This window comes from Cyprinus carpio, chromosome A6 (assembly GCF_018340385.1).
Source record: "Cyprinus carpio isolate SPL01 chromosome A6, ASM1834038v1, whole genome shotgun sequence".
NCBI classification, from domain to species: Eukaryota; Metazoa; Chordata; class Actinopteri; order Cypriniformes; family Cyprinidae; genus Cyprinus; species Cyprinus carpio.
This window is the reverse complement of record NC_056577.1, coordinates 29,917,031-29,989,119: the sequence shown is the minus strand read 5'-3', so window position 1 is coordinate 29,989,119 and position 72,089 is coordinate 29,917,031. Positions and strand designations below refer to the sequence as shown.

Sequence of the window (72,089 nt, the reverse complement as noted above, 5' to 3'; positions counted from 1 at the left end):
CAGGCTCCAGGGAGGGTCATGCACTTCTTAACACATCTGACCTGAAACTTTATAAGGGTGGCGACCTTAGAATCAACCTAATCATGAAAAAAAACGACTCAAAATATGGCATAACCATCTATTATAGTTAGTGATGAACAGGCCTTAGTGAGATCAAGCGGAAAGTAACGTTTTTGCAATTTTAACAATCTTAGATCATAAGTTTATAAAGGATTTAAATATTATTAGTGGTGTAATATTATTAGAGGGCAAGCATCACTTTTATTTTCGCTTAGGTTTTCCATTAGGAAAGTGGTTATTAACAAGGGGGCTACAGGATGACTTATATTATATAAATTAAGTTATAAAATAATCCAAATTAATTAAAATGCTTAAAATCAATGAGGTGTAAACCTATTTATTTTATTTTATTAAAAAAATGTAAAACCCCTATTTCATTGCCAAATTTAACTGTTATCATAATGAACTATCGTTTTATTAATTATATAACTTCTGGAATCACAAAAATAATTATTTTGTATTTTGACACTCATACTATTGTGATAGAAAATGGGGGCTTTCAAGTCAAAAAGGTTAAGCCACTGTATTAAACCTATACATTCATAAATAGTGCAGTTGTTTGTGCTACGGACATGAAAGATACCACAAATTGTGCTTTTACTTTCCTAACCTTCCACAATTTTCCATCCATGTGTTTTTATGCAAATTTGGAGAAAAATGCTACATGAAAACATAAACATTTGAAGATAATTTTCTCAAAATGTGCATAAAAACGTATCTATTAATACATTAATAGATGCACATCAAAAAAAAAAAAAAAAAAAAAAAAAGGCTTTGCAAGTCATCTGATTGAATAATAAACTCAGAAAAAAATATATAATTGGATCAACATCGCTGCACAGGATGTCAAATTTTACTTTGGTCATTTGGAAAAGCCAAAATCACCACCTAGCAACCGTAATACACTAAACCCATGGGCAAAAACCACTCACATTTACTTTAGAAAATCAAGTTAGTAGGAGCTGGTTGGTTTGGGCTGCATTCAATAGTTGGCAAAGATTCTCCCTGGTAAGCAAACGTCTTCAGAAAGACTCTTTTTAGCTTTCTGGAGACGGTTCCCCGTCATAATTTTTGAACAAACGCAGCAAAGAAAACAAAACGTCAAAAACCACAATTTATTGCTGCTGCCCTTTAAAAGGCTGTCTCTGTTCTTGCCAGCAGTGGCTCAGCGTTTACACTCTATTTCTGCTTCTGGATGGCAGGATAGTATGATATCTCTCTGTCATTCTCTACTGAGGAGCCAGTTGTGTTCATTTATGAACTTTTTGCCCCCCCGGCCCGAACCCTGCCTGACATCACTTGCTAGTTGAACTTTACTATACCAATGTGTCGTTTACTAAAGCATGGCGTTTTATTATCAGAAGTGCTATTAGATGAGAAAGAAGTCTCCTTGCGGTTTATAGGCCTTGGGTAAGAGTTTTAGAAGTTGGTAGAACAAAAATATGGGCATGTGAGAAAAGAAGGAACAGCAAGTTGCCTGAAGGTTTAACTGAGCTATTAAATAACTCGCAATACTGTTAGTAGCCTATTTAGAGGGGCTGCACTCTTGTTTTAGAGTTTAAATTACCATTCAGGGTATGAAATGGGGATCTGGTACTTAAAGGGGGTATCGAGTAGCTCAAGCCCTCCTGTTATAGCCTTAAACTGGTCTGCTTGATGTCTTCTCTGGAACAGCATTGTCCCACGTTGGCGTAACATTAGTGTTGCATTTGGGAGCTGTTTGCTGCCACTGTAAGGAGTCAGATGGGACACTCAATGAAACAGGCAGCAGTAATAAAATAGCAACTAAACAAGGAGCCACTGAGTAGCGTCGGCCTCCTACAGAGCTACAGGGAGCAGAGTGCAACTCAGATGCCCACAGCCAAACCAGAGCATGTCTACAAACTATAAACAGATGTGTGCCATTGTATACTGCGTTTAAAGCATCAAGAATGGCCACTGGGATTGCTTAATTGTTTATTCACAACCTGGCAACAGTATGGAGATAACATGGTCTCAGACAATGATACGATAAAAAAAAAAAAAAAAAGTCTTGTTAAATTTACAGTAAAACTGGCCGCTTGTGCAATGTAAAAAAGATTTTTCGATGTTGTAAATAAAACAAATATTATTGGACCACATTTTACAAGAAAATACTATTTCAGTCTTTAAAATTTCACATACTTGCTGTAATTAATTGTGAAAATTACTATCAAATTTACTATTTCTGAGTGAAAATTGTTTCTTCAACAAATTTGTTTTAGTATGGTTGCAAGAAATTCAGCTTAAAAAATACTGTTACAATGTTTCCAGAATTATGGTGTGCCCGTATATTTAACTTAAAACTCTACATTTGATTATAATGTTAATACACCAATCTACTTAAAGTAGCAAAATCTGCTTATTCTCTGCCAATACTCACAAATTAATGCAAAATAATGCAAAAAATTTAACTATATAAAAGAAAATATAACACAAGAAAAACATTACTGTTAACATATGAACAAACTAAATTATTTATACAAAATATAATCACATGTAATTTCTTAAAAAAATGTTTTTTCTCTGTTTTTCACTGGAAATTATATGGTAATTTATAGCCAAAAACCACACATTTGACAGCATTTTACAGTAAAATTACGCTAAAATGTTTCACTCTGTGTGGTAAGGAAACATACAATTAACCAAAGCATTTTTAAATAATTTTCTGTATAAATTACAAACATTTTGTACAGTGTAGGAATTATCAATTGAAAGAAAAAATATTTTGTGCTTTTTGTACTCTAGTGAAATATCCCTTACTTCAAAAACTCCATGGTAACCACTGTTTTGCTAAAATACCACAGTGACCAAGCAATTATTATTACTACCATAAAACCTAAATAAATGAACATGGGATATTCTTTAAACAGAGTTTCAGAATCTTCTGTCATTGTTTAATTTATTTTTATGACACTGGTGACTAATACTGAGGAGCCACAGTTTTATTGTAGTAACTATAACTGCAACTGTGGTATTTTGGCGGAAACTATGGTTGCCAAGGTCAATTTTTCAAGAAGGAGTTCTTGAGAGAATCTCTCCAAACCACAGTTTATGCCAAAAATGCCAGTGTATAGTTATTGTTAATACTGTAAAACCGTAGTAGTTTAATATGAGATGTTCTTCAAATAGTGTGAGGTGCTTTCAGTATGTTTCTGTAATTTTCTTTAGTTTATTTTTTCATGAGGTGAGTAATACCAAGTTACCACTGTATTAAATCTATTATTGTATTTTAGCATGGTTTCTTTGATAGATATGATGACGTCTCTAATAAATCATATGTCCATTCGATAAGATAATCAAATCAAGACTTTATTAAGTCGAATGATTTATAGATGCTGATAAATTGTTGAGCGTTTCATTAGCCACTCGCCTCTCAACAGCACTTAACTTACACCTCGTGCATTACATGTGCTTTCACAAATAGGCCTGTTATGCTTCACAATTAGAGCCGAGTGAGTGTTGCACAGCTTTGGGCAATGCGTCAGATCTGGCGGTCTCTCCGAGGCCCTTAAACCCCGCGCAGCGTTCGCAGAGTTGTTATTGTGTTACCAAATACATGAAAGATATGAGGTCAGCGCTGCATGTTGTGTACAGGGCCCGCAGCAGCTGCCAAGCAAAACATGCGTGGCCATGCCACCGTTTAGTCCAAACTAAGCGACGTATACAAACACGTTCCCGCCAGCGCTGTCGAGTTACTTTGCTGAGGTTTTCAGCATCTCGGCTTTCAGCACCGAACTCTGTTAATTGAGTCTCTGTAGAGTAATTGTGTGATATACAATTTCGCGGTGAGATGTTGGAGTAATTGCTCGTGTTGGAGCAGCTGTTGGCAGGCCGTTGCACTTTCAGGGAAAACTGTGTGGAAGAGTGAGAGAAAAGTATACTATGCACTGAAATACCCTAATCATTGTGTCGAAAATTAGCCTCAAAACGTAAAGGATGGTGCAACTGGAAAACATTAAAATCACTGTTGGCTATTTAAGATTTATTCTTGACTGAACAGCCTGGTTTTCAGGGGGGTGTGAGCACTGATGGCAGGTTAGTGTCTCTCAGATGTGTTTTTTTTATTTTGAAGGGTGTTTATGACATGTCTTTCCACCTAAGAATGACAGGCCGCACACAAGGAAACTCTGAACAAATGCATCCATTACTTTGTTTCTTTCTCATTCAGTGTACAACTGAACAGGCCTTAGTGTCTTCACACATTTTGTTATTCTGTAATACACTATATTTAAAGGCAAGTTTGAAAAATAGGTATTTTTTGTGAAAATTAGTTTATTTACATACATTCTGTATTTTGTTTTTGTAAATACACTACCATTCAAAAGTTTAGTTTTGGAGAGACTTATGTATGTATGTTTTTAAAGACTTTTACCAAGGCTGTGTTATTTGATCAAAAATACAGTAAAAACAGAAATATTGTGGAAATATTATTATAATTTAAAATAACTCTTTTCTATTTTAAATTGTAATTTATTCCTGTGATTAAAGCTGAATTTTCAGCATCATTACTCCAGTCTTCAGTGTCACACAATCCTTCAGAAATCATTCTAACATGCTGATTTGCTGCTCAAGGAATATTTCAGTTGTGCTGCTTCATATTTTTGTCTGAACCATGAACGTGTCACCGATACGGATTTACCAAGTACCAGTCCAGACTGTGTTTCCCTAAAGCATTGTGGGTCACAACTGGCACCAATGATCTCTGCAAGCGATTTACAATGCTTATAGGAAATTGTTTACACTAAAGTTGCATTGCAAAAAATTTTATACATACCTGATTTATTACCACTTATAAAAGCAGCTTAGATCAGAATTAAAAATGTGACATCAAACAAGCAGACCTGAGTCGTATTTTGGGCCACATTTAACTGTGATATAAACACAGGCGTAGTCTCGATCTAGTGTTGGTGGATAAGAGGCGAAACGTCGCATATACCACCTCTAAAAATAATAATACAGCCTCGGTGCCACATAGCTGAGCGGTACCCTTATATACTCACTTGGGAAACTGGGTGGACCTAAATGACCTTTGCAGTCAACTGAAACCCACAGCACTCCAAGATTCAACAAGGCATGTTGTGAGTAGCTCTAGTGTCAATACTGGCCCTGCCAAACATCCTCACCATAACTTTGGCCAACCTTACACAGCATGCCGAGTTCCGAGATTTGACTTGCAAGAGCATGTCAGAATTGTTTGCCAGTGTTTTGCTGTTTATGATGCCCTGGGGCGATTGTTTTAAGAGCTATAAACTAATGCAAATTTACTTCATAGTCAACCAATTAAAGAAGTATTAGGGCCTGTGCTAACCTTTTTTCTCCTCACGCCAACGGTTCGAGAGGGAATGTGCATTCTTGGTGTTTCTCGACCTTTCCAAGTTTCCCTTTTAGTGTGAAACATTTGAGATAGCCATGATGTTGCTCGCCTCAACCCTACATGACTAAGAACAAAGCTATGCTATTGCTCACAACTAATCTTGCTCAACTGGTAGAGATACCGAAATCACTCGCTGATAAAATGTATATATTTAATGTTGCTTTAGTGTCTGCAAAATGAAAATGAATAGAATGTACTGTACATGTTTATGGCCTTGCAATCCATTAATCTATCCTGGCCCTGGGAAAACTATGGTTTTAAAGGTCATAGTAATACATTCAAATGTGTAAATACAAAACAATTGTCAAAATCGACTAGAAACCCATTTTATAGGTTTTAAATTAATACTTTTATTCAGAAAGGATACATTAAATTGATCAAAAGTGACAATAAAGTAATTTATAATGTTACAGAATATTTCCACTTTAAGTAGATGCCATCTTTTGTTCATCAAAGTGTCAAAAGAAAGAAGTATCACAGTTTAAAAAATTAAATAAAAGCACAACAGCACAACTGTTTTATACATTGATAATAATCAAAAATGTTTGCATAAAAGAATGATTTCTGAAGGATCATGTGACACTGAAGACTGAAGTATGATGCTGAAAATTAAGCTTTACCATCACAGGAATAAACTGCATTTTTTAAAAAATATTAAAATACAAAGCAGCCAATTTATATTGTATTGTTTTTACTGTAGTTTCCATCAAATAAATGCAGCCTTGGTGAGCATAAACGCTACACTCTTTCAAAAACATTAAATATTTTACCGACCACAAACTTCTGAACAGTAGTGTGTTTCTCAGGAAACAGGATTTTCAACAAGAATAATTTTGGCAGATCTGACTTTATCAGTTGGGGATTGAGGATTGTGAAACTGGCTCTTATAGAGGAGAAGGATAACATTATCTGAAAAGAAAAAACATTTCAGAGGCGAAGCAAACTACTTTTTGATTTCATTTAAAAAAACCTTTTTAATTCCCAATTATGTGCACCAATGAACTGTGCAGAATTAAGGACAGGAATGTGCATAAAATAATTAGTATAGGGTAAATAAGGTTTATTTTAGACAGCAAAATAATATATTATATTATAGACAGTAAAGCACGGCACCATAGCAAAGCCAGGGTCATGGGTTCGAGTCTCATTGAAAAAGTGCATAGTTGAATGCAATGTATAAAGCGCCTGCCACATGCATAAATGTAAACAATCATATATATCCTGATCAAATGGGCCTTTTTTACCAATGCAACTGTAAGCAGTGAATAAAAATAAAAGGCCTTTTTTGTTCATGCTAACAACATCGTTAAGCTGCGCCGACATGTGCAATCAATTTTATAATTCACAAGTATCACATATACCACAGCACATTTAAATCAAAGTTACAACAGCTTCAGAACAAGTTTATCCAGCTGTAGTTTGTTATGCTAATTTGTTAACACAGCTGTCAAGAACAAGATGTTCAGTGGTAACACTTGTTTGATTGTTTACATCAGCAGTGACAAAAAGATTCTATCTGAAAGCACTTCTAGAATAAAATCGCCAACCTCTGAACTCAGGAAATCTTTGCTTGTGTTGTGGGCATCTCCACCCAACCTCACTATGCCGTACCCCCAACTCTAGACCCACTTTATGGTGGGGGTTTATTTTTCTAAGGCTAAACTCTACACACATGGCAGCTAATTAGGCCTGGGTTTGTTGTTTCACCTACGTCTGTGTCACACGAGTGAAATATAATGATATGTGCTGACCCTTCAACTTTGCATGTGCTGAGTTCAGCATTTTTATGATATGTGCAACTAGACTTTATGGAGAAGGTCACAGTTTTATCTGCAAATTTCATTATCTCAGATGACAAAACATGATTCTTTGTTGTTGATTTTGGCTTCAGGGTTTCAAGATAACTACAGTAAAAGTCACATTCTTAGACAAGTATTTCAGTCGAGTTAAAAAAAAAATCTATGTACATTTAGGACGAGTCAACATTTGTGAAACTGTGATGTTCCCTTAAAGAAGACCAAGCTGTAGCAACAGGCTTTTCATGCTTTTATAGCTTATAACTGTAGACACCATATATTTACATATTTCCTAGTTCCTGTGTGGTCTGCAAACCTTATAGCCCAAATGATGCATTTCTTGGTGATTCAGGAGTTAAATACTGGAGAAAGAAATGTATACATGTATAGGTAAAAACTTATGTAGAATATATTAGCCTGTTTAACATACTGTATTTCAACTCACTGAACTCATTGCATTATTGTGAATGTTTGAGTAATGGACTAATCCTGCAGAAAAGAGCACATTTGAAGCTTATGTATTGACTTTTTGCTGTGCATGATTGGTCAATATTTTCCTTGCCTTGTTTCCAAACCTTGTCGCCAGTCTGTCTTTCATGCCAAATTGACATAACAACGTGCACACACTTGACACAATTTGACTCTCGCTCACACACACACACACACACACCCACACACACATACACACACACACACATGCAGTGTGCCTAAGCGAGATGGTTGTTGCACATGGACCAACACTCCTTATTTATAGCTCTATTTCCCAAGGTTTTTCTCACAGGAACGGGAGCGGAGCAGGAATCGAATGTTTCCTCTTCTGACTTCATCAATCACTCCTTATTAAACCAAACATGTTGGAGAAAGGAGCCCTCGCCCATTTTGTTTTCTGAAAGAGAAAAAGTTCTCATTGAGTCACGCCGAGTTTAAAATGAACCCTCTCAAGGAATCAGTGGGTTAAGAGAGGTTAAGATATAGCAGTGTATCTGTGAGAGAAATGTGAATCCAGTTGAGCAATTCATGGATAAATTTATTCAACTTTCTATGTGACTTATCCCTCACTCCTTGTGCTATTAAAATGAATGAATCAAAGTTAAATTTACAATAAAATTGGTTGAAAAAAATCCTCTGTTTTGAAATGCATCATGGAAACCTATTTTTTTTTTTTTTTTGCTTCAGAGTAAATAATACAACAGGTAGCTGTGAGATGAATGAAAAAAGTCAAAAATCAATAAAGTCAAAAATGTGAGAAATTAAGCCAAAACTATGTGATTGTCACAATTGTTAGATACAAATTCACATTTTGAGATAAAAAGTCGTAAGAGAAATAAAGATGCAGATGGGAGATAAAGTTGAAAATATAAGATTAAATTGCAATTGTATGATAAAAAATCACATTTTGAGAAATAGTCACATAATGAGACATGAAGTCACATCTGTGGGATATAAAGTCATATGTTCAAGAAAGACATTAACATTAGAAATAGTCACAATTATGAGAAACAAAGTTCCAAATATAAGAAATTAAGTTGCAATTATGAGAAATAAAGTCACAAACATGATTAAGCTGCAGTTATATAGAGATATAAAGTCACAACTGTGAGATATAAAGTTGCAAATGCAAGAAATACTCATAAATGAAAAATAGTCATAATTATAAGATATAAAGTCTCAAATGCAATAATTAAAGTCAAAACAATGAGAAATAGTGACAATTATGAGAAATAAAGATGCAAATATAAGATTAAGTTACAGTCGTGTGATGCAAAAGTCACATTTGGATAAACTGTCACATTGTGAGATATAATTATGTGAAATAGTCACAATGCAATAATTCAAGTGAGAAATAGATAATGAGAAATAAGATGCAAACGTAGGATTAAGTTGCAGTGGTAAGATACAAAGTCACAAATTTTGAAATTGTTACATTGTGAGATATCTTTCAAGTCGCATTGAAAGATAGCAAGTGAAATATAGTTGTAATTATGAGGAAAAAAGTTTAAAATGTAAGAAATTAAGTTGCAAATGGGTGATTGTCCTGATTGTGAGATACAAGTTCACATTTTGAGATATAAAATTGCAGTTACAAGAAATAAAGTACAATTACTTTTTTTTATTTAGTTTTTACTTTGAGGCATAAACGGGCTTCAAAAGCTTGCTGATATGACCTTGAGTGAAGCAATTCTTTCATAATGAACTGTATATTGGTCATAGGTCTTAAACAAATTGTACTTACTGTCCCGTATGACGTCAACCAACTGCTTGCTTGTTTTTTCAGGGATGGGTGACATAGGGATGAACAACATTCAGGAGTTCCTCAAGAGGCCAGCTATAATACTACCATGTTGCATGGCCCCTCTCACCTCCTCCTGTTTCCCGAAGGCATAAAAGTGCAGCAGTAAAAGCGAGACAAATATTTCACTGCTAATAACGGTGACATTCTCATTCCTGAGTTTAGAGTGTACAAACAGAGGGACTTGTGACATTTAGGTTAAAACTCCACAGCTATGAGGAAGAACCTCTCACCTAGCATAAGCAGTCACTCGGAAAGCGACGCAAAGACAACTCAAACATTACCTCATCTGATCCCTGCTGTAAAAACATCCCTACTTCAAAGCGCCCAGGTGTTTTTGGTACTTTTATGTGTGTGCCACACAGAGGAGGGGCTTTGTGTATTATTTTCTTAATCATTCATGCAGAAGTGGCATTACATATTTTTGTGATTTTTGGATGTAGCCAGGCAGGAAGTTGCCTCGATGCCCGGATGACTTTGAACAATTAGTGGACGCAGCAATGCTCAGTCTTGCTTACTCTGTGGCTCGGGAGCTGTGAAGCCAGATACTTATTCAACATTAATCTTTAGAACAGACTAGAGCCAGCCATTCATCATCTCAACTGATGTGATTTCTCTGTTTAGCAGCATGCCACTGTGTGACATCATCAAGCTGTTCACCTGTTGCTGCCAAAATGCTAAACTTCCCTCTCTAATGCAGTTCAGAATGAAGCTCAGTTACAAGAGCAAAACACTACAAAGTACCATGGTATGATTTGTGTTTACCAACTGATGCGATTCTCACTATATATATATAGATAGATATAGATAGATAGACAGACAGACAGACAGACAGATAGACAGACAGACAGACAGACAGACAGATAGATAGATAGATAGATAGATAGATAGATAGATAGATAGATAGACAGACAGACAGACAGACAGACAGATATTGCCAGACAGACAGACAGATAGACAGCGAGACAGACAGACAGATAGACAGACAGATAGATAGATAGATAGATAGATAGATAGATAGATAGATAGATAGATAGATAGATAGATAGATAGACAGACAGACAGACAGACAGACAGACAGACAGACAGATATTGCCAGACAGACAGACAGATAGACAGCGAGACAGACAGACAGATAGATAGATAGATAGATAGATAGATAGATAGATAGATGATAGATAGACAGATAGATAGATAGATAGATAGATAGACAGATAGATAGACAGATAGATAGATAGATAGATAGATAGATAGATAGATAGATAGATAGATAGATAGATAGATTAAAATGGGGGGGGGGGTTAAAATAGAGTCTTTTAATAACATCTAATGATTCTTGTTATAAATATCCTGATGAGATTTTGAATGAATGATATTTTAGTGGGTCTTCTGTTGTGGTTTACTTAGGGAAAAAAAAGTCTAAATTAACTGAGAACTACATTTTGTAAAATGTCAAATACATTTATTTCATTACATAAGTTATTATAAATATGGAAATTAATGTAATGTAGGAATATGATAGCTACGATAGTGAAAATACCAACAAGTACAAAGTTGTTTTGGACATGTACCATGGTGAATTATAGAATTCTTTTAAATAGATAGTTCAGCCAAAAATTTAAAATCTGTCATAATTTACTGACTGTCAAGCTATTACAAACCTGTATGAATGTATGAACACAAAAGTAGATATTTTGAATAATGTGACTAACTGAACAGTAGATGGTCATCATTGACTTAAATAGTATTTCACCACTGTTTAACTGTTAGAGCAAATGATGACAAAATTTTCATTTTTGTGTTTACCCCTTTAAGAATCTTGGAGTATGTGATTAATGGTACAGTTCTTTTTTGCAAGTTAGCTGGTCTACTCTAAATCATGATTAAAATATTTGTAACTTGTTGTGACTTTTTCCCTAGGTAAACAGAAAAGTAAATTAATATATTGACCTCTTAGGGGCAGAACTAGAAGAGAACACAGAGAACAATGATAGCAGAGCTTCGCGTTTACTTTGTGATGCGTTACTGCCACCAAATACCAAACTTTGACACTGTTTTCCCATCAGCGGAACTATATTCCACAGCTCTGATTTCCACATGGACCACTTTAAGCGCGGGACAGATTCTTTGACATTGCTGTAAAGGGGGAGGGACAAAAACAAACATTTACAAAACGTGTTAGAAAGTATCATCACTGATTCCTGCTTTATAGTTACAATAATAGTCCATTATTGTAACTTTAGCGGAATCATGTATCGGCGACCGCTGCAGTCCGCCTTTAGACAGTTACTGAACGCTTCAGCCTCGAGAGCTGTCCTCGGAAAGGTAATTTATGGATACTCAGTTTCCAAAAAGGCAGTAACATCACTTAAGTGGTTTATATTTGGGACCTTTAAAGACTGACAGTATAATGTTATTTGGAGTTATTACATTATTTACATTTTGGACAAGACACCAGGTGACATGATGCATAAATACAGAAAATGGAGAGTTCCAAATATAAATACTTATGTATATATATTTATGCATTTAATATGGTTTATTTATTATGCTTGTGCAAATGCACTTAAGTGCATCTCTTAATTATTATTGTTTTTGTCAGTGCATTGTGCCATAATTCTTTCGAAATTGATTCATATACTAGTCTGTATCTATTGTGTTTTATAACATTTGCATACTTTTAGTCTTCTTGGTCAGTTGGTTTATTAGTCATATTAGGACAGGACCAATTAATGAATAATCAAGAGTTAGAACTGCCTGTTTCTTTCAAACTAGATTGGAAAGCAGTTGTCAGATTTGATATTTTTGCTTCCAGGCCCCTGAACAAGATGTGTGTCAGTCCAGGGCTTTGGTGGCTTGCCGGATAACAGCGGATGCGGGCGTCCCCAATCACTCACAACGCCGAGCCCTTCACAGCACAAGAGAGGTGTGTGGGATGCTTTTTCTGATCCCTTTCCATTCGTCTCTAAGGAATCCCGTCTTAAGTTAGCTAAAGTGAACATTTTTGTTCTCTGAAAACTTTTTTAGGCCAAAGAATTTAAGTTCATTTTATCTAGGTGGAATAATAAAACTAAATACATTAATTTAGACACCGTGGATAAAAAAAATTTTTTTTCACAAAAGTAAAAAAAAATTAAATGTCCAGATACATTACATTGATGGCAATTGTCATAATGCAAAAATTAAAAATAAATAATAATGAAACTGAATCATTTTTTTTTTTTTTTAAACAGTGTTTATTATTTTCTGCAAAAATGTCCTTATATGTTGATTTTATGGCGGAATATGAATATGTTTTCATAATGGTGATCAAAAATCACAAATGGAAGGATGGTAATATGGAAATTATGCTGCCAAACAAATTTAGACTATAAGGTAAGCTAACACTTGACAATTCAGGTAACACTTTGCAATAAGGTCCTGTAGTTAAAATTAGTTCATGCTAAAATTGACAATGAGCAATACATTTGCTACAGTATTTGTTAACATTAGTTAATAAAAAAAAGCAATTGTTCATTGTTAGTTCATTTGAGCTCTGCTTCATTATGTAGAATTAATGGATACAGCTTTTGACTTTAAAAATGTATTTTTAAATGTTGAAATTAGCATTAACTAAGATAATAATAAATGATTATTGTTAGTTCATGTTAACTAATGTAGTTAAGTAAATGGAAATGTACTGTGAAGTGTTGCCTAATTTTAGTTTGTAATAAATTTAAAACTAATATTTTTCTTCAAAACTGATATATTTCTACAAAAATAATTTCATTTCTGATTCTGAAATTCTAAAAGTCAAGTCTTAAGATCTTGAGAAATATATCTTCTCACTTCCTCCCTATACTGTATACCACCCCAAATCATAGCTGTAAAACATAATATTCCTGTGAGAAAACCATTGAGGAAGGTTTTATTGCATCCATAGTGCTGGCTTGAGGGAACATTTTCACTGCAGTGACTTGAGTTGGGTTAAAATGCTATTTATTGTTAAAAAAATAAATAAAACTTTTTAACAAACTTCAAAAGTAACAGCTGATAGATTTGTCATTATAATGGCTATTTGTCGATATTAAAAATCAAAAGCCTTAGAGATCCTTCAAAATACGATTTATCTTGTAACTGAGATTTTTGAGTATTGTATTAGCATGCCTGTGAGTTTGTAACCTGCTTTTTTCAAGATGCACTGTCTGTGTGCAGTATGTCTTCGTGCTTCCACTTTGTTAGGTATCCATGTGTTTATGTCAGCGTTTTCAATAGCTCTAATATCAGATATGTTTCCATATTCTGTTACAAGCTGCTAACTGTTAAAGAGACACCACAGACCACAGATGAAGAGGTGGGGGCCTTCACCAAACTGATTGAGGCCATGGGCTTCACTGGACCCCTCAAATACAACAAATGGGTAAAGAAACAACCTCATCTAGTGTTGCTAAATGATTTTCTTTTAAATAGTGCCCATGTCCTCTATCTGATTCTGATCACAATTTCTCATGAAATTTGATGTGTGAATGTCACAGAACTTACACATGTCGAGTTATATTATTATTCCAGTAATTAGAATATAGTGAGAGTCACCACCATGAGAATTTGGTTGGAAATTTGGTTGTATTATCATGCAAATGTTACAATGGAAAAAAAAAATTGAATAGCCCTTAAAAATCCTTTATTTTTTTTTTTATTTTTTTTTTTTTACCATTTATTTATTTTTATTTAGATATGCAAACATACACTTATTTTTATGGTATATATATAATATTAAAAGACTATTATTATTTATTTATTTTTCATTTTGGGCTGAAATGCAAATATTTTCTCGAGAGTAATGCAGACATCATCAACCAGATTTTTTGCATCTGCAGTTACTGGTACCGTCTTAAGTTGCATTTCCCGCCTCCACACCACAATCAACAGCTCGACTATGAAGTAGACACCGTCACGCTGTGGTGCTGGAATGATGACTTCATCTCATACCGCTACCTGTCTTGTGTTTTCAAAAGCAGAGGCCACACTTTGTGAAATTTGAGATGACCTTCCATGTTAGAGTCATCAGCATCACAGCTGTCTAAAACTTCAGCATGTCTGCTTCATTTTGGGGCACATGTTTGGCTCAGTAGACTGGATGTAAAATGTGAACACTGCGGTGTCGTAGCCAATTTAATCAGTTTCTGCTTTTGATCACACCGGATTGAGTGGCTTTTTGATCATGTGTGCCCCAAATGTCTCTCTTCTCTTGCAGAAAATTAAGATAGCTGCCTTGCGCATGTACACATGCTGTGTAGAAAGAATCAACTATGACGAATTTTTTGAAAGTAAGTATTTTTGGTCCTGAATCTTTTAGTTTTTTACACTCAGACCGTATTATGGCCATGCTCATTTACATTTTTTGAAGAGTCTTAAACACCCCTCACTTTATCTGAAACATTGAAATGTGCGGAAAGGGACCTTTTCAGCAGCACCTGAAAGATTTATGTGGCACTTTACAGCTGTGTTATGTTGTTTTCTTTAGCTGAGGAAAAAACAGGTGTAAACGCTATAGCGGTTTTGGAATCGTAGCCCAAGTTTGCATTGGTTTGGCTACATGTGGTTTCTCGTTCTCCCTTAAGATGTCCTGTACTCCCTCTCTTTCTCCCAGAGTGCTCTCTCCCCGACACGCTCAACTCCTGGTTCTTGGTGGCACAGCTTCACGTTTGGTGAGTTTTGGACACAGTGTTGCGACATTGTGTCATGCAAATTCCAAATCCTCGATTGGTTATTCATGTAAAGCATTGAGTTGATTAATATTCATCTACTAATTGGATTGCAAAAGATGTTTTAATAGACCTATTCATTCTGAAGAGTGCAATGATGCTCTTTGAAATTAAGTAACAACAAATCAACTCTTGCATTGTTTTTCAACAGAGATTGCAATCATTGTGTGTTTGTGGTTTTAAACACTCATTCTGGTTTTAAAACACTTTTTTTTTACTTTTATTTTTTCCTCTGCAATAGTTTGGAAGATTTTGGGAATTTTCTTAATTAAAACTTGATTTTTTTTTTTATTCTACAATTTTAACTAATTTTCAGATTGCAATAATTTATTAATTTTCCCATATCCAGATTGTATTATTTTCTCTATAATTTTTATAATATTAAAAATATTTCTTAATAATTTTGTCATTTTTCCTTTTGAAGATTTTGTTTCAATTTTGTTTAAAAATGTTCCATATCCAGATTTTTTTTGGACTTTCTCTATAATTTTGTGTCATTCTACATTTGTTTAAAATTTTTCCAAAATCAAAAAATGTTATTTTGAAAATATAAATTTCGAATTCAATGTCGACATTACTACAAATGCCATGATGTAATTAAGTATTTAATTAAGACTTCAATAAAATGTGCAGTATGGATGTTGCTACAAATCTCATTGAAGTATTTAAATAATACTTCAGTCAAATTTTTAATCAAATATGGATTTTGCTACAAATGTCATTGAAATATTTAATTCATTTTTTTAAAATCCATCATCATCCTCAGTAATGTAAGCTATGTTGATGCACAGATGATCAGGATTGGCTGACCTTATGAAAAACGAGTGAATATGTGATAGCGTCAGAATGAGACTTATGATTAATGGTGATGGTTTGGTGCCAACGCTCTGTACACTTCCAGCTAAAGGCACATATTGTTTGCGTGTGCAGCCAAGCGTCCACATGATGATTTACTGTGTTTGTGCAGAGAAACATGGACTGGGAAAACTCGGTCTGGACTCGGTCAAACTCACCAGTAGTTAATTCATACATACACACACCCTCACACCTTATCACTTACAGTATTCATAAAGGAGTAGTTTGCAAATGTTAAAATGGAGGCAAAACAATGTGAGTCCATGCGACAGTATCTGTGCCATAGAAAATGTTTGTAAAAATGAGTTTCTATGGTAATCAGCAGCAGGCTACAGATGCTGAGTGTGTTGTCTAGCTGATCTCTTAAGTTTGCTGGTTACACAGATCCTGACAGAGCATAGCGTAACACAGTCTTGAGTCAGCGTTCTGCTCTCCTTGGTTCTGACAGGATGTGTCTGGTCCGGATGCGGCAGGAAGGCAGAGCTGGGAAGTACATGTGCCGTTACATTGTCCACTCCATGTGGGAGGACGTGGAGCAGAGGAGCAAGATTATGGGAGTAAGTAGATGTGTCTTTGATTCAACTGCCTCTTTTGAAAATCCTTGCCATTAGTATTTTGTGCTTTTTGTGTTTTGCCTTTCACAATATTGATAGTCTGTCATCTGTCTGTTTGCTGTTTGGCCATTTTGAGATCATTGCTGACTGATAACAATGCTTGCTTGACCAGTAAACAAAATGTCAATTTAGAGCTCAAGCATTTTAATGTATTTTAATATATTTTTAGACCCAAGCCCACTAATAAGGAACCCAACCCGTGTCTGAGGCACTCGACAAAGATTTAGACACGAACCCGGTCAGATTCTCAGTCTCAGGTCAAACCTCAGGTTTTCAGATCCAAGTGGGCCCATGAAGACCTCTACTGCAGGGTCTGTTAAAAAAAAAAAAAAAAAAAAGATTGTTTCTGTCACTGCCCCGATGACAGTAAAAGAATGCAATTAAATAATTTTTCCATAGATTTTTTTTTTCTTGATAAGGAGTTTGTATGATGAAGTTCACCTGTGTGAACATGAGGAGAACTGACTTCATACATCCACTAAAAATCACCAAAACACCATCTAATAAAAAAAATAAATAAATAAAAAATGACAAAGAAATATTTGTGAAGAGAAAAGATCCTGCGTCATTTGTTTCTAGATGCCGGGTTTGATATATCATGACATTCAGACATTTTTACATGTTCAGATACTGTTTGAGATCAGAGCCTCATGAATCTAGTACTAAGTACTTTCTGCTTTTTATACAACAGATAGCTTCTCCGCCAAATGTTGTAGCATGACTGATGATCAGGTCTGTTGTTTGGATATGTTGAAAGATGGTGAAATACACTAAAATACTGCCTAACACACACACTCAGGTCTTAGGATGTAATTACTATGCTCTACAGACTGTGGAGGCATTTGGAGCCGATCGCTGTCCAGCAGAGTAGCAAAAGGTGTTTAAATCTCTTCGAGGTCAGTAAAGATGACATGCTTCTGCTGTGCAGAGAGTGCACATATATATATATATATATGTGTGTGTGTGTGTGTTTGAGAGGAAGCCAACGTAAGGCGCCTTAGGGGAACTGCTGTCAGAAAGGGTGGGAATAAGACTTCAGCCCAGCTGTGAAAACAGAAATCTCTCTCTTTCCCCACACTTCTCTCTTTTTTTTGACATCCCCCATCTCTCCTACCTTCCATCTTAATCTTAATAGTAGGACTGAATTCGTATTGCTTTAAAGAGCTAGCGCAACTCGGTCCAGATCTGTGCATGTCAAATATATATAATGCATAACATATAGTAGTGGCCTAGATCATGTATTGCATAACGCTGTGAACTCGTTAACATGAACCAGATCAAACCAGCGGCGGCTAATCAGTCACCGCGACCTTATGGATATGCTAGAGCATGCGAAGGCTGGACATGAGCCAGCCGCCGACGGATTTCTTTTGACTGTAAGTTAGAGTATTAGCAGTTTTGAGTTGTCGAATATTTTATTTACGTTTTATGACTTAGAATAGAGAGAGCTTTGTTCTCTGAGAGAGATCTAAACGAAAACCTTAAAAGTTTCTGGTAAACAAGCTGTTAGATAGTTAGAAAAATAAAATCCTTGTAAAAATAAAAAAAAGACTTACTGTTTGTAGCCATGCATGTTCAAATGGACATTTGACTGTTTGAATTACTTTAATAATTATACTATTAAGCACTGTTTCTAAACCCAGACATGTTCATAAGTTTTCACTTTATTATTTATTTATTTATTACATTTTTATAGTATTTTTTATTTATTCAGTTATTTTTTGTAGTGTCCTGACATGAGCATAGTGTTTTTTTTAAGATGCTGTTTAAACTTAAAAATAGTGTAACTTCTATTAAATGTCTTAAAACCCCTGCATTCTTCTCTATTCTGGTGCGCTCCATCTACTGTAACTTCTTTGAACACATTAGAAAAATTTTAATTCTGAAATAATATTGAAAAAAAAATACAATTCTAATTAATTGACTACATGCCCAGGCAACTAAGTAACAAGTTGATTTTGAAAATATGCAGTTGATGCAGTGTGATACAATATGTACATGCATCTATATGTATAACTTCTTGTCCATCTGTGAAACTGTCAGCCTGTAAAGTCTGTTTGTCTTAAAGCAGTGTTTCCCAACCCTGGTCCTGGTGTGCCAGAAGTACACTGCATATTTTGTACGTCTCCCTAATCAAACACACCTGATTCAACTCATCAGCTCTTTAGTAGCGACTCCAAGACCTGAAATGGATGTGTCAGATTAGGGAGACATCCAAAACGCGTACCATTAGGGGTTTGAGACGCACGTTTTATAGCAATAGTTCATGAAATATGAAAATTCTCATCATTTATGTCATTCCAAACATGCATGACTATAATTCTTCTGTGGAACACAAAAGTAAAGATGTTTTTATTGGTGTGCTGGTTGGATTCTCCCTACAGTTACATTGAATTTTCACTGGGGACTGAAGTTTAAGTATCAAGAATGATATAAAAGCACAATGAAAGAACCATAAAGTAGAAATGAGGGTGAGTAGGTTTGACAGTTGACATTAACCTGGGTTTAGTATAGTGTGAAAAGACTTTTTAATGTGATTGACCTCCCTTCCCATTTTACTGAGTAAGAAGCCTTAATGAGACTTGTGTGAGAGAAAGACGGTGAGCACTGGAGTAAAATAAGTGCACTTAAAAACACTTTAAATGTCCGCATTTGTGTGTGTGTATTTAATGAACTCAGCACCTCTCTTGTGCCACGCTGTGCAATGACTATTTCCATAATGTCACTTTTCCCCCTCTCCCAGAGCCCATAAATCAAAAATCTCCATTTTCTCACGAGGACTTTTAATATAATCCTGTCGTTTTTCAGGTGCTCTGTTCAGCCAGTAAGATTTTACAAGCTTATTATCAATTTAACATTGGAATTGCAGTGAGTATATTAATAATAAGCCTAAAATTTAAGGCCAGATGAAAATTGGGCTCCTAAAGTTGCCCCCTAGCTAGGAATGTCAAACTAATTTTGTGTCATGTTTTGTTTTTTGGTTAAACCTCGGTGCACCCATGTAGAGTCCATAAATATGTTGTTCTGGTTCATGGCATAAATGATTTATAGGTAAAATGAAAAGAAGCGTGTGGAATGTATTAATAGCTCATCGGCATCCTTTAGATTTCATATACATACAAACTTGGTTATTAGAGAATATTAATAGCAATACTAACAGGAAAAAGAGAGGACCACCCCAAAATAAATTATTATTGTTATTATTTCTAACAAGGTTGTGTGACCAAGATAAAAGAATCACCCCCCTTTAAAATAATCACATTTTGTTGCTTTGCAGCCTGAAATAAAGACAGGATTTTAGTTTTATTTAGCTGTATTTACTCAGTGCAGCTTATAACATCCAAGTGAAAGATATAACAGCAACATGTCAGAAAAAATATATATATTTAAAAAAAAAAACAGAATCACTGAGTTGGAAAAAGGATCACCCCATTGTATCTGTATTTTGTTGAACAACCTTTTGCTTTAATTACAGCCTTCAGTCTGTAGGGATTTGTCTCTACTAACTTTGCTCATCTAGATGTTTCAATATTTGCTCACTCTTCTTTGCAGAACTGTTCAAGTTCAGTTAAATTTGATTGTGAACTCGCCATGTGCCCCTGTTACTCTGTTCCACTATTACCCCCTGTCTGGCGCCCCTGGTGTTGATGCCAGATAACTCAATTTTACTCTCATCTGCCTTAAAATCTTCAAGGTGTGTTTTGGCAAAGCTCAGTCGTGACTGCACAATGAACACTCTTTGTCATAAATTCCTGCAGCTGCTTCAGAGTTGACCAGTTTCCTCCTGGATCCAGTTTGGAGCCACGTCCTGATCCAGTGAGGGTCAGTTGTATCAAATACCTTCCACTTCTTAATAAGAAGACTTTAGCCTTCACTGTGCTTCTAGACATTGATAAAGACTCCATCTCCTGACTTGTGCCTGTCCACAACTCCTTATGGGCTATTGTAGTCCATGGATTTTTATTTTCTTTTTAATATATGTATTTTTTTTAATAAAATGAACTGACATTTTCAAATGACATAATTTTCTCCTATTGGTCCATTTATGTATATATTACTATAGTTGCAATTGGCTCATAAACGAACGCTCAAATAAACATGCTCAGTCATCAATGGCCAACTCTCCTGATCAGAACTTATTCATATATTATATAAAATAAAATGTGTGTGAAATGGAAAATCCGTTTGACTTTTGACTTGTCACTTTGCTTAGCAGCTCGCTTTCATCATGTGTATGAAGTTGCCCTCAGTTTTTCGGAGCATGTATGTTGGTTCGACATGATTTTGAATGAGATGTGAGTGAGGTCATGACGTGGTGCACATTTTGGCTGCCGGTACTTTTGGGACCAAAGATATTTGACCTCTGTCCTGGCAGCGGCCATCGAGTGGTACCGTAGAAAAGTTACCTCATTTTCCATCACTGTCTTTCTTTCTCTTGTAGGTTCTCCTGCAGAGAAAATTTGCCAACAAATTGTTTTTGTGTATTTTTGGTTCTAGAGTTTTAAAATTAAATTAAAAGCTTATTAAATTAAAAGCTTAAGACTTTAACTGTAGCTTAACATGTGCTAACCAAGCATCATTTTCTTGATTACTTAGTTGCTTATTCAGCAACTACTTGCCAGTTTAGCTCTGCCCACTTGAAATCTCATTAGCCTATTATTCTGCTTCACATAACTGCATATTAAACATCAAATATGTTCTTACTGGCTCTTTGTGTGTCACATTTTGCAGCCATTTCATATCATTTCAATATGCCAAAACAAATTACTGTTTGTTTATTCAGTTATTTTGATCCTTTTATTAGTGCTTTGTTTAGAGATATTATGCCTAAACAAATAAAATATTCATAGATTGTTAGATTTACTATTTACTTAGACTAGCAGCGATTAATTTGGCAAAATAATTCAGTTCAGACAGAAAAAAAGTTTTCAGTTTTGAAATTTCTATTTATTTATTTATTTATTTATTTGTATTTACATTTATTTTTTATTTTAATAAATTTTTCTTAAAAAAGAATCAAGGAAAGTTTGTGTGATATTGAATGTTCAGGGTTATTCCATTATCACTTCATTATGTAGTAACTTAAGGGGACAGTTTGCTAAAAATGAAAATCTTCTTATTTATTTACTAACCCTAATGTTGTTTCAAGCTTTCTTCTGTGAAAACATTTAGAAAAATGTCTCAGAGTTTGTTTTATCCATGCAATGAAATAAAATGAGTCCAGTGTTGTTTGGACCCCAGCTTTATTCAAAATATCTTCTTTTATGTTCCACAGAAAGTCAAACAGGTTTGGAATGACATGAGGTGAATAAACGATGACAGAATTGTCATTTTGGTTGAAATATCTCTCTAATTTACTACATAATGAAGTGTACATAATGGAATAACCCTTAATATAAACAGCTTGTATTCACCGGGAACAGCAGCGCTGTGAAGACAGGCACATGTGTGCACACTTTGACCTGATGTGGAAGTCTGTTTTCACAGGTCAGAAGTGAGGAGGTATTTCCCTTTGTGCCCGGCCCCGAACACGATATTTTTTAAGCTGTGAAAAATTGCATGTAAACGGAGTGTAATCAGCACGTCTGGCAGGTCCGTAACAGGTCCGTCCCGTCGGATCGGGATACAGTTACAGTGCTGGAAATGAAAGGACCCCCACTCACTCAATCCTCACCACGGTTAGGTAACTTTGCCTAATTGTGCTAAAATACTTGTCATTTGTGCGATGTTAGACCAGCGCCCCTTTGAACTTAACCTCTACACACACACACGAGTGTGCCGAAGCGTGTGTGTGATTCTGGAGTTTTTCTAAGCCGTAGTAATAACAGTGAAGTGAGATATAACACTAATTTGGCGGGATAGGAGCGAGATTCTGCCTCTCAAGCAGTTTTGGTCCCTCGGCCTGATTAGTGCGAGGGATTAAATATCCCAGCCTGGTTTTACAGACCTGCGTCACAACACGGGAAAGGAGGATGAAGGGAAGAAGATGGATGAACGGGAGGGGAGATCAAGGTGGACACAGGGAGGGAAAAATGAAAGATGGGAAGCAAATGAAAGGAGAAAAGAAATGTAGTCAAGTATGTAAACACCAATGCTAGTGTGTACATGCTTGTTCTTGCATTACTGTAGTGTTTACAAACATATTTACTAAAGCGTTATGATCCATTCACCTAAAAATAGTGCTAGAAGTTGTTTCTCAAAAGCATCAATTTTCTTATTCTGAGGCATTGGAAATCTGAAGTCTTTAGATTTATTCGGGTGATTTGAATCTTTTGAGTCTGTTCAGCAAAAAGACTTGGTTTGTCTTGCTCATTTAGGGCTTAAAAGAATATTAATATTCAGAAATATCTGTTTGACTTCACTGACACTTTTGGATGAGAACTATGACACTGTTGTCATCTGTAGAGCTGCTTTATAACTGAGCTGAGTTTGTTTAATAATTGATTATTATTATACATAAATTGAGCTGAATAACTACACCATTGCCTGCTGTAGAGCTGCTTATAGCTGAATCGTATTTGTTTTATAATTGATTTACATGAATTGAATCAACATTCAACTAAATTGAACTGAATAATGACATTATTGTCTTCTGTAGATATGATTAACAGCTGAGATTGAAGTTGTTTCATAATTGATACATTTGCAAAATTGGCAGGAACTGAAATGAATCGACATCGAACTAAATAGAGCTAAATAATAACACAATTTTCTTCTATAAAGCTGCCTAATAGCTAAAATTGAAGTCATTTTATAATTGAAATTTGCAACATTGACACACATTGCACTGAACAGAATCAACATTGAACTGAATTGAGCTGAATAAAAACACTGTTGCCTTCTGTTGAGCTGCTTATCGCTGAAATTAATTTTTCATAATTTATTAACTTAGAAATCATTACACAATTGAAACAAACTGAAACAAACAAACATACAACAATCAATTAGCTAAAAAAGACACTATTGTCTTCTGTAGAGATTTTTATCAGTTGAAATTGAAGTAATTTCATAATTGATAAATTCTGACACATCCAAAGTTATTGTATTGAATTGAATCAACACTGAACTAAACTGAGCTGAATAATGACACTTGAACTGAATTGTTCACTGATTCATTTGTTGACCAGTAGTTGGAGACTGGTGAGTGTCCTTTTGAGTATTTCAGCGAATATTTGAATCATTCACTCAAAAGGATCTGTTCAAAAGGAGTCATTTGAAGCAATCGACTCAGATTTGTTCATCTGAATCAATCGATTTGTAGCGTTTTCTGAAAGCGAAAGAGAATTGCTCAGAATGGACGTTCACACACGTGTGTCGAATGTTTCTGGCTGTGGGCAGGGAACTCAAAGGAGAGCGAGCGTGCAGAGAAGAAGGGGTGGGTAGAAGAGTTAAAGCACAGCCAGATGAGATTGATTATTTGCAGGTCTGCGTAATTATGCACAGGTGCTTTTCTGCCCCGTGCACACATGAGCACACACACGCTGTGTCCCGACACAATCGAAGCATGCAGAAAACCCGACATAGAAGACTTAAGAACAAACACACTTGTTTTGAATATGTATGTGTGTTTAGATTCATATGTGAAGCACCTGGACAGGCCTCTCATGTCAGATCCAGTCCTGCTTTTGTTTTCTGAGTTAAGATTGTTGCATTATCGTCCACATGCTAGATATATAATGCCAAGGACTATTCCAGCTCTGACTGAATGCATAACTGTGATCTCAGTATTAGGCAGAGGCTCAAATAGATCCATCACCTAATAGCTTCTAAATGATGCTTTACAAATGAAAAGTCACGCTGTGAGAATCTGAGAATCTCCTCACTTTTTTCCCCCTTTTTGCTCATGGTATGACATTTCTGTAATTTACATGATCCAAAATGATCTGTTAATGGCAAAGTTTTGATGATTTTATTATTTTATATATATTTCTGATCTGTCACTAGTTATGGCAAATTGGTGCGAGTATTATGTTTTGTTGTGTTTTAATTCTAAATGATGACAAAAAAAAGTAACTTTCTTTGGTATGATATGATTGTAATTTTCAATGGCTGAGTTTAGGATCTAAAGTGATCTGTTTATGGCTATTTTTTTATTTTTGGTGTAAATATTGTATTTTACTTCATGATGCTTTAACAATAAACAAAAGTCACAGAGAAGAATATTTATTTTTTGCTTAAGATATGATATTACTGTACTTTTCAGTAGCTGGTTTCAGGGTAAAAAAAAAGATCTGTTAGTAGCTTAATTAAATAACTAATACATTTTAGTAAATTTTATTTTCATTATTATATTTTTTATTTAATTTTTAGTTTTAGTTTAGTTCAGTTTTTCAAATAGTTCCCTTTTTTAGTTTAGTTTTATTATTATTTTAAGTTTATTTATTTTTTTATCTAAGTTTATTTTTTATTTTTGATATTGAGATATTGTACAACACCAATAATATCAAGGCAGAAAATTGTGAATTATGATTAATTGGCCTGACCAGTGTTTCAGTATGTCACTAGTTAGGGTAAAGTTGTCTGAATATTGTATTGCATTTCATTATTTCTCGTTATCTTTTTCATAGATTGATGCCATTCAAAGAAAGGAGAGCATGAAGGTGATGACGGAGACATTCTACGCTGCACTTTTTGGTTATGATGAGGTAAGCGTTTAAGCCCAAAGTTGTTGAGTATTATCAGTACTAGTTTTGCATATCATAACTGTCAATCAAGAACTGTCAGGAGATAACAGTGAGTTTGGTGTTTCTGTAAACGCATCTCATGTGTCTCTTCTGTATGTTTTAGGGAATACTGTCAGACGATTGCGTTCTTGCGGCGGCAGTCTGGAGAAACATGTTTAACAGACAGTGTGAAGACCCCAGACAGCTTGAGCTGATGGTCGAATACGTCCGCAAACAGGTCAGTGTGTGTTTTGCGTCTCGTGTGTGTGTGTGTTTGGACAGAAGCCAGTCCTGTGCAAACAGAAACATGTGTATATTACTGTACAGCTCGACTTCCTCACACACATAAACACATCGGAGTGCTGCACGTCACTCAGATCAACTGGCACTGTGTTTAACAAGCAAACGCCCCCATCTCCATCCCATAATGTCACATTCATTGGGTTCAGCATTTACTGTGTGTTGGTGGAGAGCTTTCCCTTCCCTTACATGAGCCCCTCTTCAGCTTCAGTGATATGAATGCTAGAGCTGCACAATTAAATTGATAACATAATCGAGATTATAATTACCACTGCTGGGATTTAATTGTAAAAAGTGTCATTTGCAGCAATTCATTTTGGTCTACCGTTCACAGTTTGTTTTTTGGTGCACAGTTAATCGTATTAAAATTATGGCTGAGAGCTGGTACAGATTTCCGGATTCAGATTCATATATCTTGATTTGATTCTAAATTGATTAGTTTTCCATTCATTTGGGTATATTTCAGTTTTAATGTCCAAGTTACTCTGCAAACTATACACAAAGTTACATTGCTGTTCAAGTTTTTAAATGAAATGAATACTTTTATTCAGCAAGGATGCGTAGCATCTATCAAATGTAACAGTAAAGATATTAGTAATGTTACAAAAAAATTCAATTTCAAATAAATGTTGTTTAACATTCTGTTCATCAAATCTAATATTTCACAATTTGAATGTTTTACTATATTTTTGATCTAGTAAATGCAGTCTTAGTGAGCCTTTCTTTCAAAAACAAACAAAAAAAAAATCTTTTTGAGCAGTAGTGTATTTAATTGCATCAGATTGCACCGTATTTGTCAAAATGATTTTTTTGACCATATCATGCAGCTCTACCTCTGGCTCTCACATTGTGAAACACACATCCTAACAATTACTAGTTCTAAATCCTTTGTAATTCAGGTGTTGGCAAAGTTTATACAGTTTTCTGATTCTACCACGTCAAATAATGATTCATAAGCATAATCTGGCATGAATCTTTGAGAGATTCCTCCAGCGCACATCTTACCCTCTGGCTGGAGTGGCGTGACACGGACGTAAACACAAACAGGAACTGTTGATCTGCCAGTGTTTTCAGGCATGTGAGTGTCAGTGATTTTGCTAAAAATAGGCTTTTCCACCAAGACTTGAGTTCTTGACCTGAAAGAGCAGATTGAACTGTTCTGGTTGTTTAGGGGGAAAACTGTGTTTTAGATTCAGATGTTTCTTGGGTAAAAAATTTACAAGATTCAGTGTACAGGTAGTTAATGTATTAGGTATCATGAACTAACAGGGAGCAACTTTGTTTTCTACAGCCTTTATAAATCAAGGTTAATGTTTGTTTATAAATATACACATTAGGGCTGTGCAAAAAATCGAATGCGATTTTCATGCGCATCTCATCAGTAAAGATGCTCCTGTAATTAGTAGTATATCTCCAGCATGAGCGTTAAGATCAGGGTTGCCAGGTTTTCACAACAAATCCTGCCCAGTTGCTTCTCAAAACTAGCCCAAAACTAGCCCAATTGTGTTTCCAGGAGGTTCCCCGATAAAAATTGCATCCCGGGGTTAAAATATATGTTTTTTTTTGGCAGGGTTGCCTTGGTAAAATTTGCATTTTAGGGCTAAATATCATGTTATTGGTATTGGGGTCACTTCAACCTGTGGACTTCAACTGGTTCAGGTGGAGCGGCATTTACTACACAGAGCCGTAGTCCACCGACAAGCTACACAAAATCGACAAAGAATCGCCTGCGATTTTAAAATCGATTTTGTGTAGCTTGTCGGTGGACTACGGCTCTGTGTAGTAAATGCCAACCAGTGTTGCCAAGTCTGTGATTGTTTTTCATGTTCGTGGGTTGAAGCGACCCCAATACCAATAACGTGATATTTAGCCCCTAAAATGCGAATTTTACCAAGACAACCCTGCCAAAAAACGTGTATTTTATCCCCGGTGTGCAATTTTTATCGGGGAACCTCCTGGAAACACGATTGGGCTAGTTTTGGACTAGTTTTGAGAAACAACTGGGCAGGATTTGTTGTGAAAACCTGGCAACCCTGATCTTAACGCATGTGATGGAGATATACTACTAATTACAGGAGCGTCTTTACTGGTGAGATGCGCATGAAAATCGCATTTGATTTTTTGCACAGCCCTAATACACATTATACAAGTATATATACTGTATGTATATGTGTTTCCTTTTTGCTCAAGGTATGACATGATTGTACTTTTTAGTGTCTGGTTTCAGGGTCCAAAATTATCTGTTAATGACTAATTTAATGTCTAATGTTTATTATATATTTATTTATTCATTTATTTTTTACCTATTATATATATAGATTGACATATTTATTTTTTAATATTTTAATATTTAAGTTTTTTTATGTTATTTTTATTTGATTTTGTTCTTTTGACAATGCGTTTTAATAATTTATTTATTTATTTCAAATGTTTTTATGTTTCTTGTTTTATTTTATTATATTTTGGGAATTATTTAATTTTGTGGGGAAAAAAAACTATTTTCATGAAATTTTTAATGATTGTTCATTTTTAGTTCATAGATTCTAATATTGAATGCACAGGGTTTTTTTTTCATAGTGGTATAGCACATGATTACAATAACCTACTACTGTCATAGTTGGTGGTAAGTGCTTTGTTATTATTTATTTTATTTATTCATTTATTTGACAAATTGGCCTATAGTAAACAGGATATTGTAATGTCTGATGTCCATTATCCCAAAATAAGATCTGACCCATGGTCTGAGTTTATTCTGTTATGACTTGCTGACCGTATGTTGTCTTTTTCTTTTTTCTTTCTTAGTTAGATTTCAAAAGTGTTAAACAGTTATTCATGTTTTCTACTGTATATTATAATGTTTTCATGTCTGATCAACCTTGAGGGTTCACTTTGTGACCTTTTTCCAATGCAGTTATCTATCATTACATGATTATCTGGAACAAAGTTCATCTGAGACCCCATCAAGTGGTCTTCATCATTCAACAAAGCACACAATGATGGTTCTCCATCACTGCTGAGGCCATGAGCTCATTACAGGTGCGGGGCAGGAATTTATTAAAAAAGAGTGTGTTTGTGCGAGGTGTGCGTTATACACAGCAGTGTCGTGCCTGCAGGAATTCTGAGAAAAGAAAGAAAAACAACAAATAAGCGTCATCCATTGGCCCCCGAGCGTCAGTGGGCCTGCTTAACTCTGGGTGGAGCGAGAGGCAGAAGGAGAGCTGGAGCGAGTGAGAAGGTGGAAAGAAAAGAAAACAGTCACAGGTGCAGCACATGAAGCATGGCAGCGACTGATGACAGCGCAGAGAGGGACACGTCGCCATGGCTACAGCGGCCTCTCCTGATGAAGTCACACGGTGCAGTGCGTGTGTGTGCTCGCATGTGCACCAGTGCTTGACTGCATCGTTATTCAACGCTAATTGCTCTCAACAAACACCCGCTAGCTCTGACATCATTGTGTGTGTGTGTGTGTGTGTGTGTGTGTTTGACTTCGTTTTTAAACTCCTGCAGCATTAAGAATGCTCCACTGGCTCATTTAAAGTGTGACAACCTTTTTCCGAGCTGAGATGTGAGTTTGAGGTTGGAAATGAAACGGGCGGCATGATATTTAACCCAAATAAGCAAATTTGCTCAACCCCATGTCATTCCAACCCCCTGTTACTTCTTTTATTCTGTGAAATACAAAAGTAGATGGTTTGAAAAATCTTCCTCTCATTTTACATACATATATAGTAAAAATATAGTGACCAGGGCCTGTCGACCTTCAAAATTGACTATAAAGCACCATAAAATATTCAGTGGGGTCATACATTTCCATTCAGAAGTTTGGAGTTGGTAAAATTTTTTAAATGTTTTTGAAGGAAGTCTCTTCTGCTCACCTTTTTTATTTGAATGTATTTTAGCATGTAATTAATTCCTGTGATGCAAAGCTGAATTTTCAGCATCATTACTCTGGTCTTCAGTGTCACATGATCCTTCAGAAATCATTCTAATATGCTGATGTGCTGCTCAAGAAACATTTATTATTATTATCAATATTGAAAACAGTTTGCTGCTTCATATTTTGTGGAAACCATACATTGCTTTTTTCAGGAATGTTTGATGAAAGGGCAAAAGAACAGCATTCATTTGAAATCGAAATATTTTGTAACATTTTAAATGTCTTTACTGTGACTTTTGATCAGTTTAATGCACTCCTTGCTAAAAAAAAAAAAAAAAAAAAAAAGCACTTTTGAACAGCAGTGTATATCTATGCATTTAGCAGAGGGTTTAAGCATGAATCCACGCTAAAACTGTCTGTGGTCGAGTTTTCATCAGTTTGTAATTAGTTCCCGGGACACTGCTCTGGTCCTGCATTCATTAGCACAGCTGTCTTCACTGTAGTCCAGTTTGATGTAGTTTGCCTGTTTTAAACAGTAGGAGGTCTTTTTACAGCACTGTTATAGAAGTGATGTGAATTGAGCTCGCGGTGAGGTTCAGCCTCTGCATTTGGATCACACTTGTATTTCATGAATTTATTGTTTTAGGATTGACGGGGGAAATTGACACATTTTTCTCTATAGTGAACTGTTATTGGTTTTGTTTTGTGTCCCCTGCATTACTTTGTATCTGAAAGTCTTGGCAACAAAAAAGCTATTGAACATTTTCATTGTTATTTCCCAGGGAAATAGATACACATGCACACTTGTGGCAAGTTTTCACAATGGGAAGCTGCCATTTATTGCCACAGATTTGATAATACTTTTTGAAATTTTAAGCATTACATAAAGTACAAAAAGTCCTCTTCCAAAGCATAAATGTATTGGAATGCATTTTAAAATCTTTTAATGGGTTTTCAGTGCAATTTAAATCATAAAGCAATTATGAAATCACAAAATTGGTCATGAAACGGCAAATATGTAAAACATCAAAACATTGTCTTACCAACAAGTTATTTTAGTATCATTGAGAGACTGTTATAGTTTTTATTAATATTTTGAATTATTTTAAATTTTTATATTTTTCATTTTAATTGTAATTTTGTTGTGTTTTTTGTTATTTTAGCAGGTCATATATATATTAGTCGTCTTATTTTTAATTTTTTTTTAATCTTTTAGTTTTTGTTTTATTTCAAGTAAAGCGTTTGTTTATTTTAGTTTTTTTTTAGTTGATTTTGTTATTAATTATAATAAATCCTACTTGACAACTTGCTCCAACCTGACATTTCTGAAAAAAATAGCCTTTGTCCAGAGAACATAGTTCAACTTTTTGGTCAGAATATGCTTTCATTGTATAGCAGCCAGCCCCAGTCTCTCCTGCAGCTGATAGGGATGTTCTTTACTTCACACAGATGCAGTTCATCGATGCTCTGGATGGGGAGGACCTGCTTTTAACAGGAGAAGTGAAATGGCGCCCCCTGGTGGAGGAACATGCCCAGAGCATCCTGAAGGTTCCCACCACAACCTACAATGATGCTGGACTCTGAGAGCCATCTCACCTGATTAATCACACCCTCTTCCTTTATCTGACTTTCCTGACTCACTTTCCCCACTGGTTTGTCAGCTCCCCTCGTCAACAAAGTGTTGGGAATACAACAAACGCACGCATACATTTATTCTCACATGTTTTGAGAGTATTAAAGACTCAACAGAATGGTTTTGCACTCTCCTTTTCTAAATATACTTGTATTTATATGTCTTTCCATTAGGCTGCAATGTTGCAATATTTATAGGAATATTTCCTGGCTCTTTCACGGTACCACTCCTCAGCGTTTACAGTGCAAATAGGTTTTTTTTTATTATTATTTCACTCTGTGTGTTGGAGGATAATGTTTCGAGTGTGTGTGAATGTGTATTTTTTATTTGTCAGGGTCATCCACCAATAAAAGCACTTCTCCAGTAACAACCTCTTCTGACTTCTCAGGAATCTCACTCTTTGTGTCTATATCAGTTTCATTACAACTTTCTTTGTCTTGCTGACTGTATTTAGAATGGAATATTTTATCACTTACTGAGTGAAAAAATATAAATATTTAGTAAAATGAAAATTAAGTCTATTTAGAACCATTTTTTGACGTGAGATTTCTGTAGTTTGTTTACATAACTAACATTTTACTTTTTAATTCCTATTATTCTTAATTATAATTCTCTTTACTGTGGTATAAATAGAATTTTGTAATGTAGTAAAAAAAAACCTGCAACATTATTATTTTTAATAAATTAATGGCAATAAAAAAATATACCAAGCAATTTTAATATATGTAATAGCTAGCATATAAAATGTAATTGTCATTTTTTACCTTATAGTAATGACACTTTTTGGGATTATGGTGATGAGAATTTGTTAGGAAAAAATGCTTAATTACCATGAAATTAATGCCACAATGAAATAATAATAATGATAATAACTAAAAATAGACTTCCTTCTCTTTAAACAAATTATAATTTCCTCAATTTTTCCTTTTTATTTTTCAGTGAAATCCAGGTATCATCATAGAAGAAATTATATATTATATAATTTCTTCTTTCTAATTTCTTTATAATGCACATATATATTAAAGGAATGATTTTATGCTTCATGGTAATGAGGAAAATATGTCTAATTATGTAATTAATGAATATAATGTCACAATGCAATAATAATGACAATGATTAATTTTCTTTATACAAATTAGAATCTTTTCATTTTTTTCTGTAGATTTTTGGGTGAAATTTAGTTATTAGAAATACATTCAGAAATTCATTACAATGGCATGCCGTTTATTACCACAGAAATCTTTAGAAAGAAATGTATTAATGAGAAGAGTTGACTACTGAAACCGATGACATACCAGCTTGTCACTGCATTTACACTAATGCATTCAACAGTAGAATTCCTGTCATGTGAAGATAGTAAATATGGTTTAGCTTTAGCATATGTGTAATATCATACTAGTGAAGCTACTCTCAGGAATTACATCAATAATGCCTATAACCATATTCCCATCACTAAAGGGGTCATTTAGACACTTCACAACTCAAATATCATTCATGTTTGTACACTATAAAAAAATTAATCTAAGTATTTAAATAAATATGAGATGCATATTTCCTCTTAAGAATTTCTTGCCGGGATATTATTTTAAATAGTGCTAGTCATGTAATTTGAGATTAATCTTTTTGAGACAACAGGGGGCGCTCAAATTTACCAGAAAAGAATTGAAAAGGCTTCTGTGCTTTAGTGATCCGTGTACAAAACACTCTTCAGCTGTTCAGTGTTAAGTTTGTTAACCTCCTACAGTGTTTGCAGATCTTCAGTAGGTCAGGAGTGTTGACAGGTGAATGTGTCAAGTGTCATGTGCTTCACAAATCCATCATACTTTTATTGTACATTCATTGCAACATCTACCAAAGGTTAGCGCAGACGTTCAGCCTGTTCTGAAATTATTCAGTGGTTTCAGGCTCACAGATTTCAAAGTTCCAGTGAAAATTTCTAACTATTTACAGCTAGCGCTTTGAAGCCAAACCCACCAAACCACACACATCTATCTATCTATCTATCTATCTATCTATCTATCTATCTATCTATCTATCTATCTATCTATCTATCTATCTATCTATCTATCTATCTATCTATCTATCTCTGTCTGTCTGTCTGTCTGTCTATCTATCTATCTATCTATCTATCTCTGTCTATCTATCTATCTATCTGTCTGTCTGTCTGTCTATCTATCTATCTATCTAACCTAGTTTTTGTGTACTGAGCTGAGACCAGCTTTAGTGTTTGCTAACAGGTGATAGCTCTAATTTGTGACTTGGGATCTGTTCATAGATCCGTAGCCTTGCTGACTTCCTTGTGGCTTTTTTGATTTCTTAAACCTGTCCTGGATAAACACACAGCTGTTGTGTGATCTAGAGCTTATGACAGACAAAGACAGGTAGATGTACATGCAGTTTAACAGGATTGTTCTCGGTGCTCTCATTCCCTGACAAGCCTTTTCTGAATCACTTAAAATCCAGTTGCTGTGTACTGAATTATTTTGTAACTTCCCTGAGTTTCAGCGTCTTGCAGAATTCCCTAAATAACTTCACGCACAGCCAATTGTTTTGTTTAAGGAAGTATTTTAAAATTATTTCAGACACTCCCGTATGTTTTCTTTCTTCTTAGCACATGACAAAAATTGTCCTTCTTGTTGCCTGGAAGGGTCTTAAAGGGATACTCCACCCCAAAATGAAAATTTTGTCATTAATCACTTACCCCCATGTCATTCCAAACCCATAAAAGCTTAGTTTGTCTTCGGAACACAATTTAAGATATTTTGGATGAAAACCAGGAGGCTTGTGACTGTCCCATAGACTGCCAAGTAAATTACACTGTCAAGGTCCAGAAAGGGTTGAGGGTTTGGAACAACATGGGGGTAAGTGATTAATGACAAGATTTTCATTTTGGGGTTGAGTATATATATGAGCTATATTTTACTAGATTGCTCTTTTAATATCACCAGGTCAAGGTTTATTCAGACAGTTTTTAAATGGATGTTTTTTAAAATGTCTCACCATGAAAAATTTAATTTTAGCAATAATTCTATTCTAAAATATTTTACAGAATTATTTAAAAATATATATTATTTCATCTTAGTTTTACATCATTTCACCTAATACTACTGTTCAAAATAAGACTTTTTTAATGAATACTTTAATTCAACAAGGACAAATTAAATTCATCAAAAGTGACCGTAAAGACAATTTTACAGTTTTAAAAATCTCAAGATTCCTATTTTAAATGTTAAATTCTTTTGAACTTTCTATTCATCAAAAATACTGAAAACAAGCATCACAGTTTGCCCAAAATAAGAAGCAGCAAAAAATGTTTTCAACGTTGATTATAATAATAAATATTTATTGAGCAGCAAATCATCATATAATAATAATTTCTGAAGGATCATGTGACACTGGAGTAATGATGCTGAAAATTCAATATTCAGCATGATCAAATAAATGCAGCACTGGTGAGCATAAGAGATTGTTGTTCTGTTCAATTTTAAAACAATAGAGTAAAACTGCATTATTGTGCTTCCTACAGTATTTCAAATTTGATATGTTGATGAGCCAGAACAAGAAGTCACACTTTGCTTTCACAGTAGTTTGTAGTGCGACATGAACAATGGGGTTATTAACATTTCCTGTTAGGCATGTTCCTGCTTTCCTCGTGTATTTTACAGAGCTGAGAATCCAGGTCCGAAAGGCTTAGGGTGAGAAACTGCACAAAGTTAGAACAGCAAGACGCTGCGTGCAAGCGTTCCTGTTTTTACATGAATGGTCTGCTGTAGGTGTATTCATCAAATGCCATCTCACTGTGGGAAGAGAAGCTTTGAGCTCTGAAGCTTCTCAAGCAAAAACGAGCGGTTACACCCATCTAAAATCAGTTTCTGGATATGTGGCCTACATTAAAGATGCAATCTGATTGGCTGTTGATGATTTGAATTCAAACAAAATGTTGTGTCGTTTCAAATGCTATTTTGTAATTAACGCCTCCCTCTCCGACATCCATCTTCAAAGTCAACAGTGCTGTCTTACAAGATTATTAGCAAAGATTTGATTTGAGTCATGTTTTTTAGAGTCATGTTACAGCAAAATCTGGCATTTGAGACCATCATTTTACAATATTTTGTTACATCACAGATTTTTCAAGCCCCTACATCTTTTTGTAGCAAAATATTAAGGTAAAATACATTTAAAGAAATATAATCTTACAGGTTTTATATTTATGAATATAATTGCTTTTAATTTTAATTTTGTACAATACATCTATTATTTTATAACTCAAAAATCCCAACAAAATGTTTTTTTTTTTTTTTTTGGTTGAACGTGTTTATTCTTTTAAATGCCACTTGATTTGATATTTTGTGTCTAATGCAATGACGTTTACACTTTTTTAAGTGTAGCTTTTTAAGTAGTTTCCAAATGCTTTTGTGGTCACTGTATGTGTGTTGATTTTCAAAGGGTGGAAGCAAAAGATATACTATAGTATCTTACAGTTGTGTCCCTCTTTCAACAGTCTGCCTGTATTTTTATTTTTTCTTTCGTTCACCTGATAATGAAGGTTATTTCTGCGGTTGAGCAAGACTTCTGTTTTTGGCTGGGGTTTCTTTGAAGGTTATCCGCTGAGATAAAGCGCTCACAGTGAACAGTCGCAGGAAGATGCTCTTCCTGTGATGACCTTTCCCAGCTGCACTCATGAAAGACCTTTGAATCTGCTTTATGGTGGATTACTCACGGCCCTTGAAGTAATGAATAGTTACTTCTCTGAAACAAATGTCTCACGGGGCAAAAACTGCTTGCCTCAGTGGTGCTTATGGTAAGTGGTAGACATGAGCAACTTACTGATTGTTAACATGAGTTACAATCTAGCAGCAGAATTATAAATTGTCATGAGGAATTTTTAGTTTAGCTCAGCTTAAAATGTTGACTAAATATTAAGAATTGGGCTTTTTTTTTTTTTTTTTTTTCAGTGTATTAGGATGATTTCTGAAGACCGGAGTAATAATGCTGAAAATTCAGCTGTGACATTTTAAAATATATTAAAAAGGAAAACAGCTATTTTAAATTGTATTGCTGTATTTTGATCAAATAAATGGAACCTTGGTGAGCATATAGGAGACTTCTTTCAAAAACCAAAATATCTTATCAACCCTAAACTTTAGAACAGTATTATATGTAAATAATCTTGTACTTGGTTGTCAGAGGAAGCGTAATGGGCAGGTGCGTCTCCTCTCAGACCTGTGAGGCCTGCTGAAACAAGTAACCCTTAGGAATTGCTCTTGCTGAAGGCGCTTTACTGCCTTATGACATTAAAACCTTACCGTTGAGATTTAAACATCAACATGACAAGTGTAATCACTAACCTTACCTTTCATAATGTATTAAATCAAATTTAGCAGACCTTTAACAGAAAGAATATTACCAGCAGATTGAATGTGAATGCGTTATATAACCAATATTTGTTTTAAAATGATGTTTAAAATGTAAATATATAGAAGGTGAACCAAGTAAGATGAAACGTTATTTTTATAGATATTTTATTTTTTATAAATATATATTTTTTTCAGTAACAACATGGCAGATGTAGTCTGTCTGAATTTCATTCATATAATCCATTTTCATACTTTTTTTTTTAACAGTCACAAAGTAAGTTCAAATCCAAAGTGCTTATTCAGACAGTATGCGATTTTGGATGCACCGGTGTATACAGTTATATATTTAAGATGGTAAATTCTACTCACTTAACTGTACGGGGGGTTCAAAGTCGCAAAAAAAAAGTCCACCACAATGTAGCTACAGTAACGATGTTGTGGATGGTTGTTAGGGTGTTGCTATGTGGTTGCTAATGGGCTCTGGGTGGTTGCTAGGGTTTAAAACAAACCTAACCCTAAAAATGAGAAGTAATAGTAATGCTTGATGATCAAATTGTTAAAATGTTAAAGCCAATACAGTTGACTGGAGACTTCTTTGGAATGTAATAAAACTCTCTGGAGATGTATCAGTTTTCCTGTTGACACAGTTGGAGCCTTTATCATGTGAAATAGGCACGAGTATCTGGACAAACCGGCTTTGATGGTTCTCAAGAGGTGATGTGGTTATTGCTGCTCATATTTACATATAATGCATTCATTTCATGATGAAGTGATAAAAGTGTAGTAAATGATGGTTGTTAACCTTGGTTTACCGATGCAGCTATAAATAAATGAATACTGATTAGCGCTACCATGAAGTAGTCATGCCAGTAATAATATCACTATTTAACCAGTGTGATTTGCTGTCATATGATGGTATGCTGTTGACTTTCTGAGTACTTACCTTGTTGGCAGTTGAGTTTTACAGATTTGTTCCATAGAAAGACCACAAACCGAACAGGATCTGGTTCCTGGACCTGCAGGCCAAACTAAAAAGGGTTTTTGCAATTGGAATCAATGGATTTCAACCATTTACAATTACGTGATGAAAAAAAAAAACAATATTATAAACAAAGAATATATATATGTGTATGTGTGTGTGTGTGGTTGGTAAGATTTTAATGTTTCTGAAAGAAGTCTCTTATGCTCACCAATGCTGCATTTATTTGATCAAAAATACAGTAAAAACATAAATATTGTAAAACAGTATTAAAAATTAAAATAACAGTTAGCTATTTAAATACATTATGAAATGTAATTTATTCCTGTGATGCACAGCTGAATTTTCAGCATCATTACTCCAGGCTTCAATGTCACATGATCCTTCAGAAATAATTTTTAATATGCTGATTTGCTGCTCAAAACACATTTCTTATTATTATCCGTGTTGAAAATGGTTGTGCTGCTTAATATTTTTGAGGACACTGTTATACATTATTTTCAGAATTCTTTAAAGAGTATAAAGTTCAAAAGAACAGCATTTATTTAAAATCTAAATGTTGAAATCTAATTTGTAATATTTTAAATGTCTGTCAGTTTGGGTCGGTTTAATGGTTCCCTGCTGAATAAATGTGAGAAGAAAAAAAAAGAAAGAAAACCCCCTAAACTTAAATACTGAAAAAATCTCAAAATTCTCATTCTCTAAGTGTTCACTCAAATTGTTATTTTGATAATATAATTTAATTTAACATTTTGTATTACATTAGAAAAGCTCACTAGTGGTCTCAGGCTTTTGGATCCAATTGTTTAACTCACAAAAAGACAATATTTCCCTTCCTGAACACTTCTCTCTGTTTTATTCATAAACAAAAATTCTAATTTTGCCCTTCATCATGAAAGCATGGACAGACAGTCCAGTGTAGTAAAACCATTATTCAGAGCTCCATGTGACTCATGACAAGAATAAGATTGTGCCATGCAGTGTGTCCACAATGTGCTGTATGAGACGTCTGGACGATGACAGCAGCAGTCAAAAATCATTTCTTCATACAACAGGTCAACTGCAGATTAATCAGGAGATGTTTTATGTGTCATATGCATGTAGTCGACAGCTAAATTCACTGTCTACATCAAGAATCTGAGATGCATTTTATAGCCTATAAAGTTTTTGTGGATGTTTTCTGCAACTTTAGCAGCTTCAACTGAGAGTTTTAAAATATCCATTCAGTACTTTGAACAAAGAACATGCTGTCTGTTTGTTGGCTTGCATCTGTTTCCCTTTTACTGTATGTAATGGAAAAGTTATCAAACACACAGCTTGTTGAGCCTCAGGGGTGCTGCTACCTTAGAAAGACAGGAAGACCCGAAAATATCTCACTGCTGGACAATAGGGACCAAAAAAAAAAAAAAAAAACATCAACAATGGTGTCAGTTATAAGAGAGCTGAGAAGTATAATACAACACACTTCTGTTTCTGTATGATGTTTGTTGAGTGTTTGCTCTAAAACTGGCACAGCTAGGATCCTGCAAAAACCTGCTCTTCGAGTAGATCTGCTTACTGTGTCATTTTTTACTCCGTGATCATCTCCACACATCACTCATGTAAATGAATCATACAAGTGACATCCTCTGTACTTACCACAAAATAAGGCAGACATGCTTCACAAAAGCAGAACCGCCACATCGGAAGATCACATGATGTTGTTTTTGTCCTAGACATCAGTTACTTAGATTAAAGAACTATAACCAAATGAAATGTCAGTTACTCATCAAGCAGTTGAAAGTATTATTACTGAAATGTTAGATTCAAATAAAAAAATTGTAAACTTGTGTTTTTACAAGATACTTCTTCTTGACTTTGGCCAAGTTATTGATTAACTATCTACAAAAATAAAATCTACTGTAATATTAATCTGTCTTTGTATCTTAATATCTTTATCTATCCCACATTTTGATGGGCACCAAATTGAATACACTAGACTGTTTATCTGTTGACAATTGTTTGAAGCATTGCTTCCTCTGCTTGGTTTTGCGTGGCAAGCCATATTAACATTTATTAACAAGTATCCTTTTCATCTTGTTTAATCCTAACACTGAGACAGGCTTCTGATATTTGTATATTTATCTTCATATGCATGTATTTTATTTTCAATTGATCAATATTTAATATAATAAGAATAATAATAATCTTTGCTGTTATTAATGTTTATTAGTTTGTAGCATTACTAATATGTATTAATTTAATTCTATTATGTTTTGTGCTGTTTTCATTTTGTTTCATCTGTGTATTTGACAAATAAAAAACATTATTAATAATAATTATTTAATTTTTTTCTGGCGGTGTTTTTTGTTTTAGCTTGTATTGTTATTTATGACAATACACATAATAGTTATTTGTAATGTATTTTTTTGCTAATTATGCAAATAAACAATAATATAATTTAATTCTGTTCTAGTTGTGTACTGTTTTCCTTCGAATTATCTTTTATTTTATGAATAATAATATTCATAATAATTATTATTGTTGTTGTTAATAATAATAATGACAATTTTCATTGGTTTGAATATTTAATAAATAAACCTTATTGATAATATTTATTTATTTCCTTGTTTTGTGCTGTGTTCATGTGTTTTATCTTATCTCATTTATAATAATTCGTATTTTTATTATTAATAATAACGATGTTAATATTAGTGTTCATATATTATATATTTCATAAACAGTTAAACATGAATAATTAATTATATTTTTGTTTTGCGTTTTTCCATCAAATGCATGTTAACACGGTCTACCACAGGGTTCTTTCCACATGACGTCAGAGGAGGTGGAGCAGCTGGATGAACAGGGCAGGTGAGCGCGCAGGTGGAGCGCAGAGTTGAGTTTCCCAGCAGCTCGCAACAATACTCGGAGAGGCCTCTGGGAATAACGCACTCCATCTACCATGACACAAAACAAGGTCAGCTTAGGAATACACCTGCTTTAATAACCGAATGCTTGCTTGAGCTTTTGTAAAACTCAGATAACTTGGACAAACGTTTTATCAGTCGCGGAAATGATCAGTTCAGAGGCTTTGCGTCCGACCCAGAACCCTGCGCGTAAAGCGCTCGGAAAGCTCGCGGCCAGGCTGGAGGAGGTGAAGAACCCCTGGAGACAAGGATCAACGCTCGAGCTCAGCCACAATGAAACCGCTCGGCTCGCCACCGATGCGCTCCTGGAACACGGCGAGAAGGAGTACAAAAAAGTCTTGCAAGACGAAAGAGAAGTGAACTTTCTGTCCTCGCTGGAAATACGCTACATCACCGAGAATGTGGCCAAAAGTGGCTGCGCGGATAGCGGGACCAATGGAGTGGACATGGAGGAAGGGGACACGGTGTCCGAGCTTACTTCAGGGACTTATTTCCCCATGATGTCCGACGAGGAGCCACCAATGTTGGAGCTGGGCTGGCCAGAGGCTTCCAACCGATTTGGACCCACAGAAGCGCAGATATACTTCCAGAGAGACAAGTCGAAAAACGTCAAAGATCACATTCGATCTCTTATTAGTAAAGCCAAGAAGGTAAGAACAACAGAAACCCACTCATGTGCAAAATATTTGGCAGACGCCGTTTCCTTGTGGTTTACAAATGTGCTTTCCTTGAAACTTGCATTTCTGTGGCAGCTTTCTGTGACGTCACACGTAAACAAGCTCCTTTTGGACAGCTTCAGTGCTTTTGACCAACTCTAACTTTTATGCACCACAAATTGTGCTTAAGAAATAATCAGACACCCAAACAGTAATTTTGTCACGCGTAAACCTGTGTAAATGTTTTTGAAATACAAATATCAAAACAATAAGCACAAGCAGACTCTCCAAACAAAACCTTTCTCAAAATAAAGCTTCTTTTAAAACAATGCTGTTCAAAAGCGCTCCATAAATCCACTTAAACTAAGCAGATTTATTTATTTATTTATTTAGTTCAGACATTTTATAAGTGTGACTTAAATGTCCAAATGTTTTACAGTCAATAAGTGTGAATTTAGGTGAGATAACTATTGAAGAATTTGAAATTGCATAATACTTGTTACATTAGACATTATGAGCAACTAAATTACAGCTAAATTAATAATTAAAGATTATTATCACGAAATGGTCATCTGGAAGCAATAAAGTAATTAGTGTTGCATGTTTAAAGATTGTGGTTTATTTGAATGCATGCCCTAACAATTTTTCTTTATGCCACAGGTTATCGCTATAGTCATGGATATTTTTACAGACGTCGACTTGTTCTGTGACCTAATGGAGGCCTCCAACAAGCGCCGGGTTCCAGTTTATATTCTACTGGATGAGAAGAATCTCAGCTATTTTTTGAACATGTGCTCAGAGCAGGACATCCAGAATTCACACTTAAGTGTAAGTCAGATGCTGACGGTCTATTAGAAGTGGTGTGGTCCAGCTCATGAGTTCTTATCCTTGCACATAATGAGTTTTAAGAAAGCATTCAATAAGAAGGGTGTTCACAGTTTTATATATGAATGAATACATCTGTCAGTCAACAGCAAAGTATAAGTCTTATGTAAGGTTCCTTAAATAAGTCTATAGGGTCATTCAGATCAAAAGGAAATGTCAAGTTGAATCAGCATACATTTCAAAAGCATTTTTGACAAAACAAAACAACTTTTTATTCTGTTACTATTATTAATATTGGTGTGCCAGAACTCAGATCTTAATTGTATTCAAATGATATTTTTTTTTTTTTTTTTTTTTTTTTTTTTTTTTTTTTTATCAAGTGATTATTGAACATTTATTTAATGCTGCTTTGTTTCAGAATATGCGGGTGAGAAGTGTATGTGGAGACACGTATTGCACCAAAAGTGGAAAGAAATTCACAGGTCAGGTTCAAGAGAAATTCATGATCATTGACTGCGAGGAAGTCATAGCTGGATCATATAGGTATGTTAATCATGTTGTTGATGCATTGTGTAATTTAGTTTAAAAATTCCTGTTATGTAATCATTTTTTTTTACCAAAAAAGTATAATTACTGGAGTTATATTTACGACTGTAAGTTTTAGTAATTTAATGAGATCCTTTAAATGATGGTGCTTTAGGTATAATTTTGTTTATATAATGACCAAGTTATGCCACAGAGTTGAAATTATGATTATTTTTTATTATTATTATTATTTATATGCTATTTTAGTTTTTTGTAATATTTTCAGTTTCCATTTTAATTTATTTATGTTCATTTTTCATTTGGGTGTGCTTTTTTTATTAGTTAGTTTATAAAAAATGTATATTTAGGTTTAATTTATTTTAATTTCAGTTTTCGATTTAGTTCAGTTTTAATGGTTTATTTATTTCTACACTGTTTAAAAAAATCGGCCTGGAGATTATCCAGTAATTTCACAGACATTTCCGTTAAGCCTGAAACACAATACTACATCGTGCATTGTATCCTATTTTTACAGATTTATTATACATTTTTTAATTACATTGAGTGCTTCAGTGTTATACATGTTTTGGTTATTTTCTAAGACAACGTTTCCGATTTCTATTTACTTTGTTAATCTAATATTTATTTGTAATTTCAGCTTTATTTCATTAAACAACAGTATTTAATAGTTTTAGTTAGTAATATGGAAACACTGTCAGACATGCTGTAACTGCTAAATACTATGTTTGTGTAGCATGTCACAGCAAGATTTTTCAAAGCCAACTACACTAGAAGCAACTCAGATTTCTCACAGGAGGAATTCAGTTGCATTAAATTATTCGTATTGAAATTTCCATCAGTCCAGGCTTATCTCATGTCAGTCATATCACTCTGTATTATGTAAATCATTTTAGCGCATGACAGTGTTGTGGCAGGCAGATGACAGGACATGCACACCTCATGCGCTCCAGCAGACATCTGTAGACTTGAGCAGCTTAGCAATGAAAACATGATGATTCTGCATTTCTCAGGCACAGTATTCCCTGAGCATTAGCATTAGACCTCATTGCCATCATGGCTGTCAGCTTTCATGCCTCAGGGCAAATTTGGTTGGGGGAGGGGTAGTTAAACTGATGAATTATACAGACAGTATGTTGATTTTTAACAGTTATGCCTGTTTAGACCCAACAAGCGATCTCAGTCTTGGATGTCTGAAGGCTTGGATAATCTGCTCCTCATATATGATGCTTAGGAATTAGTTTGTGAAGGAGTTGTCTTGTTATTTCAGGGTTAGTGCGACTGATAGCAGCCCGTGGATAAATTTATGCGTGTTAGCACACAGGTGTGTGGATAGTGGGTGAGGCCACACTCATATGTTGAAAGCTTTGCCCATATATAAGAGACAACGGGGAGTTTTGTTTAACTAGAAGTCCATACAGTTCAAAGGGAAATTGATTGCAAACTCAATACTAACAATTTAGACTTTTTAGATCTTTGTCACTAGAAAGGAAATAATTAACTGAGATTGATGCATTGTTTTTTTTGTTTTTTATCGAACTGATTGTTGAACTTTTAGATAACATTGTAAAAATCTGGGAAAAAAGTGTGCATATGTGTTTTTTGTTGAGTATCATATTTGATACATCAGGATTTTAGAAGGATATGGAGCTCATGATTGAAGAGGAAAAAACACCTCAGTTTTATTTACAGGCCCAAACTCAGCAAAAATATGCAATTTTATGCAGTTATTGATATTTATAAGACTAAAAAGTAAGATAAAATTCTAATGGCTTGTAATGCAAATCAATGAGACCTTTATAACAGTATAGCAGATATTCATAAAATGCATATAAATATCGGTTTTTACTCTGTATCTCTCAATAATATGTCTTAGTAATGTGATATTTAATGTTCTGTAGTTTCAAATCATTTCATGCAATGCAATACAATGATTGAGAGAGATGAAAAAATAAACTTTCTTCAATGGACCTGATGCATCACAATCAATACTCACGATTTAGCCAGATTTTTCTAAAAAAAAAAGTATGGATTTTAAAGTAAACCAAACAGTATAAAATGTATTCATGTTTAGTTTATAAAAATCATTAGATCTCAGAGGAAAAAGGTAGGAATTTTTAGAATGATTCTAAAGGGTCTTTTACTTGCTAAAAAAGTATGAACTATCAATCAGACGAGAGAAAGCATGTAATAGATTGTGTACAACAGGTTTATCAGCAAAGTTTTGATCATGTTGTTCATTTACAGGCCTTAGAAATTCAACTATTTAATACATGACCCTGGACCACAAAACCAGTCTTAAGTCACTGGGGTATATTTGTAGCAATAGCCAAAAAAAAACACTGTATAGATCAAAATTATCGTTTTTTCTTTTATGCCAAAAATCATTACGGAAAATTGCCACTTAAGACTGGTTTTGTGGTCCAGGGTCACATATGTTACAGTAGACTTTATTGGGTTAACCTAGAAACCAGAAATGATGATGTATTGTAAAGCTTATCACATGCTCTTTTACTTCTGTTTTTTGCAAGACATCTGAGTAATGCCATAAACAGATGGTTAGCTTGAACATAGTTAAACACTTGTTAGCATAAGTCACCTGAACCATCCATAAAAACCGGCTGGACAGAATCTTTGAACCTCATTTATGAAACACACAAAAAACAAATTTCTGTGCAACAATTTATGCAAGAATTTGTTTTATGAATGTTTTTACAGAAACTTGTTCTGCTCATGTGTCGTAAATGAATCCATTTGTATTGATGGTACATTTTTATAGATTTTTTTTTTTTTTTACATATAATTTTCTGTAAATTATACAGTTTTTCCAAGATATTGATGGGCCATTTTTATAGTGTAGTCTTCCTATAAATTATTACATTTTCCAATAAATATTTGAGGTTATGCTTTAAAAAAAAATGTTTCTCTCTCTCTTCTTTCCTCTAGTTTTACATGGCTTTCAGGCATGGTTCACAGCAACATGCTTATGCACTTCTCCGGCCGCGTCACGGACTGCTTTGATCGTGAATTCCGCTGCATGTATGCAGATTCTCAAATAATAGACCGTTTCCACAATCCAGATGAAGATGGGCTGCCTGGTTACTCTTACCACATGCCAGTACCAAACTTGGGCTTGGATTTTCTTGCAGACTACGGCAGCAGGGAGCGAGTGTATTCGGAGCACTCCAGTAGCCAATCCAGTGGCAGCGTTTCCAGCATCAAAGCAGCTCCTCCAGGCATGAAGTCTAGTAAAGTCACACCTGACAAGAAGAACACGGAAAACTCGCAAAAGCCTCCTGACAGGAAGGCAGTCACGAGTCCAGTGCTTCAAAAGCCTTCAGGACCCCACATTGTAAGAGGTTCTCCGAATGGGACCCACCAAAGTCAGGCAGTCGAGCGCTCTTCCTTCGGTCAAACCGCTGGTGTGGAATGGTCCAAATCAGGAACGTCAGATTACCTACACTCAAACATTCCTGGACAGACATCCAAAATCCAGGGTTTAGGTATCTACAGTCCATCACCAACTCAACAAAGTCCAACCGACAACAAGGTCAACTCCAAATATCGACTTCCCGCGCCTTTCATCAGTAAGTTCACCGATTTGTTCAGCTCAAAGGAAAAGGACTTCCACTTCTTCCAGAAGGTGCCTACTCATTCCTCTTCGTTTGGTGGGCCAGATCTTTCTCAGAATGAACCAGAGAGAAAGCAAGGTCCTCCTCCAGCAGGACCCATGCTATCGGACAGGATGGGCCCGGAGAAAGGGATACATCGGCGGGATGAGAAACGCATGACGCTGGGTCACAGCAAATTGGACCTTGTCACCAAGTACAACAAGTTAAATCAATCCAAACAGGTATACAGTCGCTTTGAGCTAAAGAACAACATACCTCAGTAATGCTGGGCTGGACTGAGCATTCTTTCTGGTCGACTCTTGCACATGGCTGTTATTGTGACTATGCAAAGGGACAATCGTCTCATTGGAGAGATATTGTTGCTCTTTTTATACACCAGATAAAAAATCAACCAGGATTGCGAGGCGGGGAGTGTTTTTTTTTTTTTTGTGCATTTATATTTTTAATTAAAATGAAATTCTTAGTACTAATGCTGCCTTCAGGAAGTTTAGGAAATCATATTTATGACATGATGTGTTCAAGGGATTTTGTTAGATATATACTGAATATATTTTTTCAAATGAATTACTTATATACATTTAAAACGTATATTTTACTGAAGAGATGTTCTACAAACTATATATAAATATATATATATATATATATATATATATATATATATATATATATATATATATATATATATATACACATTTTTTAATATTTTTTTTAATAGTTAAACTGTTTAATAATTAAATTAAACTCTAAATTTTACTTAAATTTTTATATATTATTATTTGTTTGGATAGGTCACATAACATAACACATAGTACATAAAATATTTTCAAAATCACCATAGCTTCTCATTTTTCCAAACATCATTTTCTAAAACCAAGACAAAGTAAAAAATTATATATATACATATACATTTTAGTTCATTTACTTTATATAACTTATATATATATATATATATATATATATATATATATATATATATATATATATATATATATATATATATATATATAAAAGTTATATAAAGTAAATGAACTAAAATATATACATTTATATACAATTTAAATGTATATATTTTTGTTTATTTACTTGCATGTTTTAATTTTTTTTTTTTTTTTACATGGCCCTAAATTCTGTGCTTATAGAAAATCCCATGTCTCCCCACTGGTGATTACAACATTCTTATGGCTCATGTTGTAAACATGATCATTCTTACATGATTTGAAGGCAGCATTAGTGCTTTGTACCAGTACATAGTACTTTTAGTAGTGTGTAAAACCTAGTGTATATACAAACCATTACTTCATGGGGCATTTTTGTACTTTTGATGTGTTTGTTTTCTATCCGCCACTTTAGCTGGCAAAGCAGATGGTGTTGATTTAAACGTAGCCACTCTGTCTGCCACTGAGTATTACCCTTGGATAGCATGATTGAGGAGGTTACACATGTAGTCTTCCAAATGTTCTCATGTATTTGTACTAAAATGTGATTCTCGTGTCACTGAAGATATGCATTTAGAGACTCTAAAATGCACTTTGGGTAACGCTGCAATTAGCTGCTTAACTAAAAAGTACTGTATTAACTCATCTCACGATGGACTATGATGCAATAGAAGCTAATTGCAAGGAAAACATTATTTACATTATTATTATTTTTATTAAACAGGTAAGCTTTTCTATCTTTTGTTATTTACCAGTGCTAATTTGTGTGTAGAAGTGTTTGTGACAGCCTACATTGAATGCTGATTAGCATTTGATGGATTTGTTGTCTCTTTATATGCATGTTTGACTTGACTACAAATCTGTAGATAACCTCTAGCTTTTTATCTGACAAAGTAGAAGATACTGTGAATAGGTGAGGTTAAAAAGATGTTGAAGTTTCCTTAAAGGACTGATCCAGAATCAACTTTAGTCACCAAACACCTTCATTCAGTTGCTGAGAAAACCGAGATCTGAACAGCTTTAAAGTAAAAGTGCTGATCAGGTTTTATCTTTTTATGCCCACATCAGCATAGATACTGTACCTGCTAGATAGGAGCAGATCCTTGACATTTTAATTATTTAAAATGTTTGAACATAATTACATATTTTGGTAAATTGCTAACTTTCACACGCCAATAACTGCCGATCCACCTGCTGAACACCTACTTGAAAGGCCTTGAACATACTAGTGCTTTACTAGTAACCCAGTTAGTGCCTACGATAGTTATTCAGTCTAAACCTTTTGTGTCTTGGTAGTGCTTTTTTTGCCTTCCAGTGACTTGCTTTTAGTTGTTTGCTTTTTAAATTTGTTGTTTGCTTTTGTATGTATAGATATGAAAATCAAAAATTAAAATGTGATCTGTTAGTATAACTGTTTTGGGAGTTCTAGATGTGTAAAATACTTTTACAATTGCACATCTTTACATGTCATGTTTTACATCTGACTTGCATAACATTTCCAACAGTGTTACCAAAGACCAGCATAAATCAATAAAGTTTCTGTTTCTGTTTTGCAAACCAGATTTTGTAAGTGTAGTAACAAACATATTTAAAACAGAAAATGTCAAATGTTTTTGAAATTCAAATCAGTTTTGGGGGAGTTACTGATTAATCTCAATCTCAGTCATGGCAAGTAACAGTAAAAAATGGAGGCATTATTAATTTTAGTAAATTGTTTGGTTTGGACATTTTTCTTTAGTGAATTATAATTTCAATGCCATTACTAAACAGTGTTTCCAAACTTCATTTTACTTCTGCTTTTTTCTTTTTTTTTTTTTTTTGCAAAATCAATGTTAAGTAGTGTTTATAAATGTTTTATTACTTGCATTTAGTGTGAATTTATTTTTAAATTTGATGCTATCACCATAACTGACACCCTTATTATTTTGGCAGAATAAGTACATTTAATGTAGTTTGCTGCTTTTTTGTTAGTACTTGAATATCTTAAGTAACTGATTTTTGCAAAAGAGCTGTTTTACTAAAATATTTAACAGTACATGAACAGTATTTTAACATGTATAACAGTATAAGTTACTAATTAATATATTTACTATTTTATATTAAGTACTTAATGGTTTCTTTTAAACTGAAAAAATAGAAATGTAACACAATGAATTTAACATAGTTATAACAACTGTTATTTTTTAAAATAATAAAGCTATTTTAAAACTCATTTTAGTGTACTCTAATAATCTTTGTTTTATTTACAACCTTTAAAAAAAATCGGTAACACTTTAGTTTAGAGACGAGTTCTCACTTATTACCTAGTTACTTATCAGCATGCATACTACTAGCATATTGGCTGTTTATTAGTACTGTTAAAGCACATATTAATGCCTTATTCTACATGTCCATATTTCAGATCCCTTAGTCCTACACCATAACTAAACTTACCAACTAACTTACTAACTATTAATAAGCAGCAAAGTAAAAGTTTGAGGCAAAAGTCGTAGTTAATAGTTAGTGTGACCCAAACTGAAGTGTGACCCCAAAAATAATTTTTTACAGTGTAGGTTGACAAGGAACAGTTTCAAAGTAGCTGAGGACAGATACTGTCAACACGGCATACATGAAAGCTCTTGCCTGACCAGAATGTCCACATTCTTGGTTAACACGTACTGAAAACAGAAGTGCAGTTTTCCGAATGACCCTCTATAGAAACACGCCACGTTTACAGTCCACGTTCTCATTGTGACCGCAGTGAATGTAATCTCCACCTGCCATCAGGCTATATGAATGCAGCTCACCTCTCACTTGCTGTAGATCATCTTCCTCTGTCACTGTAAACCATTAGACCAAATTACAAGTCATTTCATGCTGGAATGAGGGATTTAGATAATTACAGGTTCTCATTGCTAAAGAAACTGTCTGAAAGATGTCAAGTTTATCGGGAAGTTATGTGTCTCTTGAAAAGTGTGTGTGTTTCCAGTTGCTTTCTTTGGTGAAACTATGAATGCTTTGTTGGCTCGTTTAGCTTGTTGGCTCCAAATGCAAGGCTTTTTTTTTTTTTTGTATTTGGACATATAACATAATTGTATTATTAGGTTTATCTAAATACTTTTTTAGGCTGCTGTTGATGTCTTTTTGTAGTATGCAGTGTCTAAATACGTCTTTGTTTCGTACAGAATTTGCAAGATATACTGGATTTGCATGCTTCAAACTTCTGACCTGCTTTGTTGTCTGTTAGTTGCCAGGGAGAGTAACTTTACCCAGCTTCGGCCCACATCATTAACCATTCTCAAAGTCAAAGAGACGGAGATGAGAGTGCTCATGTAGTGTTACAGCAAACTTCTACCCGCTAACTTACCTGAGAGGACTTCTGTGCTACATGTTGTAAATGATGTGGTCAAATTAAATAAGTTTGAACCACATAAATATGATCTCCAAATGCTCTTCATATTCTTGAGTTGATTTGCATTTTGTATGTTTCCTTGTGAAAATGTTCCTATTATGAAAAGCTTTTCACAGCCTATTATGTGAGGGAACTTATGATTTCCCAGGAACCTGAGCCTATTTACTTTCAAATTCATCTTCCTGCTTTTTATTGTGAGAGATTCATTGGTGCATGCTATTCTAAGGAAAAATATAAAATATAAATCATTTCCTCTGAAGTAATTTTACTTTTTTACTGACCACACATGGGCTTTTGGATAATGATCCATTCAATAAAAAGGAACAATGTATTTAATGGATGGGTTTAACTGTGTTTTCATTCACTCCAACATTTTTTTTTTTCCTGTTAAATATCCTCAGCTGATTTTTATTCTTTGCAAAGTGAGTCTGCATGAGGATGAGTATTTTTTCCTAGGAATCAGGCCATGTTTATATAAGTCTACACTTGTTTGGAACTGAAATGGTCATCAGAACATGGAGGCCAAAGATCAAGTTCACCCTTGAGAGCAACTCGACGCATCCCAGTGTTAATGCTTTTTAAAAATCTTTTGTTGCTTGCTATTATTGCCATGACCTTTATTATAGTGTTAACCAGCATTAAAGCTGAAGTGTGTCATTTCCTGACCCATACACTCTTAAAAATAAAGGTTCTTTATTGGCATTTATGGTTCAGTGAAGGTTCTTCATAGTGGAATTTTTTTTTCTTTAGAATAATATAAAGGTCTTTACACAGAATTTTTTTTTTTTTTTTTTTTTTTTTAGAGAACTGCTCACTGAACGGTTCACCAGGGAACCCAAAATGGTTCTTCTTATGGCATCACTGTGAAAACCAGCTTTTGAACCTTCATTTTTAAGTGTTGTGGCAATTGAAAATAAAAAAAATTAAAAATAGAACTTTGCTCAAAAACTCTGTTTCATTGTTTGGACAAACAAACAGTTCCGCCCTAAATTTACACGGTTTGGGTTAAGCTTATCGGTTAAGCCAATTTTGCTTAGTAGTCTCTCCAAATTAATCATTAAAGAGCAGAAATTAATTAAATGTTCGAGCTTTAAATTATTGTAAACTGTTGGAAAGCATTTAGAAAGTCTGCATTACTTTTAACAGGAGTCTAAAACAATGACTAAGTAGCTGTTTAACTGTCGGTTAACATTGTCTTCTCTACTAGCACAGCCTTGGTTATGACAGAAGAATCATTTTAGAAGCAGAGCACTTTAACAATTTAAAAAAAAATAATCTGCACTGATTAATCGTTCACTGCAACACCTGGAACATTTATTAAAGTAAATGGAAGCCATTTCTATTTCTTGTTAACATCCATGAACTTTTCCATGACTTGAGGACTGGGTTCCAACCAGTTTGACCTTTCAGTTTGGTTTGACCTTTTAGCTTCATCCTAAAGGACAAGCCATATGCAAACCTGCATGAATACAGCAAAGATGCATTTAATGAGTGTATGGACTGGTTGATGCTTTTGTTGCTCAATTCCATCACTGCATCATACCAAGCCACACTGGTTGTGTCGAGAGGTGTTTTGTTATTTGCTTTCTTTGCCAGATCTCCTCCCTTTCTTACTCGAAACTCAGAGCATTGTTTTCAATGGGTCACAACAAATACTTTTACTCTATTTTAGGGTGGAATGATTTCCTTACTACCTTTAAACACACAGGTTTTCAAATGCAAAGATATTTGAGACACTCAATAAGAGATTGACACTGGTATTTTCAATATGTTGACTGAATGTTGCTGCCAGTAATTTAAAGGTAAAAGGAAGGAGTGCTTTTATTTTTACATCACATTATAAGATTCTGAATTATTTTATACTGCATTTAACTTCATAGTTTCCAACTGAGAATAGATAAACTACATTATTTGTCCTTGGAAATGAATGGAGAGCTATTTTACTTTACTTTACTTTTTATTTCACTTCTCTTCACTTTCAGTCAAATTATTTTATTTTAATGCCAGTCAAAAGTTTGGGCACATTTGATTTAACTGTGGCCTAAATTAAACAAATTAATTTAAAATCAAACTAATGTTCATTTTCAAATCCCAATGTTTATATTTATATTTGTAATGATAGGTGTTTCAAAATTCTTGACTGGTAGTGCAAATAAACATGTTTTTTTCTTCTTGAAGCTCCCTCCCATTACTGACTAGCATCAATGACAACAGCCTTTTCCCCCAACGCTCCTCTTTAACAAACATCAAAGCTACAGGACACAGGGTCAAAGCTTGCCAAATCCTTTTTTTTTTTTTTTTTTTTTTTTTTTGAGGGCCTCATCCACTTCCCTAATATGTCTGGTTACAGTCTGTGCTCTGAAGTGTAACTAGGATAAAGTGTTTTTGCAGTCTTATACAGAAATGTGATGTGATATGGTCCGAGTCAATGACATTTTAAGGTGTTTTTAGCTGTATGTGGCTGAGCCTGTTGGCTGAAAGTGTGCCAAATATCTGAGTGTTTGAACAGTGGGCTGCTGTCTAAGAGAGAGAAAGAGAGAGAGCTAATCAGCCTCTGGTGCTAATGCACTCTTGTCAGCAAACTGTAGCATTCATTCATTTATGCTTCATATGTGCCAAGATGATTCATTTGTCCTGAGAATAAATGTTCTGTCATGTTCCAACGCTTTTGTATCATTCAAATATCACAGTGATATTTGACTCACAATGGGTGATTACTTAATTGTCCTTAGTCTAATAAAGTGCAAATGTTATGGGTTTTTTTTTCCTTTTTTTTTAAATGATAAATAATATTAAAAATTATAATATTTTTTATTTTTTCAATCAAGTTCAAGTAAAAATTCTCACAAAATCTGTAAAGATACTAAGCTATCCTGGTCATATTTCAACCCCCCCCCCCCCCCCCAAAATTTTATATATATATATATATATATATATATATATATATATATATATATATATATATATATATGTATATATACTGTATATACGTAGGGAGAGAGAGATTGTTTTACCTAATACTGTCATATTTAAATTATTGTTTAAAATTTTTGTTGTAATGTGACAGTTTAAATAGTTAACTACCATATAATAATACTTATATCATAATATATTTATAACATGGAAGAATTTTTGTACTGCCTTCAATTTGTTGATTAAAAATGCAATACAATAATAAATAATAATAAAAAAAATAGTAAAATCTTTATGGTCTTAAAATAAAAATAAAATAATTATTTTAAAAAATTATATTTACATAATATTTATTATTTAATTTTTTTATTCTGTGTTGTATTGTAACAATGCTGTTAATAATTGTAATAGTATATATATATATATATATATATGTGTGTGTGTGTGTGTGTGTGTGTGTGTGTGTGTGTCTGTGTGTGTGTGTGTGCATGTGTGTGTGTGTGTGTGTGTGTGTGTGTGTGTGTGTGTGCGTGTGTTTATGCGTGTGTAGCACAAAAATACTTCCGTTTTATATGTTTAAATTATTACATTTCATGTCTTCTTTTCTTTTGAGTTTGGGTTTAAATATGAACCGGATGTGATGTGTTTTTATGTGATTCATCCAGAGAGCCAGAGAGATATATACAGCAGTTGGTGGTTTACTTTAGATAATAGACTATGCCACAGACTCTGTTTAATCAGTGCTGAAAGCTGGAAACTCTGTTGAGGACGAGGTGGGGCTCAAACTGACTGTGCTGCTCTGGCATGTCTTAAACCGAGAATATAAGTCACAGTCCACGTTTGTTGAGCTGAATCAGTGACATTCAGACTGAGAAACACGTTATCTATACTATACAAAAGCTTTATTTGAATGTATTTAACCCACATTTGATTTCTCTGCAATAACTCCTGCATGCATCCTTCACTCAGAACAGCAGTTCAGCGGGTTACACGGACCCCTGGTGGTGAAAGCATAGAATTGCATCCTTGAAACGATGGTGCTGAGGTTTGTGAAACACTGTTTAAAGGGAAAGTTCTCCAAAAAATGAAACTTCTGTCATCATTTACTCAACCTCAAGTTGTTCCAAACATGTAGGAGTTTCTTTCTACTAAAGAAGATGTTTTGAAGAATGTGGCTAACCAAAGAGTTGCTGGTAGCCATTGAGTTGCATAGTATGGAAAAAATACAATGGAAGTCAATGGGGACCAGGAAATGTTTTACAAGGGTGAGTAAATCATGACAGAGTTTTATTTTTGGATGAACTATCCCTTTAATGAATTTTACAAATCAATGCAACAAATCAACAGCTTAATTTGAGTGTCAAACTAAATTATTTTTCCAGAAAAATAGTTAGCAGCAGTTTCTTGAGCAGAAAACCTTTATATCATAATGATTTCTGAAGGATCATGTGACTGAAGACTGGAGTAATGATGCTGAAAATTCAGCTTTGATCACAGGAATAAACTACATTTTAAAATATATTCAAATAGAAAACAGTTATTGTATAATGTGATGTTTCAAATACTTCACAATACCAAAGTTTTTACTGTTTACTGTCTAAAATAAAGGCAGCCTTGGTGAGCAAAAGAGACGTCTTTCAGAAAATCTTACCGATCACAAGCTTTTGAACATATGCCAAACCATTTTTAGAATTCAACAATAAACAATAGCATATTTATAAGTTTCCATTAACCTAGATTAATAAATGCTGTGGGGGAAAACATTGTTCATTGTTAGTTAATAATGCCTAATGCATTCCTTAATGTAATCAAGTTAAACCAACATTTAAAATAGTGATTAAAAGCCAAGAGGATATGAAATTTTAGACTGATTCACCTCCATATTTCCCAGAAATATACACACTCTTATGGGAACATACGGTATCAGTGGATAAGGTTAGTTTTCCCAGAGCTCCTCTGAAGCTGTTGATGGCTTAGTTTCCTGTAGAAAGGCCCAGCTATAAAGCAGGATTAGGTTGGATTTTAGCATATGTGCACACCAGCAGTCTTGAGACAGTTTAGCGGCCCAGTTCTCAAACTACAGCTTTCAGCATTACCAAGGGAGTGTACTGTAGATTGTCTTCATTTAATGGTGGATTGCAAGCAACCTTTGATTTATCTACTGAACAATAACCATCATAAGACTGACAGATCTGCTGATGATGGACAGCTTTGTAGCTCCCAGTGACCTTTAAGGGCCAAAAGCAAAACAGGAAGAGAAGATGGGCTTGATTAGTTTTCACTCCGAATGTTTTGGAACATGAAATCAGCTTAATGTCTCCCAGGCCAAAGATGACTCACCAATATACACATGAAATGTGGTTAACTGCTCAACCAAGGCAAGGTTTGTCATCACACAAACATTGTTAAGTGTTTGAAGTGCATCTGGACGCAAGGGTCCTCAATCAATTGATTGATCCCATTTGATGTGTTGAGTCATGTCTCTCATTACAAACAATACACAGGCCATTGGGCTGGAATATGTAATGAGTGGTAGCACTTTCATTGAAACGGTTATATAAAAAGGTAACACACATTTCTGAGTCCCCTCTAGTTAATTATTTTTGTTTTATGCTTTCATGACTGCTTCTGAATCTACGTTATATGTTTAACTGCCCTTTCAGCATAATGGTGACCTTTCTTAAATGTCAGCAGTGATACCAGCCCCAACCTTTTGTTTATTCCTGAATGATTCGGTATCAAGAAAGGCATGCCAATGAGGGATGCTAATAATGCTTTTGTTGCAGAAAGCTTTGCATATTAAAAAAAAGCATTGTGTCAATTAAATGCATCATCTTTTGAAGGGGTCATATGATGCTGCTTAAAAGAACATTATTTTGTGTATTTGGTGTAATGAAATGTGTTTATGCGGTTTAAGGTTAAAAACACATTATTTTTCACATACTGTACATTATTGTTTCTCCTCTACGCCCTGCCTTCTGAAACGTAATGATTTTTACAAGGCTCATTGTTATGAAAAGCGAGGTGTGCTGTGATTGGCCAGCTATCCAGCGCGTTGTGATTGGCTGAACGCCTCAAGCGGGTGACGGAAATGTTACGCCTCTTAACATATTGTGATGCCTTGTCCGGCCGGAGCGACGAGACATAAACATAAAACCCATTATAAACGTGATATAAACATAATTTCTAGTCGTATCTTCTTTTGGAAGGCCAAACAAAGTAGTTTCGTTTTCTCAATGAAACAGCGTCATACACCACGGCCTTCAGTGAGCAAAGGCTGGAGGCTTGAGGTGGATTCTATGAAGGAGCGTACCTTGTGCTTGTGGCAACCACATGTGACGACCCCGGGCTGGACTCCGCTTAGTCCGCGGTGAAAGCCCATTCGACGATGAACAGTGCAAAGTTGATGTATTTCCTCAGCGACCAGCACGAATCAGCTCCAGGCATGACAAAGCGGATATTGTCCTCTTTTGGAAGGCCAAACAAAGTAGTTTCGCGTTCACAGTGAAACACACAGCGTCTATACGACATGGCAGCGGCAGCAAAAACAATACTACAACGAGAATAAAAGGTACTCCTTCTTTCTTTGCATGAACATATGGGCGGCATTATGCAAATCTTCCCACATACTGATGTAGATATGTGTGGGCGTGTCAGAACGAGCCATTTCAGGAGTCCTAACTTTTATAAAGAATATCACAAAGAATATCACACTTTATTCTATACAACACTCCAAATAAAAATCAAAATATAAAATAAAATAATAAAACCCATAAAATTACCCCCTTTAATTGTTCGCTTTGTTACTGTGTACTAGAATTAAAGCTAAAACTATTAAAAATCACTTTCAGTATTTAAAAATAAAGCTGAAACAAAACTATAAATTAAAAATGACTAAACTAATAGTAATAATTAAAATAATAAAAATTTCAAAAACACAATGAAATTATTAAAACTTCAGCTAAAAAATGGGAAATATAAAATAAAAAGAAAATTGGAAATATAAAAATAAATGCTAATTCAAAACAAATTATTTTTTATATACTATTATAGTAAACAAATACTATGATAGTGTACAAGTAATGCCAAAATAACACTGAGTTGAATTTGAATAAAGCAAGTGTGCAATAGATTCATCACAACATCAACAAATATTGACATTAATATTCTTATTTTTGAATAACAGATTTCATTTTATGTTGAAATACTGATATTTTTGGCTTTACTGTCTTGATACATTATGAACAAACACTGTATCTTAAAAGCGAAACATAATACAATACAATAGTCAGTGCATCATTTAATATCATCACTAAATCACTACATTCTTGTTTACCACAATCACTCTGCTCTGAAACAATCTGTATTGTATTATATAAATAAAGGTGACTTAAATATAACATATAACAAAACATAACATAACATCATAATATATTTTTTCATAGTTAAGTGCTAAAATAACTAAAACTAAAAAAACTAAAACTTGATAAAAAAAAATTATAAAGACATACAGTATAAAAAATTACAATTAAAATAGAAAATATATCTTTTAAGAAATCTTATTCACAGTATTAACAAAAATATTAGTAGCCTATATAAATTTTGCCTAGGCAATATTTCCAGTTAAAGCTGAAGCACTAAAATGAATACAACTAAATAAACTGAAAACTTACAAAATAAAAAAAATAAATTAATAAATATTAACAAAAATATTACTATATCAATCATATTAAAATAACACTGATATCCAGAATTTTAAAACATACTGCGCATATATTTTTGTAAGTTTATACTGGAAGAAGAGTATAAAGATATGCACTGTCTGATCTGAAAGCATTTGTACAAACAAATGAGAAAGATAGCATAGCATGTTGAGCCACGAATGCAGTCGAGCAGAACTGCATCTGTCGAGTAACTGAACGAATTGTAGTAAAGAAAATATAATATTTTAAGGCTTTGTGCTTTAAAGACAGAAGAACTACACACACCTCACATTAAAGTGTGTGTCTGCTTTCACACAGCTCCAGATGGAGAGACTGTTAGAAATCAAGCCTCCCCTGCTGCTCATCTTGGATGCTCTGGCTTCCATCCCATGGTTGTCACAGCACAGAGAGGAGCATCTCCAGCGCTGGAGGAGGTTCTGCACGCTGTGACCCAGATACAGAGACTTGTGGGCCGACTGTGACCCTACCCTCAAGGGACACAAAAGCTGCTGTGATCCCTGAACACACAGCAGGCTTTGAGATGGTCGTCTGGATGAACATAATCTTAAAGCTTAACTTAATCACTGCATCAGGTAATCAAGGTTTCTGAATCACCTTTCATATTAAACACCTTGAATAACACTTTGATGATTTGGAACTCAACAACTGCCGTCAAGCAAAGTACAAATAATAATTTTCATGTCAAGAGATGAATGTGTACATAAAAATAACTATGACGATAGTGAGTTTAATAGCATTTCATTTGATTTGCAACATATGACTCAATCTGACCTTTGCAATATTAAATAAGAACACAAAGGTTATGATATTTGAGGTAGCTAAAGTAGATCTACAACGCAATGAAATCTTCTTAAATACCTTTGTTTTTTTTGTTTTTTTTGTTTTTTTTAATATTATCATGAATGCCAGGTGCTTGTGCATGTATTTACATGTAAATAATAGTATTTATACCTTTGGTACTGTACTATTATGTGGTCATTTGAATATATTACTTTAAAAAATCATTCAAAATGATTCACGGATTCAGTTTTAAACAGTTATTGGTTATTTTATTCAACCACTAAAGATCTAAAATTGTCTAAAATTAAGATAAATACTTTTGTGTAAACTCTTTTTGAACACAAATTGAATTTTACTTAAAGTATATAAGTTATAGTGGATTAACTTAAAGGCAACAAACGACGCTAAAAAAAAACAACATTATTTTTATTTTATTTAATGAAATGAAATTATGTGGTTTAAGTTAAAAAAAAAAAAACATTATCATCAACATACACAAACTTAAATTAACATTGATCCTCTATCCCCTATTCCCTTTCTTTACAGATTGATTTTTTTGATTTTTTTTTTGGTGTACGCTGATTGGCCAGCTATCCAGTGCATTGTGATTTCTAGTTGTGTCCTCTTTTGGAAGGCCAAACAAAGTAGTTTTGTTTTCACAACGATTCACAGCATCTCCATCTCCATGGCGGCGGCGGCAGCAACAATACCACAGCAAGAATAAAAGTTACACCTTCTTTCTTTGCGTGAACATTTGGGCGGTGTTATGCAAATCTTCCCTCACAGTGACGTAGTCAAGTGGGGGCGTACTTAAATGAGCAGTTTTAGGAGGACATGGACAAGTCTTAACTTTTATAAAGAATATCACTTTGAAACTTTAGTCTTTGCAACTTTAGGGATCTTATCTTTTCACAAACAGCTTGTAACACTCTAAAAAGAGAGGAAAACTTGCAATTGCATCATATGACGCCTTTAACTGAAATAAAATGACATTTACGTGAAATATCGGAGTACAAAAGCTGAGTAAATTTGACTTTTTTTCTGTATTTTTAAGAAACAAGCTTAAAGAAACAGTACTTTACTTGAGTGACACACACACACACACACACACACACAAAAAAAACAGTCAAGATTAGCACAAAGCACCACAAGATCCACCTTAATATTAAATCAAAAACACGAAGTGCAATGTGATTCGATTCCCAAACAAGTGACTCTCCGGCTCTTTTTAGTGAATCAAAACATACATCACCACACAATGTAGCTTGAATCCCGAGTGAATAACTTGATGAACTGAACTGAATCATATGTCTCAAGAATCATTTAGAGTGGTTACTTAAAGGGGTCATATGATGCGATTTCAAATTTTCCTTTCACTTTGGAGTGTTACAAGCTCTTGGTGAATAAAGAAGATCTGTGAAGTTGCAAAGACTAAAGTCTCAAATCCAAAGAGATATTCTTTATAAAACTAAAGACTCGTCCACGCCCCCCAGAAACGGCTTGTTCTAACACGCCCCCACATATATACATCACTGTGGGAATATTTGCACAATGCCGCTTAGATTTTCACGCAAAGAAAAAAGGCGTACCTTTTATTCTCTGTAAAAATCAACCCATTTCAGAAGGCGGGGCATAGAGGAGAAACAATAATGTACAGTATGTGGAAAATAATGTGTTTTTTTTAACCTTAAACCGCATAAACACATTACACCAAATAAAAAAAACAAAAAAATTCTCTTTTATAACAACAACATAACACCCCTAAAAATACTAAAACAATAATCAGTTTTTGTGTTCACATACTATTTTTCCTACTATTCTGTTATTGTGTGACTATGACATAAAGAGCCTAACTGTCGTGAGACTTAAATCAGAAGTTAGCCTAATGAACGTTTAGCTCATGACGATTAATTACAATGATTAATTATAACGATTAATTGGTATTTCATAAAATGAATGAAAGAAATACGACACCTCCCCATTTAGACTATATTAAAGGTGTCATTATTTTGCATTCATTTATCATATCTATTTGATTGAGGGCGTAAATGCAAAAATAATCCGTTTCTGTTTAAACATTCCTCAAAAGTGCTAAAGCAATAGTAAGTGGAATCATAACCGGATTTTTTTTATCGTTTCCAATCCTTTTTTGGGGGGATGATAGATCAAAGTATTTGCCGATTTGTTCAACAAACGATCCTTTGAAATGAACAGTTCAAAAGAACCGATTCGCTCAAAGAGTCGGACTTCCGCGTGGGTCTGTGCGCGCTGACGGTGCTGCATTCGCTCGAGCGCTTCAGCGGCGCAGCATCATTTCAACGCAGCAGTTTGAGAAGACGCAACACAAAATGGCTTTGCGAATTTAACGCTCGACTGAGAAGGAACGCTCACAGCACTATCAGGAATATAGGGCGCTCGTTGATTTCTGAAATAATAAAGACACAACACAAGAAACAAGCCTGGAAATCAACGGCGGACAGTGGGGGGAATTTGGGGACAGTCATGGCGGGGGTGGGAGCCAGGGGGAGAAAGACGGGACTCCCGGGGTTCTGTTGGAAAACATGCTATTTCCACATTCTCTTCTGGGTCGTGTCTGTTTGTGGAGAAGAGAGGACCTTCATTGTTGAGGTACGTGGAGAGAGATGACATGTCCACCATCCTCACCTCCGCTGGCTGCGCGTGCAAGCGACCTGTTCCTTTGAGCATCACCATATGGACGCGTTATAGCGCACAGCGTTTGGCTAGCAGATGACCATTACAATGAATTATATTCAAATTGGTTTATAAGCTGAAGTGGATCAAACACACTAAATAAATAATGATTTAGGGATGCATAAGTCATATTAGCAAGCAATGACATTTTTGTATATACATTTATTTTATAATCATGTTGAATAATAGCTAATAACCACCATTAAATAAATATACTTGATATTTTAAAATTCGTACCAATTAATAAATAAGCATGCCACTACACATAAACAATAACAATGCACCCAAACCTAACACACCTATTAATAAAATTTAAATATTCCAAAACAGTAGCACTAATTTTGTTTTATTATTTATTATATATATATATTTTTTTTTTTGTCATTATAGGCACTAATTTTGATATTTATTAGTAATGATCTTTTAAATGCGTTTGTGATACAGGTAGTGCAGCAATGCATCCAAACAATCTACATGTGAATGAATTCCTATATTTCTCTCCGCTCCGTTTTGCCTTCTATTCGGCCCCAGACAGACATTAAGTGTTTTATGTTAGCTCTTCCTGGAAATACAGCACACTGAAACCATTATCAGGTTGCCAGTAAATTACAGTAATTGGATCATTTCATTGCACCACTCACTGCACATGCATTCCTTATTATACCCTACATATCTTTTTGTCTTAGTTGAGGGACAACACGTTTCAAGCCTTTATGACTCAGTGCAATGTGAGAACTGAACTGATCCGGTTCAAGAGACCCATGGATCTTATTGAGCAAAGATAGGACAAAACCTTCAGTTAGATGTAGATGTAACTAGCACAATCATTTTCTTTAAGGACACAAGAGCTGCTTTGAATGATTCTGTTACATATAGAGGCTTTTGTTTTGATGTGCATCTACTGATTTTATGTGTGTTCCAAATATAGGTCCTCCATAATTGATGGGAAAGGCAGCGATGCTTTTGAGTAGCGAGCCAGAGGCTGTTGGATTTCAGCTTTGTTGTGTCAATAGATTACTTAGGGGGGTTGGGGGAAAAAAAAAATAGAGATCTTAGTGTTATGTCTGTCACAATTTTTAAAGATGAAGCATTGCTTGATGAGAGGTTGATTTTGCTAAGGCTATTATAAGTAAAGTGGATAAATTAGATAAATAGGTTATGCAAGGTTCACAAATGTGATATGCAGCTTGTCAATGTTGTATTGTAACCGATTTAAGACTTGAAAGTCATCATGCATGACAGAATAATGGTGATGTATCAAAGAGACAAATGAATTATAATTTAACCCTTTAATGCAAAAAATGAAAACATAACAGATTTATAAGATATTTTTCTTCCAGTCCACGTTCTGTTTCCATGCCAGGAGCCTTTTTTAACCCTCTGTTTCTTTGTTTCATTCATGTGAGAGACTTACAGCAGGAGTTTTAGTATGACTGCACATAATAGCTATATGCACCTAATTGTTATGGGTATACTTACCCACAGTTTGAGCACAAATATCATTCTAAAATTGATAAATTACCTAAAAACACGTTGTGATCAACAATTTTCTTTGCACACCACTAACAGGGCTACCAAGCATTCATTCGGCTTTCATGACCTAATTTTAAAGTGCAATCATAAGATTTGTGATAGTGCCTGATGTGCATAGAAAAATAAAGTGATATTTAGGTGAAGGTTCCTGTTAGATTTGGAATATGGTGGGAAAAGAGGGTTCAATGGAGATAATATGATCCAGTTAACTGATCATTCTGTTTTCAGATATTACTCTTTAAGGACTCTGATATCAGACATTTAACTATATGGTGCACATTACCATATTACAATATAGAGTATATCTTCCTATTCACATTCTGACATCACAACGACTAAATAGTAGCTCCAGTCATCACAGCAGCATTGATTTGTATGTGGATTGGGCAGTTTGAGTGAGTTGTCGTGAAACAATTATCAACACTAAAGCTACCGTCACAATTCAACTGCAATTTGTAAGTACTAGTTCGAGTACTGCGTCTATACCTGAAGCGCCCTATTGGAGGACCCACGAAGCGTTGAACACAAAAAAGCATCTGGTTCCTATGCTGCGAGCATGACACACAAAGAGTCCCGGGGTGGAGTTGTGCGTGAGCCAGTGTGCTGAATGAGGAAATGGAAGTTGCTGAGGATTGATAACACAGGTGGTATATATAGTAAGTTTTCTTGTACTGCTAATTTCACATCATTGTTGTTGTTCGAAGCGAGTCGTGCAGTGAGTAGGACATGCTGTCGATACTAGTGTTGGATTGTTGCCTTAGACCGGCTTATGCTTTTGAGAACTTAGTGTCCTTTTTTAAAAAATTAATATACTTTATAATATTTAGGTATTGCAGTTTAGTATTTTCATGCATGTGTTATTGCAGTATTATTTAATATATTTTTTTACAGCCCATTAATTTACTATTGTGCTGCTTTATGCATTGTTTCCAAAGCAGCTTTACACGAGATAAAACACGGCGAAAATAGTATTGCAAACATGAAACAAATTCAAGTCTTGCTGTAAAGCAGCTTTAAAAAAGACTGATATATTCAGATTTATATATAATATTTTTCACATATAGCATTATTTTTATGTCATTTAATTTTATTTTAAGTTATAGTAATTTTGCGATGTGCTTGTCATTTAACATTATTGTTTTAAAACATTCTATTTAGCTTTTAATTGCTTTTTATTTCAGTACCTATTTATTTCAGTTCAAAGTACAATTCTCTACTTTTCATTTAAATATTTATTTCAGCTTTATTTTATTCATAAAAAAATCTTCACTATAATCATAAAAAAATATTACCAATAATAAATATTAACATAACAAAACACAACATTTTTACCAAAACAAAAACAAAAAATTAAATCAAATAATGTAATAAAAACGATATTAAATAATATTAAATAAATATAAATGACAAAAATAGTCGGTATATAAAATCACTGGAATAATAAGGTTTTTTGTTAAGGAAAGGGATTTGGCTTATTTTTAACTATATGTACTAAAATAACTAAAACGACTCTAAAATCCTCTGACCAAACTACATATAAATCTATATAAACCACTAGGGTCTTTCTAAAGGCGAGAGGTGGGCATAAAAATGACAATCGCAAAATCAGCATCCGAAATTCTAAAACTTTAAAATGTATTTTTTTTTTTTATAAATAAAAGTTACAAATTCAATAGTAACTCTGTGATGCTGAAATAGCATTGTTTCTTCAAAGATCAACAAGTCAGCATTTCCCAATTAATACATTTTAATTTTATTGTTAAATATCCTGTGTCACAATATGGAAGTAAAATGGCTTGCAAATCCTTTTTCATGTTAACTTTAAACAAAGACCTTTCCTCTTTGAGACGGCTTCTATCTAGTCTTAAAACACTGTTATTTGGATGCTGCTTTATTATGTCAGTTCTCTTATATAAATGTAGTTTGACAAGGTGTGAATGACTTGCACTGACAGTGATGTCCTTAGTGTCTGTCTCTATTCAAGACCTGTTTTAATGGATGACAGCTGTAATCTGCATTGGACAGAGCTCACAGGGCAAAGAGAAGGCAATGCATGCATCATGCATCATATTGACAATATTCCTCATATGTTAAATGTTAAACTTTGCTATTACTTTTTCCTCTGCAATCAGACTTGTTTTGTTGCAAGAAAAATATAGCATTTGCATATAAGCATCATTTTTAGATAAACACCACTTGATTTTTCAAAAGAAAAAATGTCAAAATCTAGTTTGTAGATGCTCTCAGCCTGTGATATGGAATCACTTTGTCTGCACATTAGAGGAATCCCAGTGTCTAATCTAATCAAAAAGGCATAAAAAAAACTAAACCTAAGCATTTTTGAGGTTCAAGGACACACCCATTTTACCATTTGCTTTGTTTCTTAGCTTTTTTCAATACTTAATACAGCTTAATATATGGCATAGAAGAGCTTTTTGGTCATTTGGTGGTTTGGCTCTATATACAGTTGTGCAGGATTTCCAATCTGATTTAGTTTCGTTCCTGGACTGTCAATTGATTTCTTTATTCTGTGTCTAGCCGTGTGAAAAATGAAACCTCTACACCTTCATGTCACAGAGTCTGAGAAGCTGCAGCCCGGCGAGTTTAGATTGCTGTCTCCATCTGACAGTTTAATTTTAGCCACAGGAGCAGTTAAGCCCCACCAGTTTGTTGGATTTGAATAGAAATGATCAGCGGTTGCTTTCTGTAAGGAACTGCACACATTTACTGTACAATAGGGACTCTGGGAGCATCGTGAGGAAATTCATTCAGATTTTAGAAAAGCTTCATTTTCCGAATGGAGATTTGAAGATTGTGCAGCGCTGGTCTAGACCATTTGTGAAACATGCCGGGTAGCTTTATTTTCATTTTGTTTCAATTAATAATTTATAAAGATGTTTGAGAGGAAAATGTTATGGCTTGGAGTCTGGTCTTGCAGAGCTCAGGAGATTTAATGAAGATCTATGTGTCAGATGTCCTAAAAGTAATTATTAATGTTTATATATATATATATATATAGTATATATATATAATATATTATATATATATATATATATATATATATATTATATACTATATATAATTAGGAAAAACAACAACAATATAACAATTAGAAAAAAAAATTTATACATATATTAGGTAACACTTTACAATAAGGTTTTACCTGTTAATATTGGATATACATTTGATAGACAGATAGACAGACAGACAGAGAGAGAGATTTGAGTTAGCAAGCTTAAGATTATGTGGACTTGATTTATATTAATAGACTGTATTCACTGAATATTGCCTTAATTTTGTTTGGGGGCACTTTAATACTAAAAACTATGACAAGATCCACTACCACTCACAAAAAGGCATTAATACCAAAAAAAAAAAAACACATTTCACAGAATATTATTACCAATATTTACAGCACAATTACAGTTGTACCTTTTTTTGGACATGTATAATGGTTTATTTCCTTGGAGAACTATGTAAATAAGCATGGTAATCATACAATATCATAGCAGGCAATATATTAGAGTACCATAGTATTACCGTCTGTTATCATCTTTGTTCTATAGTAACACTACAGTACGTTTTGAAAAGGTAAAAAAAGAAAGAAATGGGAATGGAATGTGTGTGTGGAAATGGAAGTGTAATATTTACTTGCCCTAATTTTTGTCTGTCTCTGACTGTGAGATATGTATTTTGCCATACCCTCTAAAGGATGTTAAAGTGTGTCAGAACCTCTGAAGTGTGTGAAGTATTCGCTGAAACACACTTCACTGCCGAACACTGCTCCGGTCCCTAGCGAATCTCATGCTGTGAAAGCTGTGAAAGGAAGCTATTGTTGGTGTTTTTATGTTTGCTTTGTTCTTTCTTGACAGTATTATGGTATTTTTTCTGTTTATTGTAGGATTAAGACATGGTTTGCTTTATTAAATATTTTGTTTACTGTTGTAGCGCAATAAGAAGCTGCAGAATGTTGTGTTTTTCTTTGTGTCTGTTATGCTAGAATGTGCTGAGAGAAAGCATGCAGTCCTCGCTCTGACTCTGCAATGGATGCAGGGAACTAAATAAGGATGGCACAGTTTCCTCACAAAAGTCTTAATTCGTCCTGAATATGTCTCTTCAGGAGACCACATGCTGGGGGAAATTAAAAGGAAGAGGAAAAAAAAAAACACTATGCCAGAGAAAAACCTAATTAGTTCACACAAATTCTGCACTAGTATCACCGCTTGAATTGAAGCTGAATGGTGCATTGCCTTTGTCATGCTATTTATACCAGTTTTTAAGGTTGTGCTGCATTTTGTAGCATGTTGACATGTCAACTTCCTGATAACTAGTGACAAGCATCGTGATTAATGTAAATGAATAATGTAAAAATCTAGTTTATTTTGTACTGTTTACAGTCATTATTCATGTAAAATGTAATGGCTGCCCTTTTGAAAAAAGATGTGTGCTTAATTGTATTGAAATGTGCACAAAAAACTGCACTTGCAGATAAGTATTATATTAAAGAAAAGAAAAAAGGCTAGTTAAGTACACTTTTAAAAAGCATACTGTAGTAATGTCAAATTAAGTTTTAAAGTACATTTGAACTTATTGAATTTTAATAATTTTGTCATGCTTTAACAAAGTACACTTATTTTGTGTTGACAAACTACAGCACATATGAGGTACTTGATTATAATTTTAACTGTAGTGTGTTATTCAATATGTATGGAAGCCTGTTTTCACCATGGAATAAAAAAAATAAAAAAGCGACTTTAATTGCTTCTTTATATCTCTCACCCCCCCCCACCCCCCCCGCCTTCAGAATTCTGAGTTTAAATCTTGCAATTGTTTTGTTGTTGTTGTTTTTTGCCCCAACATAAAAAAGATAACTGTAACTTTATTTTAGTTTACCATAAATGCTTGTCAGTTCATTAAAAATGATGAAATTACATATAGGTACATATAGGTCATATGATGCGATTTCAAGTTTTCCTCTCTCTTTGGAGTGTTACAAGCTGTTTGTGAATAGATAAGATCCCTAAAGTTGCAAAGACTAAAGTCTCAAACCCAAAGAGATGTTCTTTAGAAAAGTTAAGACTCGTCCACGCCCTCCTGAAACGCCTCGTTTAAACACGCCCCCACTTGACTACATCACAATGTGGGAAGATTTGCATAACACCGCCCAAATGTTTAAGCAAAGAAAGAAGGCGTAACTTTGATTCTTGCTGTAGTATTGTTGCTGCCGCTGCCGCCGTGTAGTGAAGACGCTGTGTGTTTTCGTTGTGAAAGTGAAAAACTACTGTGTTTGGTGTCTTCCAAAGAGGACACAACTAGAAATTAGTGGTTAAGTTGTTTTTACAACACTATTCCAGAACAGTTCAACCCAAATATTCAGATATGTGCAGCGCATTTTACTAAGGACTGTTTCCTGATCCTGGGAGAGTAGCCTACAATGCCGGCTGTGCACAAAGGCTGTTTCTACAAAGTGGGGCAATTCCAACTTTGCAAGGACAGTCTGGTGCTTCTGACTCACAGCCTGTAAATACATTTTCATATTTAAAGGATTTGCTACTGATGATTCAAACGTGAGTTTTGAGCAGTGTAGAGTAGCACTTGTTGATTATTGTTTCTCTGATCACAAATGCAGACATTGTTTATGTTCACGCAGTGCGATACACAACGCAACGTGTACAAAGACAGTATAAGTCATTATAATCAGTAATTATGTCCCCACTTGATGCAACAAATGCCTCTTATGTAATGGGTTTTATTAGTTTTGTCTTGTCGTGCTGGTAGACGGCATCACAGTATTGTAAGGGGCGTTACATTACCATCACACGCTTGAGGCATTCGGCCAATCACAACGCACTGGATAGCTGGCCAATCAGAGCACACCTTGCTTTTCAGAGAGATGAGGCTTGTGAAAATCGACGCGTTCAGAAAGGCGGGGCCTAGAGGAGAAACAATAATGTACAGTATGTGGAAAATAATGTGTTTTTTTAACTTTAAATCACGTAAACACATTTCATTACACCAAATCCACAAAAATAATGTTCTTTTAAGCAACATCATATAACCCCTTTAATTCCTACGTAGTTGGTTCAAAAAAGCACAAAATAAGCTCAACTACACTGAAAAAAAAATGGTTCAGAAAACAATTTTGATTCAGAAATTGCTAGTAAATGTTACAATTAAATACAAATAAACAGCAAGTAGTAGTATTTTGAAATTGTATTTTCTTGTAAAACATACTAGAATAATTTTTGTTTAATTTATAACTTCCAAATGTAATTTTTACAGTGTACTTGCATTTAATATAAACTAAAACTATAACACACGTGAAGCATATTATTTCCAAAAAAACAACTACTTTTAAAAAAACACTACATACAATTCAAACTCAACTATATTATTTCCATAATAAGTACTCTTTTTAAAAGTATGCTAAAGTGTACTTCTATTTTACTAGGGTGTTGTTTCTGGAATGTGTCTAACTTGGTTGCTCGCATTTGCTGTACAGCTAATGATAGATTTTAGACTGTTATGGCTGCATTACTGTGATAACTCTTATTGCAACTCTAATCATTGTGGTTTTAAATCGTTTGATCTGTATTTTTTTGTTCGGGGGTGTTTGATATGAACACAAATGGCAGCTCTCCTCTCTGTCTTTGTCTAGTTCCCCTCCCCCATGTCTCCATCTACTGTACGCTCTCATCTTCCTCTCTCCATCACTCCACCTCTCCCCTCCCCATCCGTATCCTTCGTCTCTCTCCTCTGTCTTGCTCTGTTTGTCTCACTGGCCACTGCCTTTGTCTTTTTGTTCTTCGTCTTCTCCCTCTCTGTGTGTTTTCTCTCTCCAGTACTGTCATTATTGTTATTTTTTGGCCCTTGTGCCACTTGTGTACATAGAACAGTCACGAAAAGACAGGGAAATGATGGGAAAAGAGTTGTAAAATCAGGATTGGGAAATGATGTGAGTCAGACTTGAACTCATGTCACCCACCCCTGGTTGAGTGTGTGTTAGCTAACTGCTAGGCCATGCCTCTAGCACTGTTATTATGTTGACATTAAGAGCATGTTTTGTTAACCGCTAATAGGACTGCCATTTTTAGAGAAGAATCTTAGTAATTTGTTTTTTTTTCTGATAAAAATTGCAGTTTAAAAAACTTTTTATTTTATTTTTTTAAATTGTTTATATTTTTTATATAACAAAAATGTGATTATATGTCAACATGACTGCAAAATATTAATAAAAGACAATTTCATTATTTAATAAATGTTATATTTTATTATGATTACTATTATTAAATAAAAATACAAAACAGAAAAAGAAATATTATAGAAATAAATTCCAATGTAAAAATTTGAGTATTTAATAAAAAAATATATATTTGTAATAATTCACTGTATTTTAAAAAATATAATAAAAATAATTTTAATTATTTTCTTTTTATTAGTAGAACTCTATCTTAATTTCTTTTAATGTTTTATTTTGGCATGAAAACTTTTGCATTGAAATGTTGCATTCCCAAATGCTTGCTATAAATGACCTAAATTTATAGCAGATGCAGATGTGAGTTTGTATGCATTTGTTGTGAACACTGAATCACAAGCAGTGCCAGTGATTCACACAGTGCATATATTCATTTAATTAAACGCTTCCTTTGGGATTTGATAATGACAGTAAATATCACCATATCATGATTACATTTTCATTTTGATTTATCGTGGAGCCATAATTCTAACGCTATTGTTATCTCTTTTGGCCTTTTCTCTGCTTTTATTTATTGATCAAGGCAGAAAGAACAGGAAATTATAGGGATAACAAAGGGGAAATGACATGCAAGCCAGACTCAAACTTATGCCTCTCTCATGAGCACTATGGCTCAATGTTGCCGTTTGCACTAACTTCTCACACCCTCTTCTATTGGTGAGGCAGTCGGGGCACCACTGCGAGGAAACTGAACCTTTATTGATTCCTCTAATGATGCGAAAATGTACGGTTTTTTTTTCTCTCTGAAACACAAGATATCAAAAGTCATGAGGCAATGCCCACCCGATCAATGCCCACAAATCCTCAAACTAAGCACACACACTGTCATCTCTCATGGAAGGCCCAACTGCTTTTGTGACTCCCTACTCATTAGCACACACTTATGAGAAAGGAGACTCCGCATGACCAGAATATCTTGTGTTTCAAAGAGGCCAATAACATGGGCCTGTGATCACAATTTACAGCCAGTAAAAACGTCAGAGTAATACTGCAGTATAAGGTGCATGCTAGATACTGTACCTGCTTTGTAATATTCTCTATATAATGCCGCTTTACAGTTTTTAACAATGTACTACCTCCATCATTTCAGTTTATGTGGCACATTTCAGCATCAATTGTTTTCTGGTTAGCCAATTAGTCTACTAGTCGTCCAATAACAAAGAAGTCAGAATGGAGTTAACTAATTTTTTTTTCTTTTAGTGTTAGGCCACAATATCAAAAAACAGCCAGTTTTCTAAGGATCCGAGAAAAGGTGGAAAATGGTTAATCCCTTTTAAATTCTAGGATGGACTGATGGTTGATTCTACTTGTAAGCACACAACAGAGAGCCAGATTGTTTATTTGAGGTAAAACACAAAATTTTACACAGATTACATTACAGCAGATATCATGATAAAGAAATCAGACGTTATTTGAGCTCTGGACAGTCCCCTCGCAGGGCAAACATAGTGCTGTTTCAGCAGAACTATCCAATGTAATTTGAGTCAGATGCAGACTTCTTATCCTTGTACTGTTTTATCAGTGGGAAAGTATTTCATTGTGTGTGCCATAAGAAACAGAACAAAATCAGAACCAGAAGCTTTTAATATTACTGTTTTTTTTTTTTCAGTGATATTACAATAAAAAAACATGTAATTTACAATGTAATTAAAAAAACATGTAATTTACAATGTAATTTGAACTGTTTTTATATTTGAATCTATTTTAAAATGTAATTTATC

General features: G+C 34.3%; 3 protein-coding genes across 3 annotated transcripts in view; all 3 read left to right on the top strand.

Moving 5' to 3' along the window:
- Positions 1-11,635: 11,635 nt before the first annotated feature.
- Positions 11,636-31,599, top strand: LOC109098934 (ubiquinol-cytochrome-c reductase complex assembly factor 1). Its single transcript, XM_042758935.1, has 9 exons — positions 11,636-11,866; positions 12,357-12,467; positions 13,833-13,940; positions 14,775-14,847; positions 15,171-15,228; positions 16,589-16,697; positions 25,322-25,399; positions 25,542-25,655; positions 31,044-31,599. The coding sequence occupies exons 1-9, from the start codon at positions 11,792-11,794 to the stop codon at positions 31,176-31,178; spliced, it is 861 nt and encodes a 286-aa protein (XP_042614869.1). The 5' UTR covers positions 11,636-11,791; the 3' UTR covers positions 31,179-31,599.
- An 8,776-nt stretch (positions 31,600-40,375) lies between these two features.
- LOC109110821 (protein FAM83C-like) lies at positions 40,376-46,706 on the top strand. Its single transcript, XM_019123763.2, has 4 exons — positions 40,376-41,119; positions 41,786-41,953; positions 42,369-42,493; positions 45,440-46,706. The coding sequence occupies exons 1-4, from the start codon at positions 40,616-40,618 to the stop codon at positions 46,386-46,388; spliced, it is 1,746 nt and encodes a 581-aa protein (XP_018979308.2). The 5' UTR covers positions 40,376-40,615; the 3' UTR covers positions 46,389-46,706.
- A 14,431-nt stretch (positions 46,707-61,137) lies between these two features.
- Positions 61,138-72,089, top strand: part of LOC109055153 (matrix metalloproteinase-24) — a 165,362-nt gene continuing 154,410 nt past the window's right edge. Inside the window, exon 1 of the mRNA XM_042758929.1 lies at positions 61,138-61,496. Within this exon, the coding sequence (XP_042614863.1) occupies positions 61,371-61,496 (126 nt within the window). The 5' untranslated portion in view covers positions 61,138-61,370. The remainder of the gene's footprint in view (positions 61,497-72,089) is intronic.

What these genes read in the sequence shown, in the direction of transcription:
- LOC109098934 (XM_042758935.1), top strand. Translation starts at nt 11,792, where the DNA reads ATGTATCGGCGACCGCTGCAGTCCGCCTTTAGACAGTTACTGAACGCT. An exon ending in CCCTTCACAGCACAAGAGAG is followed by an intron (nt 12,468 to 13,832) that starts GTGTGTGGGATG and finishes TTCTGTTACAAG; the next exon opens with CTGCTAACTGTTAAAGAGAC. An exon ending in GTGGCACAGCTTCACGTTTG is followed by an intron (nt 15,229 to 16,588) that starts GTGAGTTTTGGA and finishes TGGTTCTGACAG; the next exon opens with GATGTGTCTGGTCCGGATGC.
- LOC109110821 (XM_019123763.2), top strand. Translation starts at nt 40,616, where the DNA reads ATGATCAGTTCAGAGGCTTTGCGTCCGACCCAGAACCCTGCGCGTAAA. An exon ending in TTATTAGTAAAGCCAAGAAG is followed by an intron (nt 41,120 to 41,785) that starts GTAAGAACAACA and finishes TTTATGCCACAG; the next exon opens with GTTATCGCTATAGTCATGGA. An exon ending in GTCATAGCTGGATCATATAG is followed by an intron (nt 42,494 to 45,439) that starts GTATGTTAATCA and finishes TCTTTCCTCTAG; the next exon opens with TTTTACATGGCTTTCAGGCA.